The sequence below is a fragment of the Pseudophryne corroboree genome, chromosome 1 (genome assembly GCF_028390025.1).
Source record: "Pseudophryne corroboree isolate aPseCor3 chromosome 1, aPseCor3.hap2, whole genome shotgun sequence".
NCBI lineage: Eukaryota > Metazoa > Chordata > Amphibia > Anura > Myobatrachidae > Pseudophryne > Pseudophryne corroboree.
In genome coordinates, this window is record NC_086444.1 from 360,421,411 (window position 1) to 360,491,776 (window position 70,366).

The 70,366-nt window shown below is 47.3% G+C and overlaps 1 long non-coding RNA gene across 1 annotated transcript; it reads left to right on the forward strand.

The window, feature by feature from the left end:
* The first annotated feature begins 23,594 nt into the window (after positions 1-23,594).
* Positions 23,595-59,346, forward strand: LOC135069910 (uncharacterized). The gene is made up of 3 exons (XR_010256140.1): positions 23,595-23,790; positions 24,742-24,866; positions 58,915-59,346. It is a non-coding gene; the product is annotated as an uncharacterized LOC135069910 (long non-coding RNA).
* Positions 59,347-70,366: the final 11,020 nt, after the last annotated feature.

A 70,366-nucleotide genomic window follows, 5' to 3' on the forward strand; every position in this document is an offset into this window, starting at 1 on the left:
GAGATGTGCACCGGAAATTTTTCGGGTTTTGTGTTTTGGTTTTGGGTTCGGTTCCGCGGCCGTGTTTTGGGTTCGAACGCGTTTTGGCAAAACCTCACCGAATTTTTTTTGTCGGATTCGGGTGTGTTTTGGATTTGGGTGTTTTTTTCAAAAAACCCTAAAAAACAGCTTAAATCATAGAATTTGGGGGTCATTTTGATCCCAAAGTATTATTAACCTCAATAACCATAATTTCCACTCATTTTCAGTCTATTCTGAACACCTCACACCTCACAATATTATTTTTAGTCCTAAAATTTGCACAGAGGTCGCTGGATGACTAAGCTCAGCGACCCAAGTGGCCGACACAAACACCTGGCCCATCTAGGAGTGGCACTGCAGTGTCACGCAGGATGGCCCTTCCAAAAAACACTCCCCAAACAGCACATGACGCAAAGAAAAAAAGAGGCGCAATGAGGTAGCTGTGTGAGTAAGCTAAGCGACCCTAGTGGCCGACACAAACACCTGGCCCATCTAGGAGTGGCACTGCAGTGTCACGCAGGATGGCCCTTCCAAAAACACTCCCCAAACAGCACATGACGCAAAGAAAAATGAAAGAAAAAAGAGGTGCGAGATGGAATTGTCCTTGGGCCCTCCCACCCACCCTTATGTTGTATAAACAGGACATGCACACTTTAACCAACCCATCATTTCAGTGACAGGGTCTGCCACACGACTGTGACTGAAATGACGGGTTGGTTTGGACCCCCACCAAAAAAGAAGCAATTAATCTCTCCTTGCACAAACTGGCTCTACAGAGGCAAGATGTCCACCTCATCATCATCCTCCGATTCATCACCGTGTACATCCCCCTCCTCACAGATTATCAATTTGTCCCCACTGGAATTCACCATCACAGCTCCCTGTGTACTTTGTGGAGGCAATTGCTGCTGGTGAATGTCTCCATGGAGAAATTGATTATAACTCATTTTAATGAACATCATCTTCTCCACATTTTCTGGAAGTAACCTCGTACGCCGATTGCTGACAAGGTGAGCGGCGGCACTAAACACTCTTTCGGAGTACACACTTGTGGGAGGGCAACTTAGGTAGAATAAAGCCAGTTTGTGCAAGGGCCTCCAAATTGCCTCTTTTTCCTGCCAGTATACGTACGGACTGTCTGACGTGCCTACTTGGATGCGGTCACTCATATAATCCTCCACCATTCTTTCAATGGTGAGAGAATCATATGCAGTGACAGTAGACGACATGTCCGTAATCGTTGTCAGGTCCTTCAGTCCGGACCAGATGTCAGCATCAGCAGTCGCTCCAGACTGCCCTGTATCACCGCCAGCGGGTGGGCTCGGAATTCTGAGCCTTTTCCTCGCACCCCCAGTTGCGGGAGAATGTGAAGGAGGAGATGTTGACAGGTCGCGTTCCGCTTGACTTGACAATTTTCTCACCAGCAGTTCTTTGAACCCCTGCAGACTTGTGTCTGCCGGAAAGAGAGATACAACGTAGGTTTTAAATCTAGGATCGAGCACGGTGGCCAAAATGTAGTGCTCTGATTTCAACAGATTGACCACCCGTGAATCCTTGTTAAGCGAATTAAGGGCTCCATCCACAAGTCCCACATGCCTAGCGGAATCGCTCAGTGTTAGCTCCTCCTTCAATGTCTCCAGCTTCTTCTGCAAAAGCCTGATGAGGGGAATGACCTGACTCAGGCTGGCAGTGTCTGAACTGACTTCACGTGTGGCAAGTTCAAAAGGTTGCAGAACCTTGCACAACGTTGAAATCATTCTCCACTGCGCTTGAGACAGGTGCATTCCACCTCCTATATCGTGGTCAGTTGTATAGGCTTGAATGGCCTTTTGCTGCTTCTCCAACCTCTGAAGCATATAGAGGGTTGAATTCCACCTCGTTACCACTTCTTGCTTCAGATGATGGCAGGGCAGGTTCAGGCGTTTTTGGTGTTGCTCCAGTCTTCTGTACGTGGTGCCTGTACGCTGAAAGTGTCCCGCAATTCTTCTGGCCACCGACAGCATCTCTTGCACGCCCCTCTCGTTTTTTAAATAATTCTGCACCACCAAATTCAAGGTATGTGCAAAACATGGGACGTGCTGGAATTTTCCCATATTTAATGCACACACAATATTGCTGGCGTTGTCCGATGCCACAAATCCACAGGAGAGTCCAATTGGGGTAAGCCATTCTGCGATGATCTTCCTCAGTTGCCGTAAGAGGTTTTTAGCTGTGTGCGTATTCTGGAAAGCGGTGATACAAAGCGTAGCCTGCCTAGGAAAGAGTTGGCGTTTGCGAGATGCTGCTACTGGTGCCGCCGCTGCTGTTCTTGCGGCGGGAGTCCATACATCTACCCAGTGGGCTGTCACAGTCATATAGTCCTGAGTCTGCCCTGCTCCACTTGTCCACATGTCCGTGGTTAAGTGGACATTGGGTACAACTGCATTTTTTAGGACACTGGTGAGTCTTTTTCTGAGGTCTGTGTACATTTTCGGTATCGCCTGCCTAGAGAAATGGAACCTAGATGGTATTTGGTACCGGGGACACAGTACCTCAATCAAGTCTATAGTTGGCTCTGCAGTAATGATGGATACCGGAACCACGTTTCTGACCGCCCAGGATGCCAATGCCTCAGTTATCCGCTTTGCAGCAGGATGACTGCTGTGATATTTCATCTTCCTCGCAAAGGACTGGCGGACAGTCAATTGCTTGGTGGAAGTAGTAAAAGTGGTCTTACGACTTCCCCTCTGGGATGACCATCGACTCCCAGCAGCAACAACAGCAGCGCCAGCAGCAGTAGGCGTTACACTCAAGGATGCATCGGAGGAATACCAGGCAGGAGAGGACTCGTCAGAATTGCCAGTGACATGGCCTGCAGGACTATTGGCATTCCTGGGGAAGGAGGAAATTGACACTGAGGGAGTTGGTGGGGTGGTTTGCGTGAGCTTGGTTACAAGAGGAAGGGATTTACTGGTCAGTGGACTGCTTCCGCTGTCGCCCAAAGTTTTTGAACTTGTCACTGACTTATGATGAATGCGCTGCAGGTGACGTATAAGGGAGGATGTTCCGAGGTGGTTAACGTCCTTACCCCTACTTATTACAGCTTGACAAAGGCAACACACGGCTTGACACCTGTTGTCCGCATTTCTGTTGAAATACTTCCACACCGAAGAGCTGATTTTTTTGGTATTTTCACCAGGCATGTCAATGGCCATATTCCTCCCACGGACAACAGGTGTCTCCCCGGGTGCCTGACTTAAACAAACCACCTCACCATCAGAATCCTCCTTGTCAATTTCCTCCCCAGCGCCAGCAACACCCATATCCTCCTCATCCTGGTGTACTTCAACACTGACATCTTCAATCTGACTATCAGGAACTGGACTGCGGGTGCTCCTTCCAGCACTTGCAGGGGGCGTGCAAATGGTGGAAGGCGCATGCTCTTCGCGTCCAGTGTTGGGAAGGTCAGGCATCGCAACCGACACAATTGGACTCTCCTTGTGGATTTGTGATTTCGAAGAACGCACAGTTCTTTGCTGTGCTTTTGCCAGCTTAAGTCTTTTCATTTTTCTAGCGAGAGGCTGAGTGCTTCCATCCTCATGTGAAGCTGAACCACTAGCCATGAACATGGGCCAGGGCCTCAGCCGTTCCTTGCCACTCCGTGTGGTAAATGGCATATTGGCAAGTTTACGCTTCTCCTCCGACGATTTTATTTTAGATTTTTGAGTCCTTTTTTTACTGATATTTTGTGTTTTGGATTTTACATGCTCTGTACTATGACATTGGGCATCGGCCTTGGCAGACGACGTTGATGGAATTTCATCGTCTCGGCCATGACTAGTGGCAGCAGCTTCAGCACGAGGTGGAAGTGGATATTGATCTTTCCCTATTTTTGGAACCTCAACATTTTTGTTCTCCATATTTTAATAGGCACAACTAAAAGGCACCCCAGGTAAACAATGGAGATGGATGGATACTAGTATACTTATGGATGACGAGTGACTGACGACACAGAGGTAGCTACAGCCGTGGACTACCGTACTGCGTCTGCTAGTATAGAGATGATAATGATATAAAAAATATATATATATCACTACTGCAGGTATATATATAATATAATGACGGACCTGCTGGACACTGTCAGCAGACTCCTAAACTACTAGTATGAAGAAGATAGAAAAAAACACCCCACCACAGGTAGGTATACAATTATGGATAAGCACTGACGACACAGAGGTAGCTACAGCCGTGGACTACCGTACTGCGTCTGCTAGTATAGAGATGATAATGATATAAAAAATATATATATATCACTACTGCAGGTATATATAATATAATGACGGACCTGCTGGACACTGTCAGCAGACTCCTAAACTACTAGTATGAAGAAGATAGAAAAAAAAACCCCACCACAGGTAGGTATACAATTATGGACGAGCACTGATGACACAGAGGTAGCCACAGCCGTGGACTACCGTACTGCGTCTGCTAGTATAGAGATGATAATGATATAAAAAATATATATATATCACTACTGCAGGTATATATATAATATAATGACGGACCTGCTGGACACTGTCAGCAGACTCCTAAACTACTAGTATGAAGAAGATAGAAAAAAAAACCCCACCACAGGTAGGTATACAATTATGGACGAGCACTGATGACACAGAGGTAGCCACAGCCGTGGACTACCGTACTGCGTCTGCTAGTATAGAGATGATAATGATATAAAAAATATATATATATCACTACTGCAGGTATATATAATATAATGACGGACCTGCTGGACACTGTCAGCAGACTCCTAAACTACTAGTATGAAGAAGATAGAAAAAAAAACCCCACCACAGGTAGGTATACAATTATGGACGAGCACTGACGACACAGAGGTAGCTACAGCCGTGGACTACCGTACTGCGTCTGCTAGTATAGAGATGATAATGATATAAAATAAGATTTTACTTACCGATAAATCTATTTCTCATAGTCCGTAGTGGATGCTGGGGACTCCGTCAGGACCATGGGGAATAGCGGCTCCGCAGGAGACAGGGCACAAAAGTAAGCTTTTAGGATCACATGGTGTGTACTGGCTCCTCCCCCTATGACCCTCCTCCAAGCCTCAGTTAGGTACTGTGCCCGGACGAGCGTACACAATAAGACACAAAGAAATGGATGTGCATTCACAAGGGTTGCGCAATAAAAGCAGACAAGGCAGCCTTACTAACTACACGGATAGGGACAAACACAAAATCCCTGAATACTCAATGAATACAAAAAATGTGCAGTAGTATTGGCGCTGAGTCCGTAAGATGTACCCTTATATTACTAAGGGAATATATAAATGAGATCTAGTTGATGTATGAAGTACAGTACATTTTATTGAACATACATACACAACATGGAATGAAGTTTAAAAAATTAAATTAAATTTTTTAAACTTCATTCCATGTTGTGTATGTATGTTCAATAAAATGTACTGTACTTCATACATCAACTAGATCTCATTTATATATTCCCTTAGTAATATAAGGGTACATCTTACGGACTCAGCGCCAATACTACTGCACATTTTTTGTATTCATTGAGCGTACACAATAAGGAAGGATCTTGAATCCCGGGTAAGACTCATACCAGCCACACCAATCACACCGTACAACTTGTGATTTGAACCCAGTTAACAGTATGATAACAATGAAGTAGCCTCTAAAAAAGATGGCTCACAACAATAATAACCCGATTTTTTTGTAACAATAACTATGTACAAGTAATGCAGACAATCCGCACTTGGGATGGGCGCCCAGCATCCACTACGGACTATGAGAAATAGATTTATCGGTAAGTAAAATCTTATTTTCTCTAACGTCCTAGTGGATGCTGGGGACTCCGTCAGGACCATGGGGATTATACCAAAGCTCCCAAACGGGCGGGAGAGTGCGGATGACTCTGCAGCACCGAATGAGAGAACTCCAGGTCCTCCTCAGCCAGGGTATCAAATTTGTAGAATTTAGCAAACGTGTTTGCCCCTGACCAAGTAGCTGCTCGGCAAAGTTGTAAAGCCGAGACCCCTCGGGCAGCCGCCCAAGATGAGCCCACCTTCCTTGTGGAATGGGCATTTACAGATTTTGGCTGTGGCAGGCCTGCCACAGAATGTGCAAGCTGAATTGTACTACAAATCCAACGAGCAATAGTCTGCTTAGAAGCAGGAGCACCCAGCTTTTTGGGTGCCTACAATATAAACAGCAAGTCAGACTTTCTGACTCCAGCCGTCCTGGAATTATATATATATATATATATATTTTCAGGGCCCTGACAACGTCTAGCAACTTGGAGTCCTCCAAGTCCCTAGTAGCCGCAGGCACCACAATAGGTTGTTTCAGGTGAAACGCTGACACCACCTTAGGAAGAAACTGGGGACGAGTCCGCAGTTCTGCCCTGTCCGAATGGAAAATCAAATATGGGCTTTTGTAAGACAAAGCCGCCAATTTTGACAATCGCCTGGCCGAGGCCAGGGCCAACAGCATGGTCACTTTCCATGTGAGATATTTCAAATCCACAGATTTGAGTGGTTCAAACCAATATGATTTGAGGAATCCCAACACTACGTTGAGATCCCACGGTGCCACTGGAGGCACACAAGGGCTGTATATGCAATACTCCCTTGACAAACGTCTGGACTTCAGGAACTGAAGCCAATTCTTTCTGGAAGAAAATCTATAGGGCCGAAACTTGAACCTTAATGGACCCCAATTTGAGGCTCATAGACACTCCTGTTTGCAGGAAGTGCAGAAATCGACCTAGTTGAAATTTTTTTTCGTGGGGCCTTCCTGGCCTCACCCACGCAACATATTTTTACCACATGTGGTGATAACGTTGTGCGGTCACCTCCTTCCTGGCTTTGACCAGGGTAGGTATGACCTCTTCCGGAATGCCTTTTCCCTTAGGATCCGGCGTTCAAACCGCCATGCCGTCAAACGCAGTCGCGGTAAGTCTTGGAACAGACAAGGTCCCTGCTGGAGCAGGTCCTTTCTTAAAGGCCGATGCCACGGTTCCTCTTGGAACAGACATGGTACTTGCTGAAAGCAAATCCCTTCTTAACTCCCGAGGCCATTAGTCCTCTGTGAGCATCTCTTGAAGTTCCGGTTACCAAGTCCCTCTTGGCCAATCCGGAGCCACGAGTATAGTTCTTACTCCTCTATGTCTTATAATTCTCAATACCTTGGTTATGAGAAGCAGAGGAGGGAACACATACACCGACTGTTACACCCACGGTGTTACCAGGACGTCCACAGCTATCGCCTGAAGGTCTCGTGACCTGGCGCAATACCTGTCCCATTTTTTGTTCGGGCGGGACGCCATCATGTCCACCTTTGGTCTTTCCCAACGGTTCACAATCATGCGGAAAACTTCCCGATGAAGTTCCCACTCTCCCGGGTGGAGGTCGTGCTGAGGAAGTCTGCTTCCCAGTCGTCCACTCCCGGAATGAACACTGCCGACAGTGCTATCACATGATTTTCCGCCTAGCGAAAAATCCTTGCAGTTTTGCCACTGCCCTCCTGCTTCTTGTGCCGCCCTTTCTGTTTACGTGGGCGACTGCCGTGATGTTATCCCACTGGATCAATACCGGCTGACCTTGAAGCAGAGGTCTTGCTAAGCTTAGAGCATTATAAATTTGCTCTTAGCTCCAGTATATTTATGTGGAGAGAATTCTCCAGACTTGATCACACTCCTTGTGTGACTGCTCCCCAGCCTCTCAGGCTGGCCTCCGTGGTCACGAGCATCCAATCCTGAATGCCGAATCTGCAGCCCTCTAGAAGATGAGCACTCTGTAATCACCACAGGAGAGACACCCTTGTCCTTGGATATAGGGTTATCCGCTGATGCATCTGAAGATGCGATCCGGACCATTTGTCCAGCAGATCCCACTGAAGAGTTCTTGCGTGAAATCTGCCGAATGGAAGCGCTTCGTAATAAGCCACCATTTTTACCAGGACTCTTGTGCAATGATGCACTGACACTTTTCCTGGTTTTAGGAGGATCCCGATTAGCTCGGATAACTCCCTGGCTTTCTCCTCTGGGAGAAACACCTTTTCCTGGACTGTGTCCAGAATCATCCCTAGGACCAGCAGACGTGTCGTCGGAACAACTGCGGTTTTGGAATATTTAGAATCCACCCGTGCTGTCGTAGAACTACTTGAGATAGTGCTACTCCGACCTCCAACTGTTCTCTGGACCTTGTTCCTATCAGGAGGTCGTCCATTTTCTTTGAAGACGAATCCTCCTTTCGGTCATTACCTTGGTAAGGACCCGGGGTGCCTTGGACAATCCAACGGCATCGTCTTGAAACTGATAGTGACAGTTCTGTACCACGAACCTGAGGTACCCTTGGTGAGAAAAGGCACATTTTGGGACATGGAGGTAAGCATCCCTGATGTCCCGGGACACCATATAGTCCCCTTGTTCTTTGCTATCACTGCTCTGAGTGACTCCATCTGGATTTGAACCCTTGTAAGTGTTCAAATTTTTCAGATTTAGAATAGGTCTCACCTAGCCTTCAGTACCACCATATAGTGTGGAGTAATACCCCTTTCCTTGTTGTCGGAGGGGTAATTTTATTATCACCTGCTGGGAATACAGCTTGTGAATTGTTTTCAATGCTGCCTCCCTGTCGGAGGGAGACATTGGTACAGCAGACTACAGGAACCTGCGAGGGGGGAAACCTCTCGACATTCCAATCTGTACCCCTTGGATACTACTTGTAGGATCCAGGGGTCCTGTACGGTCCCAGCGTCATGCTGAGAACTTGGTAGAAGCGGTGGAGGGCTTCTGTTCCTGGGAATGGGCTGCCTGCTGCAGTCTTCTTCCCTTTCCTCTATCCCTGGGCAGATATGACTCTTATAGGGACGAAAGGACTGAGGCTGAAAAGACGGTGTCTTTTTCTGCAGAGATGTGACTTAGGGTAAAAAACGGTGGATTTTCCAGCAGTTGCCCTGGCCACCAGGTCCCATGGACCGACCCCAAATAACTCCTCCCCTTTATACGGCAATACATCTTTGTGCCGTTTGGAATCTGCATCACCTGACCACTGTCGTGTCCATAAACATCTTCTTGCAGATATGGACATCGCATTTACTCTTGATGCCAGAGTGCAAATATCCCTCTGCGCATCTCGCATATATAGAAATGCATCCTTTAAATGCTCTATAGTCAATAAAATACTGTCCCTGTCAAAGGTATCAATATTTTTAGTCAGGGAATCCGACCAAGCCACCTCAGCTCTGCACATCCAGGCTGAGGCGATCGCTGGTCGCAGTATAACACCAGCATGTGTGTGTATACTTTTTAGGATATTTTTCAGCCTCCTATCAGCTGGCTCCTTAAGTACGGCCCTATCCGTAGATGGTACCGCCACTTGTTCTGATAAGCGTGTGAGCGCCTTATCCACCCTGAGGGGTGTTTCCCACCGCGCCTTAACTTCTGGCGGGAAAGGGTATACCGCCAATAATTTTCTATCGGGGGAAACCCACGCATCATCACACACTTCATTTAATTTATCTGATTCAGGAAAAACTACAGGTAGTTTTTTCACCTCACATATAATACCCTTTTTTGTGGTACTTGGAGTATCAGAAATATGTAACACCTCCTTCATTGCCCTTAACGTGTGGCCCTAAAAGAAAATACGTTTGTTTCTTCACCGTCGACACTGAAATCAGTGTCCGTGTCTGGGTCTGTGTCGACCGACTGAGGTAAATGGGCATTTTACAGCCCCTGACGGTGTTTGAGACGCCTGGACAGATACTAATTTGTTCGCCGGCCCTCTCACGTCGTCAACCGGCTTGCAGCGTGTTGACATTGTCACGTAATTTCCATAAATAAGCCATCCATTCCGGTGTCGACTCCCTAGAGAGTGACATCACCATTACAGGCAATTTGCTCCGCCTCCTCACCAATATTTTCCTCATACATGTCGACACACACGTACCGACATACAGCACACACATAGGGAATGCTCTGATAGAGGACAGGACCCACTAGCCCTTTGGGGAGACAGAGGGAGAGTTTGCCAGCACACACCAAAACGCTATAATTATCCAGGGACAACCTTTATATAAGTGTTCCTCCCTTATAGCATTTTAATATATATACATATCGCCAAATCAGTGCCCCCCCTCTCTGTTTTAACCCTGTTTCTGTAGTGCAGTGCAGGGGAGAGCATGGGAGCCTTCCCACCAGCCTTTCTGTGAGGGAAAATGGCGCTGTGTGCTGAGGAGAATAGGCCCCGCCCCCTTTTCGGCGGGCTTCTTCTCCGGAGTTTTAGATATCTGGCAGGGGTTAAATACATCCATATAGCCTCAAGGGCTATATGTGATGTATTTTTCGCCATACAGGTATTATACATTGCTGCCCAGGGCGCCCCCCCCCAGCGCCCTGCACCCTCCGTGACCGCTGTGTGAAGTGTGCTGACAACAATGGCGCACAGCTGCAGTGCTGTGCGCTACCTGATGAAGACAGAGTCTTCTGCCGCCTGGTTCCGGACCTCTTCATCTTCAGCGTCTGCAAGGGGGGTCGGCGGCGCGGCTCCGGGACGAACCCCAGGGCGAGCCCTGTGTTCCGACTCCCTCTGGAGCTATGTCCAGTAGCCTAAGAATCCAATCCATCCTGCACGCAGGTGAGTTGAAAATCTCTCCCCTAAGTCCCTCGATGCAGTGAGCCTGTTGCCAGCAGGACTCACTGAAAATAAAGAACCTAAAAACTTTTTCTAAGTAACTCTTTAAGAGAGCCACCTAGATTGCACCCTTCTCGGCCGGGCACAAAAACCTAACTGAGGCTTGGAGGAGGGTCATAGGGGGAGGAGCCAGTACACACCATGTGATCCTAAAAGCTTGCTTTTGTGCCCTGTCTCCTGCGGAGCCGCTATTCCCCATGGTCCTGACGGAGTCCCCAGCATCCACTAGGACGTTAGAGAAAAAATATATATATATATATATATCACTACTGCAGGTATATATAATATAATGACGGACCTGCTGGACACTGTCAGCAGACTCCTAAACTACTAGTATGAAGAAGATAGAAAAAAAAAACACACCACAGGTAGGTATACAATTATGGACGAGCACTGACGACACAGAGGTAGCTACAGCCGTGGACTACCGTACTGCGTCTGCTAGTATAGAGATGATAATGATATAAAAAATATATATATATCACTACTGCAGGTATATATAATATAATGACGGACCTGCTGGACACTGTCAGCAGACTCCTAAACTACTAGTATGAAGAAGATAGAAAAAAAAACCCCACCACAGGTAGGTATACAATTATGGACGAGCACTGACGACACAGAGGTAGCCACAGCTGTGGACTACCGTACTGCGTCTGCTAGTATAGAGATGATAATGATATAAAAAATATATATATATCACTACTGCAGGTATATATAATATAATGACGGACCTGCTGTACACTGTCAGCAGACTCCTAAACTACTAGTATGAAGAAGATAGAAAAAAAAAACACCACAGGTAGGTATACAATTATGGACGAGCACTGACGACACAGAGGTAGCCACAGCCGTGGACTACCGTACTGCGTCTGCTAATATAGAGATGATAAAGATGATAGAGATTAACAAAAAAAATATAACACTACTGCAGGTAAATATTTATATAATATAATGAATGACGGACCTACTGGACACTGTCAGCAGAATGCGTTTATAGAATTAAAAAAAAAAACACCACAGGAGTGTTTAACTTTTTCAGGCAGACAATATACTGGTGGTCACTGGTCAGTCACACTGGCAGCAAAAGTGTGCACTGTACTCCTGCTATAACTGCACCCCAGTCTCCCCCACAATTCAGCTGTGAGCACTCAGCACAGTCAGATATACATAGATGATATTATCATGCAGCACACTGAGGCTGAGCACAGATATGGTATGTGACTGTGTATCGTTTTTTTTCAGGCAGAGAACGGATTATATTAAATAATAAATAAAACTGGTGGTGGTCAGTCACTAGTAACTAACTATCAGCAAAACGCTGCACTCTGAGTACTCCTAATGCTCCCCAAAATTACTAAGTAATCAACTCAAGTGTCTCTATCTATTCTAACGGAGAGGACGCCAGCCACGTCCTCTCCCTATCAATCTCAATGCACGTGTGAAAATGGCGGCGACGCGCGGCTCCTTATATAGAATCCGAGTCTCGCGATAGAATACGAGCCTCGCGAGAATCCGACAGCGGGATGATGACGTTCGGGCGCGCTCGGGTTAGCCGAGCAAGGCGGGAAGATCCGAGTCTGCCTCGGACCCGTGTAAAAAGGCTGAAGTTCGGGGGGGTTCGGATTCCGAGGAACCGAACCCGCTCATCTCTAGCTAAAATGTCTAGTTACGGCACTGCATGTGGGTGTGGGTGCTTTATGATAATGGATGGGGGGGGGTGTATTTTGTGTGTCAATGATGCAGCTATATGTGTATGTATTAATGCTTATGTACAGACTACAGAGGGGTATATATATATATATATATATATCATCCAATTTGCAGGCACTCTCCCCTCTCAAGCAGTTTGCCACAGTGTCAATTACAGTGTAACGTGCATTTTTCCAAGTATGGCCCTCAGCAGTCTATCTTCGAGCAAACTCACGTAGCCAGCTTTAGTGACGTTTCGGGCTTTAATACCCCTATTACAAGCAGCATATACAATTTTGTATATGCTGCTTGAAAATGGGTAATTAAAGCCCGAACCTGGCTACGTGAGTTTGCTCGATGATAGACTGCTGAGTGCCATACTTGGAAATAACTATATATATATATATATATATATATATATATTAGTGATGAGCGGGTTCGGTTTCTCGGAAACCGAACCCCCCCGAACTTCACCCTTTTTACACGGGTCCGAGCCATACTCTGATTCTCCCGTATGGCTCGGGTAACCCGAGCGCGCCCGAACGTCATCATCCCGCTGTCGGATTCTCGCGAGATTCGGATTCTATATAAGCAGCCGCGCGTCGCCGCCATTTTCACTCGTGCATTGGAAATGTTAGGGAGAGGACGTGGCTGGCGTCCTCTCCGTTATTGTTGAACTTGATTGTGCTGTGCACTATTGCTTAATTGTGGGGAGAGCTGGGGAGCAGCTGTATAATATAGGAGGAGTACAGTGCAGAGTTTTGCTGATCAGTGACCACCAGTTATCCGTTCTCTGCCTGAAAAAAACGCTCCATATCTGTGCTCAGTGTGCTGCATATATCTGTGCTCACACTGCTTAATTGTGGGGACTGGGGAGCAGCTGTATTATATAGCAGGAGTACAGTGCAGAGTTTTGCTAACAGTGACCACCAGTATACGTTGTCTGCCTGAAAAACACTCCATATCTGTGCTCAGTGTGCTGCTTTATTGTGGGGACTGGGGACCACCAGTATAATATTATATAGGAGGAGTACAGTGCAGAGTTTTGCTGACCAGTGACCACCAGTATATAATATATAGCATTACGGTACAGTAGGCCACTGCTGTACCTACCTCTGTGTCGTCATTAAGTACACTATCCATCTAGATTCTATACCTGTGGTGCATTTCAGTTGTGCAGTTTGCTGACACAGTGACCACCAGTATACTATATATAGCAGTACGGAAGGCCACTGCTGTACCTACCTCTGTGTCGTCATTAAGTATACTATCCATCTAGATTCTATACCTGTGGTGCATTTTAGTTTTGCAGTTTGCTAACACAGTGACCACCAGTATACTATATATAGCAGTACGGAAGGCCACTGCTGTACCTACCTCTGTGTCGTCATTAAGTATACTATCCATCTACATTCTATACCTGTGGTGCATTTTAGTTTTGCAGTTTGCTGACACAGTGACCACCAGTATACTATATATAGCAGTACGGAAGGCCACTGCTGTACCTACCTCTGTGTCATCATTAAGTATACTATCCATCTACATTCTATACCTGTGGTGCATTTTAGTTTTGCAGTTTGCTGACACAGTGACCACCAGTATACTATATATAGCAGTACGGAAGGCCACTGCTGTACCTACCTCTGTGTCGTCATTAAGTATACTATCCATCTACATTCTATACCTGTGGTGCATTTTAGTTTTGCAGTTTGCTGACACAGTGACCACCAGTATACTATATATAGCAGTACGGAAGGCCACTGCTGTACCTACCTCTGTGTCGTCATTAAGTATACTATCCATCTACATTCTATACCTGTGGTGCATTTTAGTTTTGCAGTTTGCTGATACAGTGACCACCAGTATACTATATATAGCAGTACGGAAGGCCACTGCTGTACCTACCTCTGTGTCGTCATTAAGTATACTATCCATCTACATTCTATACCTGTGGTGCATTTTAGTTTTGCAGTTTGCTGACACAGTGACCACCAGTATACTATATATAGCAGTACGGAAGGCCACTGCTGTACCTACCTCTGTGTCGTCATTAAGTATACTATCCATCTACATTCTATACCTGTGGTGCATTTTAGTTTTGCAGTGTGCTGACACAGTGACCACCAGTATACTATATATAGCAGTACGGTACGGAAGGCCACTGCTGTACCTACCTCTGTGTCGTCATTAAGTATACTATCCATCTACATTCTATACCTGTGGTGCATTTTAGTTTTGCAGTTTGCTGACACAGTGACCACCAGTATACTATATATAGCAGTATGGAAGGCCACTGCTGTACCTACCTCTGTGTCGTCATTAAGTATACTATCCGTCTACATTCTATACCTGTGGTGCATTTTAGTTTTGCAGTTTGCTGACACAGTGACCACCAGTATACTATTTATAGCAGTACGGAAGGCCACTGCTGTACCTACCTCTGTGTCGTCATTAAGTATACTATCCATCTACATTCTATACCTGTGGTGCATTTTAGTTTTGCAGTTTGCTGACACAGTGACCACCAGTATATATAGCAGTACGGTACGGAAGGCCACTGCTCTACCTACCTCTGTGTCGTCAAGTATACTATCCATCCATACCTGTGGTGCATTTCAGTTGTGCGCAGTATATATCAGGGACGTGCGGTGAGCTAAAAGACTAAGGGGACACTAGCTAACACCAGAGCCAGATTTACACACAAAATATGAGCCAAAGCGTACATGTGGGCATTATACACAGGTGCAGCAGTATAAACTCCTGGAAATTTTATGAGTTTTGATCAGAGATGTGCGGAAAAGATAAGCAGGTGAGGCACTGCCTCACCTGCCATAGACTTTTTACTCCAGAGTTTTGGCTATAAAAATGATTAGAATAATGCAAAAAAGATATTTCAAACATATTCTTTGTATTTTTCATGTACTTTATACAATCAAAACGCTGGTAGAAACGTAAGTATGACAGGGAAGGCTCTGCCTCACCTGCCTCACCCCACCGCACGTCACTGGTATATATAGTAGTAGGCCATTGCTATTGATACTGGCATATAATTCCACACATTAAAAAATGGAGAACAAAAATGTGGAGGTTAAAATAGGGAAAGATCAAGATCCACTTCCACCTCGTGCTGAAGCTGCTGCCACTAGTCATGGCCGAGATGATGAAATGCTATCAACGTCGTCTGCCAAGGCCGATGCCCAATGACATAGTAGAGAGCATGTAAAATCCAAAAAACAAAAGTTCAGTAAAATGACCCAAAAATCAAAATTGAAAGCGTCTGAGGAGAAGCGTAAACTTGCCAATATGCCATTTACGACACGGAGTGGCAAGGAACGGCTGAGGCCCTGGCCTATGTTCATGGCTAGTGGTTCAGCTTCACATGAGGATGGAAGCACTCATCCTCTCGCTAGAAAAATGAAAAGACTTAAGCTGGCAAAAGCACAGCAAAGAACTGTGCGTTCTTCTAAATCACAAATACCCAAGGAGAGTCCAATTGTGTCGGTTGCGATGCCTGACCTTCCCAACACTGGACGGGAAGAGCTTGCGCCTTCCACCATTTGCACGCCCGCTGCAAGTGCTGGAAGGAGCACCCGCAGTCCAGTTCCTGATAGTCAAATTGAAGATGTCACTGTTGAAGTACACCAGGATGAGGATATGGGTGTTGCTGGCGCTGGTGAGGAAATTGACAAGGAGGATTCTGATGGTGAGGTGGTTTGTTTAAGTCAGGCACCCGGGGAGACACCTGTTGTCCGTGGGACGAATATGGCCATTGACATGCCTGGTCAAAATACAAAAAAAATCAGCTCTTCGGTGTGGAATTATTTCAACACAAATGCGGACAACAGGTGTCAAGCCGTGTGTTGCATTTGTCAAGCTGTAATAAGTAGGGGTAAGGACGTTAACCACCTCGGAACATCCTCCCTTATACGTCACCTGCAGCGCATTCATCATAAGTCAGTGACAAGTTCAAAAACTTTGGGTGACAGCGGAAGCAGTCCACTGACCACTAAATCCCTTCCTCTTGTAACCAAGCTCCTGCAAACCACACCACCAACTCCCTCAGTGTCAATTTCCTCCTTACCCAGGAAAGCCAATAGTCCTGCAGGCCATGTCACTGGCAAGTCTGACGAGTCCTCTCCTGCCTGGGATTCCTCCGATGCATCCTTGAGTGTAACGCCTACTGCTGCTGGCGCTGCTGTTGTAGCTGCTGGGAGTCGATCGTCATCCCAGAGGGGAAGTCGGAAGACCACTTGTACTACTTCCAGTAAGCAATTGACTGTCCAACAGTCCTTTGCGAGGAAGATGAAATATCACAGCAGTCATCCTGCTGCAAAGCAGATAACTCAGGCCTTGGCAACCTGGGCGGTGAGAAACGTGGTTCCGGTATCCACCGATAATTCAGAGCCAACTAGAGACTTGATTGAGGTACTGTGTCCCCGGTACCAAATACCATCTAGGTTCCATTTCTCTAGGCAGGCGATACCGAAAATGTACACAGACCTCAGAAAAAGACTCACCAGTGTCCTAAAAAATGCAGTTGTACCCAATGTCCACTTAACCACGGACATGTGGACAAGTGGAGCAGGGCAGACTCAGGTCTATATGACTGTGATAGCCCACTGGGTAGATGTATTGCCTCCCGCAGCAAGAACAGCAGCGGCGGCACCAGTAGCAGCATCTCGCAAACGCCAACTCGTTCCTAGGCAGGCTACGTTTTGTATCACTGCTTTCCAGAATAGGCACACAGCTGACAATTTCTTAGGGAAACTGAGGAAGATCATCGCAGAATGGCTTACCCCAATTGGACTCTCCTGGGGATTTGTGACATCGGACAACGCCAGCAATATTGTGCGTGCATTACATCTGGGCAAATTCCAGCACGTCCCATGTTTTGCACATACATTGAATTTGGTGGTGCAGAATTATTTAAAAAACAACAGGGGCGTGCAAGAGATGCTGTCGGTGGCCCGAAGAATTGCGGGCCACTTTCGGCATTCAGCCACCGCGTACAGAAGACTGGAGCACCACCAAACATTCCTGAACCTGCCCTTCCATCATCTGAAGCAAGAGGTGGTAACGAGGTGGAATTCAACCCTCTATATGCTTCAGAGGATGGAGGAGCAGCAAAAGGCCATTCAAGCCTATACATCTGCCCACGATATAGGGAAAGGAGGGGGAATGCACCTGACTCAAGCGCAGTGGAGAATGATTTCAACGTTGTGCAAGGTTCTGCAACCCTTTGAACTTGCCACACGTGAAGTCAGTTCAGACACTGCCAGCCTGAGTCAGGTCATTCCCCTCATCAGGCTTTTGCAGAAGAAGCTGGAGACATTGAAGGAGGAGCTAAAACAGAGCGATTCCGCTAGGCATGTGGGACTTGTGGATGGAGCCCTTAATTTGCTTAACCAGGATTCACGGGTGGTCAATCTGTTGAAATCAGAGCACTACATTTTGGCCACCGTGCTCGATCCTAGATTTAAAACCTACGTTGTATCTCTCTTTCCGGCAGACACAAGTCTGCAGAGGTTCAAAGACCTGCTGGTGAGAAAATTGTCAAGTCAAGCGGAACGTGACCCATCAACATCTCCTCCTTCACATTCTCCCGCAACTGGGGGTGCGAGGAAAAGGCTAAGAATTCCGAGCCCACCCGCTGGCGGTGATGCAGGGCAGTCTGGAGCGAGTGCTGACATCTGGTCCGGACTGAAGGACCTGCCAACGATTACTGACATGTCGTCTACTGTCACTTCATATGATTCTCTCACCATTGAAAGATATGAGTGACCGCATCCAAGTAGGCACTTCAGACAGTCCGTACGTATACTGGCATGAAAAAGGCAATTTGGAGGCCCTTGCACAAACTGGCTTTATTCTACCTAAGTTGCCCTCCCTCCAGTGTGTACTCCGAAAGAGTGTTTAGTGCAGCCGCTCACCTTGTCAGCAATCGGCGTACGAGGTTACTTCCAAAAAATGTGGAGAAGATGATGTTCATCAAAATTAATTAGAATCAATTCCTCCGTGGAGACATTCACCAGCAGCAATTGCCTCCAGAAAGTACACAGGGACCTGAGATGGTGGATTCCAGTGGGGACGAATTAATAATCTGTGAGGAGGGGGATGTACACAGTGAAAGTGGTGAGGAATCGGAGGATGATGATGAGGTGGACATCTTGCCTCTGTAGAGCCAGTTTGTGCAAGGAGAGATTGATTGCTTCTTTTTTTGGTGGGGGCCCAAACCAACCTGTCATTTCAGTCACAGTCGTGTGGCAGACCCTGTCGCTGAAATGATGGGTTGGTTAAAGTGTGCATGTCCTGTTTATACAACATAAGGGTGGGTGGGAGGGCCCAAGGACAATTCCATCTTGCACCTCTTTTTTCTTTAATTTTTCTTTGCATCATGTGCTGTTTGGGGACAATTTTTTTGAAGTGCCATCCTGCCTGACACTGCAGTGCCACTCCTAGATGGGCCAGGTGTTTGTGTCGGCCACTTGTGTCGCTTAGCTTAGTCACACAGCGACCTTGGTGCGCCTCTTTTTTTCTTTGCATCATGTGCTGTTTGGGGACAATTTTTTTGAAGTGCCATCCTGCCTGACACTGCAGTGCCACTCCTAGATGGGCCAGGTGTTTGTGTCGGCCACTTGTGTCGCTTAGCTTAGTCACACAGCGACCTTGGTGCGCCTCTTTTTCTTTGCATCATGTGCTGTTTGGGGACAATTTTTTTGAAGTGCCATCCTGCCTGACACTGCAGTGCCACTCCTAGATGGGCCAGGTGTTTGTGTCGGCCACTTGTGTCGCTTAGCTTAGTCACACAGCGACCTTGGTGCGCCTCTTTTTTTCTTTGCATCATGTGCTGTTTGGGGACAATTTTTTTGAAGTGCCATCCTGCCTGACACTGCAGTGCCACTCCTAGATGGGCCAGGTGTTTGTGTCGGCCACTTGTGTCGCTTAGCTTAGTCACACAGCGACCTTGGTGCGCCTCTTTTTTTCTTTGCATCACGTGCTGTTTGGGGACAATTTTTTTGAAGTGCCATCCTGCCTGACACTGCAGTGCCACTCCTAGATGGGCCAGGTGTTTGTGTCGGCCACTTGTGTCGCTTAGCTTAGTCACACAGCGACCTTGGTGCGCCTCTTTTTTTCTTTGCATCATGTGCTGTTTGGGGACAATTTTTTTGAAGTGCCATCCTGCCTGACACTGCAGTGCCACTCCTAGATGGGCCAGGTGTTTGTGTCGGCCACTTGTGTCACTTAGCTTAGTCACACAGCGACCTTGGTGCGCCTCTTTTTTTCTTTGCATCATGTGCTGTTTGGGGACTATTTTTTTGAAGTTCCATCCTGCCTGACACTGCAGTGCCACTCCTAGATGGGCCAGGTGTTTGTGTCGGCCACTTGTGTCGCTTAGCTTAGCCATCCAGCGACCTCGGTGCAAATTTTAGGACTAAAAATAATATTGTGAGGTGTGAGGTGTTCAGAATAGACTGGAAATGAGTGGAAATTATGGTTATTGAGGTTAATAAAACTATGGGATCAAAATGACCCCCAAATTCTATGATTTAAGCTGTTTTTTAGGGTTTTTTGTAAAAAACACCCAAATCCAAAACACAGCCGAATCCGACAAAAAAATTTCGGTGAGGTTTTGCCAAAACGCGTCCGAATCCAAAACACGGCCGCGGAACCGAATCCAAAACCAAAACACAAAACCCGAAAAATGTCCGGTGCACATCACTAATATATATCATATTTCCAAGTGCTGCATATGGTTCAATGGTTCAGCACTCAGTCACCTGTGTACTGTTGCCAAAATAAGCATAATATCCCAGTGTGGAATCCCCTGGACAGGCGAATCACTGCATAGATATACTGTATATCCGTAAAATATATCATCACTGCACAGCACTTCTGAATTTTTACATCCAGACTTTAATTTTCCAACGTCCCCCATCGTCAGTATAAATATTCAAAAACCAATATACCTTTGTATATTTATTCCGTTGAGAGGGCATGGTTGACCCCAAAATATTGAGAAATGTAGAGTCTGCATTCAAAAATCGTGATGTGCCGTGCAGTGAGATATTATATATATGATATATATAATTTATGGATATATATATATCCGTGCAATGATTTTATATATATATATATATATAATATACACACACATACATACAGTATATGTACGGACCCTCCCCCCCCCCCCTACCCTCCCAGGGAAATCCTGCGTTTGCCACTGAGGGTGATAAGGGAGGCATGTTCAGATCCTGGGAGCGTAGACACAAACAAATAAAATGAATCACAATTACAGTGCACCACCTCTCGCACATTCTTCCCCGACACAGCTGATCCATGCTCCAGCAGGGCCTATTAAACAAGCCTGGGTAAATTGTACCCACTCCCAAGTGTCTGCATCTATGTGTATGTGCATCTTTCCCTGTACATTTGTGTTATGTATGCCTGTTTCTCCTATCTTTCATTGGTGATAGTGCGGCCCCGCCCCTTAACTATTATTATTTTTGCCAGTTTATCAAAATTCTATTATCAGAGCAACCAACCAGGTAATGAGTTAAAAGTAAAGTGATAGTTATTGCCAGGTTTGTGCCTTGCTTACCTACTGTGCATGCAGGGCCATCTTAACAGCAGTGTAGTCCCCTGGGCAAAGCAATGCACTGGGGCCCATACCCATCCTACAGCGGTAGGAGTGGAGGGTGCTATCAGCAGCAGCTTTGATGTTCCACGGACGGTAGGGGGTGTTCTATCTTCCACTTAGCATGTAAGACCCTGGATCAGTCATTTCTGCTAATTACTCCTTTACTGCACAGATGGTGGAAGATGGGGCGGGAGGGAGAACATTAAACTGTAGAAGAGGGCATTGGGCTGAATGAAGGGGCCCCAGTGTGGTAGAGGGTGTTTAATACGCCGGGGTGGGATGAATAGTGGAGTGGACTTAATATTCATCATTTTATGGTGAGAGGGCAGCTTGCTTGACTGCAGATATAGGAAAAAACAATGGTTCCCTAATGCACACCGAGTGAAAAATATTACTACATAATAGTCAGATTATACGGAGATCTTGGTTGCGTATATCTGCAGATATAGGGTTAAGCCCCAGGCCGATCGACAAGGCCTCTTCGTCACTGGGGGTCCCTAATACTAGGTATGGGTCCGGGGTGCAGGACCCCATCATCTCGGCACAGGTCGGCTACCCCAGGTCAGCACACAGGTGAAAATTAATAAGGGTTAATAGGAAGCACAGAAGTGCTATGTAAGTGGTGTGATTAAAATAATACAAAAATATATACAAAGTGATAGGGAAAATCATAAGTGTTAATAAAGTGTTAGGGTGTGCCGACCTGAAGCAGCCCAGCCACACCGACACAGGGGCCACCACACCCCACACCCACCCCATAAATAATTACAAATATGTCTGGGTTGAATTCCCAGTGTAAGGCCATATGGTAATGGCTCCTACAGCATCTGAGAGCCAGCTTACCTGGAGATACCCCTAGCTTCTCCTATGGCAGTCTAGAGTCAGCCATCCCTCCTAATGCTGACCCTTCCATGCCTCTCAATACAATACAAAAAATGGTGAGCTGCTCAATCAGATAGTGATGTCACTCAGGTGCTAAAAGGGAGGGGTAATTCTGTGTAGGAAAAAACAATGGTTCCCTAATGCACACCGAGTGAAAAATATTACTACATAATAGTCAGATTATACGGAGATCTTGGTTGCGTATATCTGCAGATATAGGGTTAAGCCCCAGGCCGATCGACAAGGCCTCTCCGTCACTGGGGGTCCCTAATACTAGGTATGGGTCCGGGGTGCAGGACCCCATCATCTTGGCACAGGTCGGCTACCCCAGGTCAGCACACAGGTGAAAATTAATAAGGGTTAATAGGAAGCACAGAAGTGCTATGTAAGTGGTGTGATTAAAATAATACAAAAATATATACAAAGTGATAGGGAAAATCATAAGTGTTAATAAAGTGTTAGGGTGTGCCGACCTGAAGCAGCCCAGCCACACCGACACAGGGGCCACCACACCCCACACCCACCCCATAAATAATTACAAATATGTCTGGGTTGAATTCCCAGTGTAAGGCCATATGGTAATGGCTCCTACAGCATCTGAGAGCCAGCTTACCTGGAGATACCCCTAGCTTCTCCTATGGCAGTCTAGAGTCAGCAATCCCTCCTAATGCTGACCCTTCCATGCCTCTCAATACAATACAAAAAATGGTGAGCTGCTCAATCAGATAGTGATGTCACTCAGGTGCTAAAAGGGAGGGGTAATTCTGTGTAGGAAAAAACAATGGTTCCCTAATGCACACCGAGTGAAAAATATTACTACATAATAGTCAGATTATACGGAGATCTTGGTTGCGTATATCTGCAGATATAGGGTTAAGCCCCAGGCCGATCGACAAGGCCTCTCCGTCACTGGGGGTCCCTAATACTAGGTATGGGTCCGGGGTGCAGGACCCCATCATGTCGGCACAGGTCGGCTACCCCAGGTCAGCACACAGGTGAAAATTAATAAGGGTTAATAGGAAGCACAGAAGTGCTATGTAAGTGGTGTGATTAAAATAATACAAAAATATATACAAAGTGATAGGGAAAATCATAAGTGTTAATAAAGTGTTTTAGGGTGTGCCGACCTGAAGCAGCCCAGCCACACCGACACAGGGGCCACCACACCCCACACCCACCCCATAAATAATTACAAATATGTCTGGGTTGAATTCCCAGTGTAAGGCCACATGGTAATGGCTCTTACAGCATCTGAGAGCCAGCTTACCTGGAGATACCCCTAGCTTCTCCTATGGCAGTCTAGAGTCAGCAATCCCTCCTAATGCTGACCCTTCCATGCCTCTCAATCAGGCCCGGCGACAGGGGGGGTCAAAGGGGACACCCGTACCGGGCCCCAACGTTGTGAGGGGCCCCAAGGATCTGGGCATCAACCATGGCATCAAGCTGTGTCAGTGCAACACGTAGGATGGGGTAAAATTTAAATGGATTGCGCTGGCCGGAAGAGAGCCGTGGCACTGTATAGTTGATAACTCCGTCGGTGGAACCCATACGTGCACGCAGGGGGGGTTTCCGAGTACCTAGAAACCCCCCCTGGCCGCCGATCCATCTGCGCTGCTGATCGTTTTTTGTGTGTGTATACAGCGTGAGGAACTGACAGGCTGCAGCAGCTCCATCCTTACACAGAGACGCTTGCTTCTTGGTGCCTGTAGAGGGAGCTGCAGTGACAGCGCAGCACACAGCTCCTCTCAGGAGGTACTGTACTTGTACGTGAGGTGAAAGAGAAAAAGGCTGGTGACGGTGAGGGCACTGGGTAGGCAGTGGATGTGTCCAATACTCTCACTGAATCCAGGTGGGTGTTAGATACTGTATGTTGGGATTGAAGGAGAGGCCGGTGGTGTGTAATAAAATAGGCTGGCTGGGGGGGATGGTGATGGAAGGCTGTAGTTACTTATAATGGTGTGTGTATGTATGGCATGTGTAGTGTGTGTGTATGCAAAGCATGCTATATGCATGTATAGTGTGTGTGTATGTATACTATGAATGCATGTATACTGTGGGTGTATGTATGCATGTATACTGTATGTATGCTATGCGTATGTATACTGTGTATGTATGTATGTATGCAGTGTGTATGTATGCTGCGTGCATGTATACTGTATGTATGCTGCATGCATGTATAGTCTGTGTGTGTGTTTGTATGTATGCTGTGTGCATGTATACTATGTGTGCTATATTGTGTGTGTGTGTGTGTGTGTGTGTGTGTGTGTGTGTGTGTGTGTGTGTGTGTGTATGCTACTGTATGTGTATGTACGGTGGTCCGCCACTCCTCTGACATTCAAAATAATACTCAAGTGCCCTCTGTAAATAATTATAATCCCGATAAAAAAGGCAGGTGCACTCAGATATTACAAAAAAACTGTAATGATGCAAAGTCACAGCATATCCACGTTTCGGGGGCCCGTAGCCCTGACATGTTGATATGCTGTGACTTTGCATCATTACAGTTTTTTTGTAAAATCTGAGTGCACCTGCCTTTTTTACTGGGATTATATACAGTATATTCAAACACAGTACATGTATACCCACCCACACATATACGTATACAAACACATGAATACATACATGTACGGAAACCCCCCTATGGAAATCCTGCGTTTGCCACTGGAACCCCCCCCCCCTCTCTGCGGCGGTAACCCAGCCACTGCCCACAGTCACCTGTCCGTGTCCCACTGTGTGCGTAGATATCACATGACGCATCCATGCGACGCTACACCCTTCACTTACTCCCCGCCTTTCACAGTTCACTTAAGTCTTTGCAGTGGCGACGGTCCTAAGAGGAGCCCAGTCCAGTGCCCAGGAGAAACACTGGACTGCAGGAGAAACAGCCCAGGCAGCTTGGAACTGGAGGATAGCAGTGGTATTTTGGTAAGTGACAGCAGTCAGAGTGTGGAAACGCTGTCACGCAGTGTCTCTCATGAGCCAGAGCATACAATGTTTTAAAAATCAAACAAACCAGATAATATTCAATAATGCAATGCTATTTCAAAGTAATGCAGCATATTTTTATTAAAGTGCATAGTGAATATTATCTGTGTTTTTTTATAATATTTAAAAAAACATTCAATATGCAATGTAATAAAAATATACTGCACTACTGCTGAGGATATGCTATAACACTATCTGCATTTTCAATAGAAGATCTCTACCTGATAGCAGTGACATTAGTGGTTTTTATTAATATTGTTGAATTGTCGGCATAATGTTATTTTAGAATTAAATAACATTATGCCAGCAATTCAACAATATTAATAACAAATACTAATTTCACTGGTAGAGGACTTCTATTCAAAGTGCAGATAATATATTATGGTCCACTTTGCTCAGCAGTAGTGCAGTGTACTGTATGTATAGTAACATCCCTAACTGTGTGGAGTTTGTATATTCTCCCCATGCTTGTGTGGGTTTCCTCTGGGTACTTGAGTGTCCTCCCACACTCCAAAGATATACTGTGTGTAAATCAGTGTGTGTACACTAGAGATGAGCGGGTTCGGTTTCTCTGAATCCGAACCCGCCCGAACTTCATGGTTTTTTTCACGGGTCCGAGCAGACTCGGATCCTCCCGCCTTGCTCGGTTAACCCGAGCGCGCCCGAACGTCATCATGACGCTGTCGGATTCTCGCGAGACTCGGATTCTATATAAGGAGCCGCGCGTCGCCGCCATTTTCACACGTGCATTGAGATTGATAGTGAGAGGACGTGGCTGGCGTCCTCTCCATTTAGATTATAAGAGAGAGAGATTTACTGGAGCTTAGGACTAGGAGGAGTACTGTAGAAGTGTAGAGAGTGCAGAGAGTTTACTAGTGAGTGACCACCAGACAGTAGAGATGAGCGCCGGAAATTTTTCGGGTTTTGTGTTTTGGTTTTGGGTTCGGTTCCGCGGCCGTGTTTTGGGTTCGACCGCGTTTTGGCAAAACCTCACCGAATTTTTTTTGTCGGATTCGGGTGTGTTTTGGATTCGGGTGTTTTTTTCCAAAAAACCTAAAAAACAGCTTAAATCATAGAATTTGGCGGTCATTTTGATCCCAAAGTATTATTAACCTCAAAAACCATAATTTCCACTCATTTTCAGTCTATTCTGAATACCTCACACCTCACAATATTATTTTTAGTCCTAAAATTTGCACCGAGGTCGCTGTGTGAGTAAGATAAGCGACCCTAGTGGCCGACACAAACACCGGGCCCATCTAGGAGTGGCACTGCAGTGTCACGCAGGATGGCCCTTCCAAAAAACCCTCCCCAAACAGCACATGACGCAAAGAAAAAAAGAGGCGCAATGAGGTAGCTGTGTGAGTAAGATTAGCGACCCTAGTGGCCGACACAAACACCGGGCCCATCTAGGAGTGGCACTGCAGTGTCACGCAGGATGTCCCTTCCAAAAAACCCTCCCCAAACAGCACATGACGCAAAGAAAAAAAGAGGCGCAATGAGGTAGCTGTGTGAGTAAGATAAGCGACCCTAGTGGCCGACACAAACACCGGGCCCATCTAGGAGTGTCACTGCAGTGTCACGCAGGATGTCCCTTCCAAAAAACCCTCCCCAAACAGCACATGACGCAAAGAAAAAAAGAGGCGCAATGAGGTAGCTGTGTGAGTAAGATAAGCGACCCTAGTGGCCGACACAAACACCGGGCCCATCTAGGAGTGGCACTGCAGTGTCACGCAGGATGTCCCTTCCAAAAAACCCTCCCCAAACAGCACATGACGCAAAGAAAAAGAAAAGAAAAAAGAGGTGCAAGATGGAATTGTCCTTGGGCCCTCCCACCCACCCTTATGTTGTATAAACAAAACAGGACATGCACACTTTAACCAACCCATCATTTCAGTGACAGGGTCTGCCACACGACTGTGACTGATATGACGGGTTGGTTTGGACCCCCCCCAAAAAAGAAGCAATTAATCTCTCCTTGCACAAACTGGCTCTACAGAGGCAAGATGTCCACCTCATCATCACCCTCCGATATATCACCGTGTACATCCCCCTCCTCACAGATTATCAATTCGTCCCCACTGGAATCCACCATCTCAGCTCCCTGTGTACTTTGTGGAGGCAATTGCTGCTGGTCAATGTCTCCGCGGAGGAATTGATTATAATTCATTTTAATGAACATCATCTTCTCCACATTTTCTGGATGTAACCTCGTACGCCGATTGCTGACAAGGTGAGCGGCGGCACTAAACACTCTTTCGGAGTACACACTTGTGGGAGGGCAACTTAGGTAGAATAAAGCCAGTTTGTGCAAGGGCCTCCAAATTGCCTCTTTTTCCTGCCAGTATAAGTACGGACTGTGTGACGTGCCTACTTGGATGCGGTCACTCATATAATCCTCCACCATTCTATCAATGTTGAGAGAATCATATGCAGTGACAGTAGACGACATGTCCGTAATCGTTGTCAGGTCCTTCAGTCCGGACCAGATGTCAGCATCAGCAGTCGCTCCAGACTGCCCTGCATCACCGCCAGCGGGTGGGCTCGGAATTCTGAGCCTTTTCCTCGCACCCCCAGTTGCGGGAGAATGTGAAGGAGGAGATGTTGACAGGTCGCGTTCCGCTTGACTTGACAATTTTGTCACCAGCAGGTCTTTCAACCCCAGCAGACTTGTGTCTGCCGGAAAGAGAGATCCAAGGTAGGCTTTAAATCTAGGATCGAGCACGGTGGCCAAAATGTAGTGCTCTGATTTCAACAGATTGACCACCCGTGAATCCTTGTTAAGCGAATTAAGGGCTCCATCCACAAGTCCCACATGCCTAGCGGAATCGCTCCGTGTTAGCTCCTCCTTCAATGTCTCCAGCTTCTTCTGCAAAAGCCTGATGAGGGGAATGACCTGACTCAGGCTGGCAGTGTCTGAACTGACTTCACGTGTGGCAAGTTCAAAGGGCATCAGAACCTTGCACAACGTTGAAATCATTCTCCACTGCGCTTGAGACAGGTGCATTCCACCTACTATATCGTGCTCAATTGTATAGGCTTGAATGGCCTTTTGCTGCTCCTCCAACCTCTGAAGCATATAGAGGGTTGAATTCCACCTCGTTACCACTTCTTGCTTCAGATGATGGCAGGGCAGGTTCAGTAGTTTTTGGTGGTGCTCCAGTCTTCTGTACGTGGTGCCTGTACGCCGAAAGTGTCCCGCAATTCTTCTGGCCACCGACAGCATCTCTTGCACGCCCCTGTTGTTTTTTAAAAAATTCTGCACCACCAAATTCAAGGTATGTGCAAAACATGGGACGTGCTGGAATTTGCCCATATTTAATGCACACACAATATTGCTGGCGTTGTCCGATGCCACAAATCCACAGGAGAGTCCAATTGGGGTAAGCCATTCCGCGATGATCTTCCTCAGTTGCCGTAAGAGGTTTTCAGCTGTGTGCGTATTCTGGAAAGCGGTGATACAAAGCGTAGCCTGCCTAGGAAAGAGTTGGCGTTTGCGAGATGCTGCTACTGGTGCCGCCGCTGCTGTTCTTGCGGCGGGAGTCCATACATCTACCCAGTGGGCTGTCACAGTCATATAGTCCTGACCCTGCCCTGCTCCACTTGTCCACATGTCCGTGGTTAAGTGGACATTGGGTACAACTGCATTTTTTAGGACACTGGTGAGTCTTTTTCTGACGTCCGTGTACATTCTCGGTATCGCCTGCCTAGAGAAGTGGAACCTAGATGGTATTTGGTAACGGGGGCACACTGCCTCAATAAATTGTCTAGTTCCCTGTGAACTAACGGCGGATACCGGACGCACGTCTAACACCAACATAGTTGTCAAGGCCTCAGTTATCCGCTTTGCAGCAGGATGACTGCTGTGATATTTCATCTTCCTCGCAAAGGACTGTTGAACAGTCAATTGCTTACTGGAAGTAGTACAAGTGGGCTTACGACTTCCCCTCTGGGATGACCATCGACTCCCAGCAGCAACAACAGCAGCGCCAGCAGCAGTAGGCGTTACACGCAAGGATGCATCGGAGGAATCCCAGGCAGGAGAGGACTCGTCAGAATTGCCAGTGACATTGCCTGCAGGACTATTGGCATTCCTGGGGAAGGAGGAAATTGACACTGAGGGAGTTGGTGGGGTGGTTTGCGTGAGCTTGGTTACAAGAGGAAGGGATTTACTGGTCAGTGGACTGCTTCCGCTGTCACCCAAAGTTTTTGAACTTGTCACTGACTTATTATGAATGCGCTGCAGGTGACGTATAAGGGAGGATGTTCCGAGGTGGTTAACGTCCTTACCCCTACTTATTACAGCTTGACAAAGGGAACACACGGCTTGACACCTGTTGTCCGCATTTCTGGTGAAATACTTCCACACCGAAGAGCTGATTTTTTTGGTATTTTCACCAGGCATGTCAACGGCCATATTCCTACCACGGACAACAGGTGTCTCCCCGGGTGCCTGACTTAAACAAACCACCTCACCATCAGAATCCTCCTGGTCAATTTCCTCCCCAGCGCCAGCAACACCCATATCCTCCTCATCCTGGTGTACTTCAACACTGACATCTTCAATCTGACTATCAGGAACTGGACTGCGGGTGCTCCTTCCATCACTTGCAGGGGGCGTGCAAATGGTGGAAGGCGCATGCTCTTCACGTCCAGTGTTGGGAAGGTCAGGCATCGCAACCGACACAATTGGAGTCGGACTCTCCTTGTGGATTTGGGATTTCGAAGAACGCACAGTTCTTTGCGGTGCTACTGCTTTTGCCAGCTTTAGTCTTTTCATTTTTCTAGCGAGAGGCTGAGTGCTTCCATCCTCATGTGAAGCTGAACCACTAGCCATGAACTTAGGCCAGGGCCTCAGCCGTTCCTTGCCACTCCGTGTGGTAAATGGCATATTGGCAAGTTTACGCTTCTCCTCCGACAATTTTATTTTAGGTTTTGGAGTCCTTTTTTTACTGATATTTGGTGTTTTGGATTTGACATGCTCTGTACTATGACATTGGGCATCGGCCTTGGCAGACGACGTTGCTGGCATTTCATCGTCTCGGCCATGACTAGTGGCAGCAGCTTCAGCACGAGGTGGAAGTGGATCTTGATCTTTCCCTAATTTTGGAACCTCAACATTTTTGTTCTCCATATTTTAATAGGCACAACTAAAAGGCACCTCAGGTAAACAATGGAGATGGATGGATTGGATACTAGTATACAATTATGGACGGGCTGCCGAGTGCCGACACAGAGGTAGCCACAGCCGTGAACTACCGCACTGTACTGTGTCTGCTGCTAATATATAGACTGGTTGATAAAGAGATAGTATACTCGTAACTAGTATGTATGTATAAAGAAAGAAAAAAAAACCACGGTTAGGTGGTATATACAATTATGGACGGGCTGCCGAGTGCCGACACAGAGGTAGCCACAGCCGTGAACTACCGCACTGTACTGTGTCTGCTGCTAATATATAGACTGGTTGATAAAGAGATAGTATACTCGTAACTAGTATGTATGTATAAAGAAAGAAAAAAAAAACACGGTTAGGTGGTATATACAATTATGGACGGGCTGCCGAGTGCCGACACAGAGGTAGCCACAGCCGTGAACTACCGCACTGTACTGTGTCTGCTGCTAATATAGACTGGTTGATAAAGAGATAGTATACTCGTAACTAGTATGTATGTATAAAGAAAGAAAAAAAAACCACGGTTAGGTGGTATATACAATTATGGACGGGCTGCCGAGTGCCGACACAGAGGTAGCCACAGCCGTGAACTACCGCACTGTACTGTGTCTGCTGCTAATATATAGACTGGTTGATAAAGAGATAGTATACTCGTAACTAGTATGTATGTATAAAGAAAGAAAAAAAAACCACGGTTAGGTGGTATATACAATTATGGACGGGCTGCCGAGTGCCGACACAGAGGTAGCCACAGCCGTGAACTACCGCACTGTACTGTGTCTGCTGCTAATATATAGACTGGTTGATAAAGAGATAGTATACTCGTAACTAGTATGTATGTATAAAGAAAGAAAAAAAAACCACGGTTAGGTGGTATATACAATTATGGACGGGCTGCCGAGTGCCGACACAGAGGTAGCCACAGCCGTGAACTACCGCACTGTACTGTGTCTGCTGCTAATATATAGACTGGTTGATAAAGAGATAGTATACTCGTAACTAGTATGTATGTATAAAGAAAGAAAAAAAACCACGGTTAGGTGGTATATACAATTATGGACGGGCTGCCGAGTGCCGACACAGAGGTAGCCACAGCCGTGAACTACCGCACTGTACTGTGTCTGCTGCTAATATATAGACTGGTTGATAAAGAGATAGTATACTCGTAACTAGTATGACTATAAAGAAAGAAAAAAAAATCACGGTTAGGTGGTATATACAATTATGGACGGGCTGCCGAGTGCCGACACAGAGGTAGCCACAGCCGTGAACTACCGCACTGTACTGTGTCTGCTGCTAATATATAGACTGGTTGATAAAGAGATAGTATACTCGTAACTAGTATGTATGTATAAAGAAAGAAAAAAAAACCACGGTTAGGTGGTATATACAATTATGGACGGGCTGCCGAGTGCCGACACAGAGGTAGCCACAGCCGTGAACTACCGCACTGTACTGTGTCTGCTGCTAATATAGACTGGTTGATAAAGAGATAGTATACTCGTAACTAGTATGACTATAAAGAAAGAAAAAAAAACCACGGTTAGGTGGTATATACAATTATGGACGGGCTGCCGAGTGCCGACACAGAGGTAGCCACAGCCGTGAACTACCGCACTGTACTGTGTCTGCTGCTAATATATAGACTGGTTGATAAAGAGATAGTATACTCGTAACTAGTATGTATGTATAAAGAAAGAAAAAAAAACCACGGTTAGGTGGTATATACAATTATGGACGGGCTGCCGAGTGCCGACACAGAGGTAGCCACAGCCGTGAACTACCGCACTGTACTGTGTCTGCTGCTAATATAGACTGGTTGATAAAGAGATAGTATACTCGTAACTAGTATGTATGTATAAAGAAAGAAAAAAAAACCACGGTTAGGTGGTATATACAATTATGGACGGGCTGCCGAGTGCCGACACAGAGGTAGCCACAGCCGTGAACTACCGCACTGTACTGTGTCTGCTGCTAATATAGACTGGTTGATAAAGAGATAGTATACTCGTAACTAGTATGTATGTATAAAGAAAGAAAAAAAAACCACGGTTAGGTGGTATATACAATTATGGACGGGCTGCCGAGTGCCGACACAGAGGTAGCCACAGCCGTGAACTACCGCACTGTACTGTGTCTGCTGCTAATATAGACTGGTTGATAAAGAGATAGTATACTCGTAACTAGTATGACTATAAAGAAAGAAAAAAAAACCACGGTTAGGTGGTATATACAATTATGGACGGGCTGCCGAGTGCCGACACAGAGGTAGCCACAGCCGTGAACTACCGCACTGTACTGTGTCTGCTGCTAATATAGACTGGTTGATAAAGAGATAGTATACTACTAATATTATATATACTGGTGGTCAGGTCACTGGTCACTAGTCACACTGGCAGTGGCACTCCTGCAGCAAAAGTGTGCACTGTTTAATTTTAATATAATATTATGTACTCCTGGCTCCTGCTATAACCTATAACTGGCACTGCAGTGCTCCCCAGTCTCCCCCACAATTATAAGCTGTGTGAGCTGAGCACAGTCAGATATATATATACATTGATGCAGCACACTGGGCTGAGCAGTGCACACAGATATGGTATGTGACTGAGTCACTGTGTGTATCGTTTTTTTCAGGCAGAGAACGGATATATTAAATAAAACAAACAACTGCACTGTCTGGTGGTCACTGTGGTCGTCAGTCACTAAACTCTGCACTCTCTTCTACAGTATCACAGCCTCAGGTCAATCTCTCTCTCTCTCTCTCAACCCTAATCTAAATGGAGAGGACGCCAGCCACGTCCTCTCCCTATCAATCTCAATGCACGTGTGAAAATGGCGGCGACGCGCGGCTCCTTATATAGAATCCGAGTCTCGCGAGAATCCGACAGCGTCATGATGACGTTCGGGCGCGCTCGGGTTAACCGAGCAAGGCGGGAGGATCCGAGTCTGCTCGGACCCGTGAAAAAAACATGAAGTTCGTGCGGGTTCGGATTCAGAGAAACCGAACCCGCTCATCTCTACCAGACAGTGCAGTTTATTTAATATATCCGTTCTCTGCCTGAAAAAAGCGATACACACAGTGACTCAGTCACATACCATATCTGTGTGCACTGCTCAGGCTCAGCCCAGTGTGCTGCATCATCTATATATATTATATATCTGTCTGACTGCTCAGCTCACACAGCTTATAATTGTGGGGGAGACTGGGGAGCACTGCAGTGCCAGTTATAGGTTATAGCAGGAGCCAGGAGTACATAATATTATATAGTGAGTGACCACCAGACAGTGCAGTTTATTTAATATATCCGTTCTCTGCCTGAAAAAAGCGATACACACAGTGACTCAGTCACATACCATATCTGTGTGCACTGCTCAGGCTCAGCCCAGTGTGCTGCATCATCTATATATATTATATATCTGTCTGACTGCTCAGCTCACACAGCTTATAATTGTGGGGGAGACTGGGGAGCACTGCAGTGCCAGTTATAGGTTATAGCAGGAGCCAGGAGTACATAATATTATATTAAAATTAAACAGTGCACACTTTTGCTGCAGGAGTGCCACTGCCAGTGTGACTGACCAGTGACCTGACCACACTGACCACCAGTATAGTTAGTAGTATACTTATATTGTGATTGCCTGAAAAAGTTAAACACTCGTCGTGTGACTTCACTTGTGTGTTGTTGTTTTTTTTTATTCTATAAAAATAAAACTCATTCTGCTGACAGACAGTGTCCAGCAGGTCCGTCATTATATAATATATAATATATACCTGTCCGGCTGCAGTAGTGATATATATATATTTTTTATATCATTTATCATCCAGTCGCAGCAGACACAGTACGGTAGTTCACGGCTGTGGCTACCTCTGTGTCTGCACTCGGCAGGCAGTCCGTCCATAATTGTATACCACCTAACCGTGGTTTTTTTTTCTTCTTTATACATACATACTACTACGACATCTCTTTATCAACCAGTCTATGGCCCTCATTCCGAGTTGTTCGCTCGGAGATTTTCATCGCATCGCAGTGAGAATTCTCTTAGTGCGCATGCGCAATGTTCGCACTGCGACTGCGCCAAGTAACTTTACTATGAAGAAAGTAAGTTTACTCACGGCATTTTCTTCGCTCCGACGTTCGCATTGTGATTGACAGGAAATGGGTGTTACTGGGCGGATGCACGGCGTTTCAGGGGCGTGTGGCTGAAAACGCTACCGTTTCCGGGAAAAACGCAGGAGTGGCCGGAGAAACGGTGGGAGTGCCTGGGCGAACGCTGGGTGTGTTTATGACGTCAGCCAGGAACGAAAAGCACTGAACTGATCGCACAGGCAGAGTAAGTCTGAAGCTACTCAGAAACTGCTAACTCGTTTGTAATCGCAATATTGCGCGTACGTCGGTCGCAATTTTAAGAAGCTAAGATTCACTCCCAGTAGGCGGCGGCTTAGCGTGTGTAACTCTGCTAAATTCGCCTTGCGACCGATCAACTCGGAATGAGGGCCTATATTAGCAGCAGACACAGTACAGTACGGTAGTTCACGGCTGTGGCTACCTCTGTGTCTGCACTCGGCAGGCAGTCCGTCCATAATTGTATACCACCTAACCTTTTTCTTTGCATCATGTGCTGATTGGGGAGGGTTTTTTGGAAGGGACATCCTGCGTGACACTGCAGTGCCACTCCTAAATGGGCCCGGTGTTTGTGTCGGCCACTAGGGTCGCTAATCTTACTCACACAGTCAGCTACCTCATTGCGCCTCTTTTTTTCTTTGCGTCATGTGCTGTTTGGGGAGGGTTTTTTGGAAGGGACATCCTGCGTGACACTGCAGTGCCACTCCTAGATGGGCCCGGTGTTTGTGTCGGCCACTAGGGTCGCTAATCTTACTCACACAGCTACCTCATTGCGCCTCTTTTTTTCTTTGCGTCATGTGCTGTTTGGGGAGGGTTTTTTGGAAGGGACATCCTGCGTGACACTGCAGTGCCACTCCTAGATGGGCCCGGTGTTTGTGTCGGCCACTAGGGTCGCTAATCTTACTCACACAGCTACCTCATTGCGCCTCTTTTTTTCTTTGCGTCATGTGCTGTTTGGGGAGGGTTTTTTGGAAGGGCCATCCTGCGTGCCACTCCTAGATGGGCCCGGTGTTTGTGTCGGCCACTAGGGTCGCTAATCTTACTCACACAGCTACCTCATTGCGCCTCTTTTTTTCTTTGCGTCATGTGCTGTTTGGGGAGGGTTTTTTGGAAGGGACATCCTGCGTGACACTGCAGTGCCACTCCTAGATGGGCCCGGTGTTTGTGTCGGCCACTAGGGTCGCTTATCTTACTCACACAGCGACCTCGGTGCAAATTTTAGGACTAAAAATAATATTGTGAGGTGTGAGGTATTCAGAATAGACTGAAAATGAGTGTAAATTATGGTTTTTGAGGTTAATAATACTTTGGGATCAAAATGACCCCCAAATTCTATGATTTAAGCTGTTTTTTAGTGTTTTTTGAAAAAAACACCCGAATCCAAAACACACCCGAATCCGACAAAAAAAATTCGGTGAGGTTTTGCCAAAACGCGTTCGAACCCAAAACACGGCCGCGGAACCGAACCCAAAACCAAAACACAAAACCCGAAAAATTTCAGGCGCTCATCTCTAGTGTACACGTGTTTAGGGCAGACTAAATGGGCCAAGTGGTTCTTATCTGCTGTCAAATTCTCTATTTCTTTGTGTTCACCTGAACAATACACCTATATGGCAATACATTTATTGGCACATGCAAGGGACGGATGTGCGGGTCTGATATCCGGGGGGGGGGGGGGGGGGGGGGGGAGGGGGAGGGGGAGGTGTTTGGAGGGAAGAGGGGGGCCCCAGAGGTATCCGTGTACCGGGCCCCGAGATTTCTCTATCGTCCTAGTGGATGCTGGGGTTCCTGAAAGGACCATGGGGGAATAGCGGCTCCGCAGGAGACAGGGCACAAAAAGTAAAGCTTTAGGATCAGGTGGTGTGCACTGGCTCCTCCCCCTATGACCCTCCTCCAAGCCTCAGTTAGATTTTTGTGCCCGGCCGAGAAGGGTGCAATCTAGGTGGCTCTCCTAAAGAGCTGCTTAGAAAAGTTTAGCTTAGGTTTTTTATTTTACAGTGAGTCCTGCTGGCAACAGGATCACTGCAACGAGGGACTTAGGGGAGAAGAAGTGAACTCACCTGCGTGCAGGATGGATTGGCTTCTTTGGCTACTGGACATTAGCTCCAGAGGGACGATCACAGGTACAGCCTGGATGGTCACCGGAGCCTCGCCGCCGGCCCCCTTGCAGATGCTGAAACAAGAAGAAGGTCCAGAATCGGCGGCATGAAGACTCCTCAGTCTTCTTAAGGTAGCGCACAGCACTGCAGCTGTGCGCCATTTCCTCTCAGCACACTTCACACGGCAGTCACTGAGGGTGCAGGGCGCTGGAAGGGGGGCGCCCTGGGAGGCAATGAAAACCTATTTTTGGCTAAAAATACCTCACATATAGCCTCCGGGGGCTATATGGAGATATTTAACCCCTGCCAGAATCCGTTAAGAGCGGGAGACGAGGCCGCCGAAAAAGGGGCGGGGCCTATCTCCTCAGCACACAGCGCCATTTTCCCTCACAGAAAAGCTGGAGGGAAGGCTCCCAGGCTCTCCCCTGCACTGCACTACAGAAACAGGGTTAAAACAGAGAGGGGGGGCACTAATTTGGCGTTAGAAATATATAAAAAAGATGCTATAAGGGAAAACACTTATATAAGGTTGTCCCTATATAATTATAGCGTTTTTGGTGTGTGCTGGCAAACTCTCCCTCTGTCTCTCCAAAGGGCTAGTAGGTCCTGTCCTCTATCAGAGCATTCCCTGTGTGTGTGCTGTGTGTCGGTACGTGTGTGTCGACATGTATGAGGACGATGTTGGTGAGGAGGCGGAGCAATTGCCTGTAATGGTGATGTCACTCTCTAGGGAGTCGACACCGGAATGGATGGCTTATTTAGGGAATTACGTGATAATGTCAACACGCAGCAAGGTCGGTTGACGACATGAGACGGCCGACAAACAATTAGTACCGGTCCAGACGTCTCAAAAACACCGTCAGGGGTTTTAAAACGCCCGTTTACTTTAGTCGGTCGACACAGACAGGGACACTGAATCCAGTGTCGACGGTGAATAAACAAACGTATTCCTTATTAGGGCCACAAGTTAAGGGCAATGAAGGAGGTGTTACATATTTCTGATACTACAAGTACCACAAAAGAGGGTATTATGTGGGATGTGAAAAAACTACCGTAGTTTTTCCTGAATCAGATAAATTAAATGAAGTGTGTGATGATGCGTGGGTTCCCCCCGATAGAAAATATGGGCGGTATACCCTTTCCCGCCAGAAGTTAGGGCGCGTTGGGAAACACCCCTTAGGGTGGATAAGGCGCTCACACGCTTATCAGAATAAGTGGCGGTACCGTCTATAGATAGGGCCGTCCTCAAGGAGCCAGCTGACAGGAGGCTGGAAAATATCATAAAAAGTATATACACACATACTGGTGTTATACTGCGACCAGCGATCGCCTCAGCCTGGATGTGCAGAGCTGGGGTGGCTTGGTCGGATTCCCTGACTAAAAATATTGATACCCTTGACAGGGACAGTATTTTATTGACTATAGAGCATTTAAAGGATGCATTTCTATATATGCGAGATGCACAGAGGGATATTTGCACTCTGGCATCAAGAGTAAGTGCGATGTCCATATCTGCCAGAAGATGTTTATGGACACGACAGTGGTCAGGTGATGCAGATTCCAAACGGCACAAAGGTGTATTGCCGTATAAAGGAAGAGGAGTTATTTGGGGTCGGTCCATCGGACCTGGTGGCCACGGCAACTGCTGGAAAATCCACCGTTTTTTACCCTAAGTCACATCTCTGCAGAAAAAGACACCGTCTTTTCAGCTTCAGTCCTTTCGTCCCTATAAGAGTCATATCTGCCCAGGGATAGAGGAAAGGGAAGAAGACTGCAGCAGGCAGCCCATTCCCAGGAACAGAAGCGTTCCACCGCTTCTGACAAGCTCTCAGCATGACGCTGAGACCGTACAGGACCCCTGGATCCTACAAGTAGTATCCCAGGGGTACAGATTGGAATGTCGAGACGTTTCCCCTGCGCAGGCTCCTGAAGTCTGCTTTACCAAGGTCTCCCTCCGACAAGGAGGCAGTATGGGAAACAATTCACGAGCTGTATTCCCAGCAGGAGTTAATTAAATTACCCCTCCTACAACAAGAAAAGGGGTATTATTCCACACTATATTGTGGTACTGAAGCCAGAAGGCTAGGTGAGACCTATTCTAAATCTAAAAAAATTTGAACACTTACAAAGGTTCAAATCAAGATGGAGTCACTCAGAGCAGTGATAACGAACCGGGAAGAAGGGGACTATATGGTGTCCCGAGACATCAGGGATGCTTACCTCCATGTCCCAAATTTGCCCTTATCACTAAGGGTACCTCAGGTTCGTGGTACAGAACTGTCACTATCAGTTTCAGACGCTGCCGTTTGGATTGTCCACGGCACCCCGGGTCTTTACCAAGGTAATGGCCGAAATGATGGTTCTTCTTCGAAGAAAAGGCGTCTTAATTATCCCTTACTTGGACGATCTCCTGATAAGGGCAAAGTCCAGGGAACAGTTGGAGGTCGGAGTAGCACTATCTCGGATACTGTTACAACAGCAGGGGTGGATTCTAAATATTCCAAAATCGCAGCTGATCCCGACAACAAGTCTCCTGTGCTTAGGGATGATTCTGGACACAGTCCAGAAAAAGGTGTTTCTCCCGGAAGAGAAAGCCAGGGAGTTATCCGAGCTAGTCAGGATCCTCCTAAAATCAGTGCATCATTGCACAAGGGCCATGGTAAAAAAATGGTGACTTCCTTCGAAGCAATTCCAGTCGGCAGATTTCATGCAAGAACTTTTCAGTGGGATCTGCTGGACAAATGGTCCGGATCGCATCTTCAGATGCATCAGCGGATAACCCTATATCCAAGGACAAGGGTGTCTCTCCTGTGGTGGTTACAGAGTGCTCATCTTCTAGAGGGCCGCAGATTCGGCATTCAGTTTTGGATGTTGGTGACCACGGAGGCCAGCCCGAGAGGCTGGGGAGCAGTCACACAAGGAAAAAATTTCCAGGGAGTGTGATCAAGTCTGGAGACTTTTCTCCACATAAATATAGCTAAGGGTAAATTTATAATGCTCTAAGCTTAGCAAGACCTCTGCTTCAAGGTCAGCCGGTATTGATCCAGTGGGATAAAACATCACGGCAGTCGCCCACGTAAATAGACAGGGCGGCACAAGAAGCAGGAGGGCAGTGGCAAAAACTGCAAGGACTTTTCGCTGGGCGGAAAATCATGTGATAGCACTGTCAGCAGTGTTTCATTCCGGGAATGGAAACTGGGAAGCAGACTTCCTCAGTAGGCACGACCTCCACCCGGCAGAGTGGGAACTTCATGGGGAAGTTTTCCACATGATTGTAAACCGTTGGGAATTACCAAAGGTGGACATGATGGCGTCCCGTCTGAACAAAAAACGGGACAGGTATTGCGCCAGGTTAAGAGACCCTCAGGCAATAGCTGTGGACGTTCTGGTAACACCGTGGGTGTACCAGTCGGTGTATGTGTTCCATCCTCTGCTTTTCATACCTAAGGTACTGAGAATTATAAGACGTAGAGGAGTAAGAACTATACTCATGGCTCCGGATTGGCCAAGAAGGACTTGGTACCCGGAACTTCAAGAGATGCTCACAGAGGACTTATGGCCTCTGCCGCTAAGAAGGGACTTGTTTCAGCAAGTACCATGTCTGTTCCAAGACTTACCGCAGCTGCGTTTGACGGCATGGCGGTGGAACGCCGGATCCTAAGGGAAAAGGCATTCAGGAAGAGGTCATTCCTACCCTGGTCAAAGCCAGAAAGGAGGTGACCGCACAACATTATCACCACATGTGGCGAAAATATGTTGCGTGGTGTGAGGCCAGGAAGGCCCCACGAAGAAATTTCAACTCGGTCGATTCCTGCATTTCCTGCAAACAGGAGTGTCTATGGGCCTCAAATTGGGGTCCATTAAGGTTCAAATTTCGGCCCTGTCGATTTTTCTTCCAGAAAGAATTGGCTTCAGTTCCTGAAGTCCAGAAGTTTGTCAAGGGAGTATTGCATATACAACCCCCTTTTGTGCCTCCAGTGGCACTGTGGGATCTCAACGTAGTTCTGGGATTCCTCAAAACACATTGGTTTAAAACCAGTCAAATCTGTGGATTTGAAGCATCTCACATGAAAAGTGAACATGCTCTTGGACCTGGCCTGGACCAGGCGAGTGTCAAATTGGTGGTTTTTTTCTCAAAAAAGCCCATATCTGTTTGTCCATTCGGACAGGGCAGAGCTGCGGACTCGTCCCCAGTTCTCTCCCTAAGGTGGTGTCAGTGTTTCACCTGAACCAGCTTATTGTGGTGTCTTGCGCCTACTAGGGACTTGGAGGACTCCAAGTTGCTAGATGTGGTCAGGGCCCTGAAAATATAGGTTCCAGGACGGCTGGAGTCAGGAAAACTGACTTGCTGTTATCCGGTATGCACCCAACAAACTGGGTGCTCTTGCTTCTAAGCAGACTTTTGCTAGTTGGATGTGTAATACAATTCAGCTTGCACATTCTGTGGCAGGCCTGCCACAGCCAAAATAGGTAAATGCCCATTCCACAAGGAAGGTGGGCTCATCTTGGGCGGCTGCCCGAGGGGTCTCGGCTTTACAACTTTGCCGAGCGGCTATTTAGTCAGGGGCAAACACGTTTGTAAAATCCTACAAATTTGATAACCTGGCTAAGGAGGACCTGGAGTTCTCTCATTCGGTGCTGCAGAGTCATCCGCACTCTCCCGCCCGTTTGGGAGCTTTGGTATAATCCCCATGGTCCTTTCAGGAACCCCAGCATCCACTAGGACGATAGAGAAAATAAGAATTTACTTACCGATAATTCTATTTCTCGGAGTCCGTAGTGGATGCTGGGCGCCCATCCCAAGTGCGGATTATCTGCAATACTTGTACATAGTTACAAAAATCGGGTTATTATTGTTGTGAGCCATCTTTCAGAGGCTCCGCTGTTATCATACTGTTAACTGGGTTCAGATCACAGGTTTTACAGTGTGATTGGTGTGGCTGGTATGAGTCTTACCCGGGATTCATAAATCCTTCCTTATTGTGTACGCTCGTCCGGGCACAGTATCCTAACTGAGGCTTGGAGGAGGGTCATAGGGGGAGGAGCCAGTGCACACCACCTGATCCTAAAGCTTTACTTTTTGTGCCCTGTCTCCTGCGGAGCCGCTATTCCCCCATGGTCCTTTCAGGAACCCCAGCATCCACTACGGACTCCGAGAAATAGAATTATCGGTAAGTAAATTCTTATTTTCTGTTGCCGGCCCTGCTCTCAATACAATACAAAAAATGGTGAGCTGCTCAATCAGATAGTGATGTCACTCAGGTGCTAAAAGGGAGGGGTAATTCTGTGTAGGAAAAAAACAATGGTTCCCTAATGCACACCGAGTGAGAAATATTACTACATAATAGTCAGATTATACGGAGATCTTGGTTGCGTATATCTGCAGATATAGGGTTAAGCCCCCAGGCCGATCGACAAGGCCTCTCCGTCTGCAGATATACGCAACCAAGATCTCCGTATAATCTGACTATTATGTAGTAATATTTTTCACTCGGTGTGCATTAGGGAACCATTGTTTTTTCCTACACAGAATTACCCCTCCCTTTTAGCACCTGAGTGACATCACTATCTGATTGAGCAGCTCACCATTTTTTTTATTGACTGCAGATATCTCCAGTTCCCGAAAACAGATTACTTAGCTTTTGGGATAAAAAACTAGAGTCCCACCTTTCAGGGGGTTCTGGGGACTTGGGGATCAGAGTTCAGGAGCAAGAGCAATCCACCAACAAAAATATAAAACTGCATGCCAGGCATGTGGAGCTGGAGCAGGGACCAGCTGCTGGGAGGCTGATATCTCTGGTTCTAGGATTAGTAGAGACAAGCTGCCAGTGTCCACCGAAAGGTGAGAGTCCTGAGATATCTGGCTGGGAAGAGCAATTAACAGGCTCAGATGGGGACTACTGCTTTGAAGTCAGATATCTCCGGTTTTTTACTCCTGGGGCCCTTTGGCAACTGCCCATTGAGCCCATACGAAAAGACAGCCCTGTGTGCATGCACAGACAGCTTGTAGATGCATATGCAAGTATAGGCTAAATGACTTCAGGCTAACGCTGTCTACAGATAGGGTTAGCTACCCATGCCAGGATCTTGCTAAACAGGCTAATTTTATAGTCCCAAAAGCTATGGGGACTGCTTATGAGTGAGAGATTGTCAGTAGTAACAGAGTGTAGTACATTAGTGTGCTTTTCTGGTTTGCGAACAAACCTGAATAAGGTCCATATTAACAGAACCGGCCCTAGGCATAGACAAAATAGGCAAATACCTAGGGCATTTGGAATGCCTAGGGGCACAAGCAGCTTCTGCTGATGAAAAACAGGATTTTAATACCTACCGGTAAATCCTTTTCTCCTAGTCCGTAGAGGATGCTGGGGTACACTTCAGTACCATGGGGTATAGACGGTTCCGCAGGAGCCATGGGCACTTTAAGACTTTTCAAGGGTGTGAACTGGCTCCTTCCTCTATGCCCCTCCTCCAGACCTCAGTATAGGAACTGTGCCCAGGGAGACGGACATTTCGAGGAAAGGATTTACTTTTAAATTAATGGTGAGATTCATACCAGCTCACACCTCAACCATGCCGCACAACATGGCATTCAACACAACACATGCCAACGGGCATGAACAATCTTTGCAGCAACATGCTGAAAATAACCGTAACACAACACTTGTGTAACTACAAACTAATAACTGCAGGTAAAGTACGCACTGGGTCGGGCGCCCAGCATCCTCTACAGACTAGGAGAAAAGGATTTACTGGTAGGTATTAAAATCCTGTTTTCTCATACATCCTAGAGGATGCTGGGGTCCACTTCAGTACCATGGGGTTATACCAAAGCTCCAGTACGGGCGGGAGAGTGCGGATGACCCTGCAGCACCGATTGACCAAAGTTGAGGTCGTCATCGGCTAAGGTGTCAAACTTGTAAAACTTTGCAAACGTGTTTGCCCCTGACCAAGTAGCTGCTCGACAAAGTTGTAACGCCGAGACCCCCCGGGCAGCCGCCCAGGATGAGCCCACCTTTCTAGTAGAATGGGCATTTACCGACTTCGGTATCGGCAATCCTGCTGTGGAATGAGCGTGCTGAATCGTCCCTCTGATCCAGCGCGCAATGGTCTGCTTAGAAGCAGGACACCTAATCTTGTTGGGAGCATACAGGATAAACAGAGCCTCAGTTATCCGTATCCTAGCTGTTATTGTGACATAAATCTTCAAAGCTCTAACCACATCAAGAGACTTTGACGCAGAGAAGGTGTCAGTAGCCACTGGCACCACAATAGGCTGGTTTATATGGAAAGACGAAACCACCTTAGGAAGAAATTGTTGGCGAGTTCTCAACTCCACCCTATCTTTATGGATGATCAGGTAAGGACTCTTGTGAGAAAAGGCCCCCAACTCAGACACCCGCCTTGTGGATGCCAAGGCCAAGAGCATCACCACTTTCCAAGTGAGAAACTTCAATTCTAGCTCCTGCAGAGGTTCAAACCAATCTGATTGAAGGAACTGCAACACAACATTAAGGTCCCATGGTGCCACCGGAGGCACAAATGGAGGTTGGATGTGCAGCACCCCTTTCACGAACGTCTGAACTTCTGGAAAGGAGGCCAATTGTTTTTGAAAGAAAACTGACAAGGCCGAAATCTGAACCTTGATTGAACCCAATCTTAGGCCCGCATCCACACCTGCCTGCATAAAATGGAGAAAACGTCCCAACTGAAACTCTTCCGTAGGAGCCTTCTTGGATTCACACCAAGACACATATTTTCTCCAAATACGGTGGTAATGTTTAGACGTTACTCCTTTCCTGGCCTGAACAAGAGTGGGAATGACTTCCTTGGAAATCCCCTTTCGGGCTAGGATCCGGCGCTCAACAGCCATGCCGTCAAACGTAGCCGCGGTAAGTCTTGATACACGCACGGCCCCTGCTACAGCAGGTCCTCGCGAGGAGGAAGAGGCCGAGGATCTTCCATGAGCAACTCCTGAAGACCTGGATACCAAGACCTCCTTGGCCAGTCTGGGGCAATGAGGATTGCTCGAACCCTTGTTCTTCTTATTATTTTGAGAATTTTTGGTATTAGTGGAAGAGGAGGGCAGACATATACCGACCGAAACATCCACTGGGTCACCAGTGCATCCACTGCTACTGCTTGAGGGTCTCTCGATCTGGAACACTATCTCTGAAGCTTCTTGTTGAGACGAGATGCCATCATGTCTACTTGAGGAACTCCCCAAAGACTTGTCACCTCTGCGAAGACTTCTTGGTGAAGGCCCCACTCTCCTGGATGGAGATCATGTCTGCTGAGGAAGTTTGCTTCCCAGTTGTCCACTCCCGGAATGAAAATTGCCGACAGAGCTCTTGCATGTCTTTCTGCCCAGAGGAGGATCTTTGTCACCTCTGCCATTGCCGCTCTGCTTTTCGTTCCGCCCTGACGGTTTATGTACGCGACTGCTTTTACATTGTCCGACTGGATCTGCACTGGCTGATCTTGTAGAAGATGCACCGCTTGTAGAAGGCCGTTGTAAATGGCTCTCAATTCCAGAACGTTATGTAAAGACAAGATTCCTGACTTGACCATTTTCCTTGGAAACTTTTTCCCTGTGTGACTGCTCCCCAGTCTCGGAGACTTGCATCCGTGGTTACTAGGACCCAGTCCTGAATCCCGAACCTGCGTCCCTCTAATAGGTGAGAACTGTGCAGCCACCACAGGAGCGAAATCTTGGCTTTAGAGGACAGGATTATCCTCTGGTGCATGTGTAGGTGGGATCTGGACCACTTGTCCAACAGATCCCACTGGAATACTCTGGCCAAACTGTATGGCCTCGTAGGCTGCTACCATCTTTCCCAACAACCGAATGCATTGATGTATCGACACTCTCGTCGGTTTCAAAACTTGTTTGACCATTTTCTGGATCTCCAGAGCTTTTTCTACTGGAAGAAACACCCTCTGTATGTCTGTGTCCAGTATCATCCCCAGAAAAGACAATCTTGTCGTCGGTTCCAACTGCGTCTTTGGAAAATAAGATTTGACACACCGGTAAATCTATTTCTCGTAGTCCGTAGTGGATGCTGGGACTCCGTAAGGACCATGGGGATTAGCGGCTCCGCGGGAGACTGGGCACAACTAAAGAAAGCTTTTGGATAATCTGGTGTGCACTGGCTCCTCCCACCAAGACCCTCCTCCAGACCTCAGTTAGGATACTGTGCCCGGAAGAGCTGACACAATAAGGAAGGATTTTGAATCCCGGGTAAGACTCATACCAGCCACACCAATCACACCGTATAACTCGTGATACTATACCCAGTTAACAGTATGAAATATAACTGAGCCTCTCAACAGATGGCTCAACAATAACCCTTTAGTTAGGCAATAACTATAAACAAGTATTGCAGACAATCCGCACTTGGGATGGGCGCCCAGCATCCACTACGGACTACGAGAAATAGATTTACCGGTGTGTAAAATCTTATTTTCTCTGACGTCCTAAGTGGATGCTGGGACTCCGTAAGGACCATGGGGATTATACCAAAGCTCCCAAACGGGCGGGAGAGTGCGGATGACTCTGCAGCACCGAATGAGCAAACTCTAGGTCCTCCTCAGCCAGGGTATCAAACTTGTAGACTCTTACAAAAATGTTTTAACCCGACCAAGTAACAGCTCGGCAAAGTTGTAAAGCCGAGACCCCTCGGGCAGCCGCCCAAGAAGAGCCCACTTTTCTCGTGGAATGGGCTTTTACAGAATTAGGGTGCGGCAGTCCAGCCGCAGAATGTGCAAGTTGAATCGTGCTACAGATCCAGCGAGCAATAGTCTGCTTAGAAGCAGGAGCACCCAGCTTGTTGGGTGCATACAGGAGAAATAGCGAGTCAGTTTTCCTGACTCCAGCTGTCCTGGAAACATATACTTTTCAGGGCCCTGACTACATCCAGTAACTTGGAATCCTCCAAGTCCCAAGTAGCCACAGGCACCACAATAGGTTGGTTCACATTAAAAAAATATACCACCTTAGGAAGGAATTGGGAACGAGTCCTCAATTCCGCCTTATCCATATAAAATACAGATAAGGGCTTTTGTATGACAAAGCCGCCAATTCTGATACACGCCTGGCCGACGCCAAGGCCCACAGAATGACTACTTTCCACGTGAGGTATTATAGCTCCACGGATTTAAGTGGCTCAACCCAATGCGACTTCAGGAAATCCAACACCACGTTGAGATCCCACGGTGCCACTGGAGGCACAAACGGGGGCTGACTATGCAGCACTTCCTTAACAAAAGTCTGAACTTCAGGCAGTGAAGCCAGTTCAATTTTGGAAGAAAATCGATAGAGCCGAAATCTGGACCTTAATGGAACCCAATTTTAGGCCCATAGTCACCTCTGACTGTAGGAAGTGCAGAAATCAACCTAGCTGAAATTTCTCCTTTGGGGCCTTCCTGGCCTCACAGTACGCAACATATTTCCGCCATATGCGGTGATAATGGTTTGCGTTCACTTCTTTCCTAGCTTCAAATAGCGTAGGGATAACTTCCTCCGGAATTCCCTTTTCCTTCAGGATCCGGCGTTCAACCGCCATGCCGTCAACGCAGCCGCGGTACGTCTAGGAACAGACAGGCCCCCTACTGCAGCAGGTCCTGTCTGAGCGGCAGAGGCCATGGGTCCTCTGAGATCATTTCTTGGAGTTCTGGTTACCAAGCTCTTCTTGGCCAACCCGGAACAATGAGTATAGTTCTTACTCCTCTCCTTCTTATTATTCTCATTACCCTGGGTAAGAGAGGCAGAGAAGGGAACACATACACCGACTGGTACACCCACGGTGTTACCAGAGCGTCCACAGCTATCGCCTGAGGGTCCTTGACCTGGCGCAATATCTTTGTAACTTTTAGTTGAGGCGGGACGCCATCATGTCCACCTGTGGCCTTTCCCAACGGTGTACAATCATTTGGAAGACTTCTGGATGAAGTCCCCACTCTCCCGGGTGGAGGTTTCTTAGTTGTCCACTCCGGGAATGAACACTGCTGACAGTGCTAACACATGATTTTCCGCCCATCGGAGAATCCTTGTGGCTTCTGCCATTGCCATCCTGCTTCTTGTGCCGCCCTGTCGGTTTACATGAGCGACCGCCGTGATGTTGTCTGACTGGATCAGCACCGGCCGGTGTTGAAGCAGGGGTCTAGCCTGACTTAGGGCATTGTAAATGGCCCTCAGTTCCAGAATATTTATGTGTAGGGAAGTCTCCTGACTTTTCCATAGCCTTGGAAGTTCCTTCCCTGTGTGACTGCCCCCCAGCCTCGAAGGCTGGCATCCGTGGTCACCAGGACCCAGTCCTGTATGCCGAATCTGCGGCCCCCTAGAAGATGAGCACTCTGCAGCCACCACAACAGCGACACCCTGACCCTTGGAGACAGGGTTATCCGCCGATGCATCTGAAGATGCGACCCGGACCACTTGTCCAACAGATCCCACTGGAAAATCCTTGCATGGGACCTGGCGAATGGAATTTCTTCGTAAGAAGCTACCATCTTTCCCAGGGCTCGCGTGCATTGATGCACCGACACCTGTATACGTATTGGGAGGTCTCTGTCTAGAGACAACAACTCCTTGGACTTCTCCTCCGGGAGAAACCCTTTTTATCCTGTTCTGTGTCCAGAACCATACCCAGGAACAGTAGACGCGTCGTAGGAACCAGCTGCGACTTTGGAATATTCAGAATCCAGCCGTGCTGTTGTAGCACTTCCCGAGATAGTGCTACTCCGACGAACAACTGCTCCCTGGACCTCGCCTTTATAAGGAGATCGTCCAAGTACGGGATAATTATTTCGGCCATTACCTTGGTAAATACCTCGGTGCCGGGGACAGACCAACGGCAACGTCTGGAATTGGTAATGACAATCCTGTACCACAATATTGAGGTACTCCTGGTGAAGAGGGTAAATAGGGACATGCAGGTAATCATCCTTGATGTCCAGTGATACCAGGAAATTCTCCAGGCTTGCAATAATCGCCCTGAGCGATTCCATTTTGAACTTGAACCTTTGTATATAAGTGTTCAAGACTTTCAATTTTAGAATGGGTCTCACCGAACCGTCTGGTTTCGGTACCACAACATTTTGGAATAGTAACCCCGGCCTTGTTGAAGGAGGGGTGCCTTGCTTTCATCTGCTGGAAGTACAGCTTGTGAATTGCCGCCAGTACTACCTTTCTCCGAGGGCAGCCGGCAAGGCTGATGTGAGGTAACGGCGAGGGGGAGTCGCCTCGAACTCCAGCCTGTATCCCTGTCATACTATTTGCAGAACCTAGAGATCCACCTGTGGGCAAGCCCACTGGTCCCTGAAGTTCCCGAGACGCGCCCCTACCGCACCTGTCTCCACCTGTGGAGCCCCAGCGTCATGCGGTGGACTCAGAGGAAGCGGGGGAAGATTTTTGATCCTGGGAACTGGCTGCTGGTGCAGCTTTTTTCCTTCTTCCCTTGTCTATGTGCAGAAAGGAAGCGCCTTTGACCCGCTTGCTTTTCTGAAGCCGAAAGGACTGTACCTGAAAATACGGTGCTTTCTTAGGCTGTGAAGAAACCTGAGGTAAAAAATTTTCTTCCCAGCTGTTGCTGTGGATACGAGGTCCCAGAGACCATCCCCAAACAATTCCTCACCCTTATAAGGCAGAATCTCCATGTGCCTTTTACAGGCAGCATCACCTGTCCACTGCCGGGTTTCTAATACCCTCCTGGCAGAATGGACATTGCATTAATTCTGGATGCCAGCCGGCAAATATCCCTCTGTGCATCCTTTATATATAAGACAACGTCTTAAATATGCTCAATGTTAGCAAAATATTATCCCTGTCTTAGCGTATTAATATTATCTGACAGGGTATCAGACCACGCTGCAGCAGCCCTATTTATGCTGAGGCAATTGCAGGTCTCAGTATATAACCTGAGTGTGTAAATACAGACTTCAGGATCGCCTCCTGCTTTTTATCAGCAGGTTCCTTCAAGGTGGCCGTATCCTAAGACGGCAGTGCCACCTTTTGACAAACGTGTGAGCGCCTTATCCACCCTAAGGGATATCTCCCAACGTGACCTATCCTCTGGCGGGAAAGGGTACGCCATCAGTAACTTTTTAGAAATTACCAGTTTCTTATCGGGGAAAACCACGCTTCTTTACACACTTCATTCATTCATCTGATGGGGGAACAAAACACTGGCTGCTTTTTCTCCCCAAATATAAAACCCCTTTTATGTGGTACTTGGGTTCATGTCAGAAAATGCGTAACACATTTTTCATTGCCGAGATCATGTAACGGATGTTCCTAGTGGATTGTGTATATGTCTCAACCTCGTCGCCACTGGAGTCAGACTCCGTGTCGACATCTGTGTCTGCCATCTGAGGTAACGGGCGTTTTTTGAGCCCCTGATGGCCTTTGAGACGCCTGGGCAGGCGCGGGCTGAGAAGCCGGCTGTCCCACAGCTGTTACGTCATCCAGCCTTTTATGTAAGGAGTTGACACTGTCGGTTAATACCTTCCACCTATCCATCCACTCTGGTGTCGGCCCCACAGGGGGCGACATCCCATTTATCGGCCTCTGCTCCGCCTCCACGTAACCTTCCTCATCCAACATGTCGACACAGCCGTACCGACACACCGCACACACACAGGGAATGCTCTGACTGAGGACAGGACCCCACAAAGTCCTTTGGGGAGACAGAGAGAGAGTATGCCAGCACACACCAGAGCGCTATATAATGCAGGGATTAACACTATAACTGAGTGATTTTCCCCCAAATAGCTGCTTGTATACATATATTGCGCCTAAATTTAGTGCCCCCCCTCTCTTTTTAACCCTTTGAGCCTGAAAACTACAGGGGAGAGCCTGGGGAGCTGTCTTCCAGCTGCACTGTGAAAAGAAAATGGCACCAGTGTGCTGAGGGAGAAGCCCCGCCCCTTTTTCAACTGACTTTCTCCCGCTTTTTCTGGAATACTGGCAGGGGTAATTTTACATCTATATAGCCTCTAGGACTATATATGATGTAGATTTGCCAGCCAAGGTGTCATATATTGCCCTCAGGGCGCCCCCTCCAGCGCCCTGCACCCATCAGTGACCGGAGTGTGAGGTGTACATGAGGAGCAACTGCGCACAGCTGCAGTGCTGTGCGCTACCTTGGTGAAGACCGAAGTCTTCTGCCGCCGATTTTCCGGACTCTTCATGCTTCTGGCTCTGTAAGGGGGACGGCGGCGCGGCTCCGGGAACGAACACCAAGGTCGGGTCCTGCGGTCGATCCCTCTGGAGCTAATGGTGTCCAGTAGCCTAAGAAGCCCAAACTACCACCTGTTAGGTAGGTTCGCTTCTTCTCCCCTTAGTCCCTCGCTGCAGTGAGTCTGTTGCCAGCAGATCTCACTGTAAAATAAAAAACCTAAATATACTTTCTTTCTAGGAGCTCAGGAGAGCCCCTAGTGTGCATCCAGCTCAGCCGGGCACAAGAATCTAACTGAGGTCTGGAGGAGGGTCTTGGTGGGAGGAGCCAGTGCACACCAGGTAGTCCTAAAGCTTTCTTTAGTTGTGCCCAGTCTCCTGCGGAGCCGCTAATCCCCATGGTCCTTACGGAGTCCCAGCATCCACTTAGGACGTCAGAGAAAATTAAAAATCCAACCGTGTTGTTGGAGCACTGACAGGGAGAGTGCAATGTTCTGCACCAACCGTTCCTTGGATCTCGCTTTTATCAGGAGATCGCCCATGTAAGGAATTATATTGACTCCTTGTTGTCGAAGGAGGACCATCATCTCTGCCATCAACTTGGTGAATACCCTCGGTGCCGTGGAGAGTCCGAATGGCAATGTCTGGAACTGGTAATGGCAATCCTGTATTGGGAACTTCAGATAAGCCTGATGTCTAGGATAAATGGGAACATGTAAGTAGGCATCTTTTATGTCTACCGACACTATGACATCTCCTTCCTCCAGACTGGAAATCACTGCCCTCAGAGATTCCATCTTGAACTTGTACCTTTTCAGGTAGAGATTCAGAGATTTCAGGCTTAGAATTGGTCTGACCGAGCCGTCCGGCTTCGGAACTACGAAGAGGCTTGAATAAAAACCTCCTCCCTGCTGTGACAAGGGTACCAGGACAATGACTTGACCTGACATAATTTCTGAATTGCAGCCTTTACTACTTCTCTGTCTGGAAGAGAAGCTGGTAAGGTCGATTTGAAAAATCGGCATGGGGGGACGTCTTGAAACTCCAGCTTGTATCCATGGGACACTATTTGCAAAACCCATGGGTCCAGGCCAGATTGAGCCCAGATCTGACTGAAAAGTTTCAGACGTGCTCCCACCCGAGCGAACTCCCGCAAGGGAGCCCCAGCGTCATGCTGCAGATTTGGCAGAAGCAGAGGTGGACATCTGCTCCTGCGATCCTGGAGACGCTGCAGACTTTTTTCCTCTTCCTCTCCCTCTACCTGCAAAAAAGAGGGAACCTTTGGCATTTTTGTATTTGTTGGACCGAAAGGACTGCATCTGAGACTGATGTGTCTTTTTCGCCGGTGCAGGTGCAAAAGGCAAGAATGTCGACTTACCTGCCGTAGCCGCAGAGACCAACGCATCCAGCCCATCTCCAAACAAGCCCCAAAGCCGCATCAACGCGTCTCTGTATATTTGGGGTCCCTAGCGCTATATCTAGGTGCAGGGTGTGGCACCCCAAAACACCAGCATAAGCCAGAAAGCCCAGCGTAGCATACCAGTGAAAAAACTATAGTGTTAATAAATTAATATTTAGGAAGCCGAAGCTATAGAGAGGGTGATACAAACATGAAATGTAATACAGAGTCTTGATGCGGCTTTGGGGCTTAACCACACATTTGCGCAAATATGTGTAACGAAGATCTCTGAATTCTATTATTATGTGGGATTTATATCTGGTTACTGTTATCATTCAGGGTGCTGGGGGAAACCAAATGCCTTTTTTTCCATCTCCAAACAAGGCCTCACCTTTATACGGGAGAGCCTCCATATTTCTTTTGGAATCTGCGTCAGCATTCCACTGGCGAATCCGTAACGCCCTCCGAGCCGAGACTGCCATGGTAGCGGCTTTTGAACCTAAAAGCCCAATATCCTTCATGGCTTCTAGCATGTATGCAGCAGCGTCTTTGATATGACCTATCTTTAGGAGAGTCTCGTCTCTATCTATTGTGTCAATTTCAGATGACAAATTATCTGACCATTTTTCGACAGCACTACTCACCCACGCGCAAGCAATGCTGGGCCTGAGCAGTGTACCATTGGCCACATATATAGATTTTAACGTAGTCTCCAACTTGCGGTCTGCCGACTCCTTTAGTGAAGCCGTTCCAGGTGCAGAGAGAATCACCTTTTTTTAGTTAACCGTGACAGGGCACTGTCTAAAACTGGGGGTGACTCCCATCTTTTCCTGTCCTCTGCCGGGAAAGGATAAGCAACCTGAATCCTTTTGGGAATCTGAAATTTCTTTTCAGGGTTTGCCCAAATTCCCTCAAAGAGAGTATTTAGCTCGTGAGGAGGAGGGAAAGTTACATTAATTTTATTTTCTTTATAAAAATAAGCCTTCTCCTGAAGTACAGGAGGGGCTTCCGTAACTTCCAAAACCTCCCTTATAGCAGCAATCATGTATTGAATGCTTTTTGCCAATTTAGGATCTATTCCCCTGGAATCACTAGTGTCGACAAAGGAACCAGAGTCCGTGTCGGTATCAGTTTGTACCATTTGTGCAAATGGTCTTTTATGTGACCCAGAGGGGTCGCCTGTGGATGAAAAGGCAGAACCATGAAAAATCACATCTTCCACTGATTTTCTCCAGCTCTCTGCATGAGACTCAGACTTATCCAATCTCTTACTGATATGATTCACACTATCACGTAATTCTTTCACCCATTCAGGCTCATGGTGTGCCGGCAGCGCCACCACATTACAACTCTGTGTCCCTAAAATGGCTCCCTCAGGGGAAGAGCTCCCTGCCTCAGACATGTCACACACGTGCACAACCACACCACAGACACTCCGGGACTTATAGGGGACAGACCCACAGTAAAATCTGTCAGAAGGACACAGATAGGATTTGTCAGTTCACAACCCAGCGCCAGTGATAAATATTCCGTGAAACACAATATGCCCACAGACCTGTAGCGCTTTTATAATGATAATTTCACACTATAGCACCAAATTACACTGTGCCCCCCCTGTTTTACACAATGATACTTGGTTCAGAAGTGGAGGAGGACCAGCGTTCTTCTCTGCAGTCTGGACTGAGAGAAAATGGCGCAGAGCAGTGTGCTGGCTGCCTGAGGAGAAAGCCCCACCCCCGTAGTGGCGCGTTTCCCCTCTGATTTTTAAATAGTAATATTTATACTGGCGGGGGTAGGACTGTACCTCAGCAACTTATGTCCCTGTGTCTGCCAGTTATTAGTAGGTTTCATGCTGCCCAGGGCACCCCCCTGCGCCCTGCACCCTGCTGTGCCTGTATTACCGGGTAGCATGGCGCGCAGTGTTCCCGCCCGCTGCGTGGTACCTTTCGGCCGTCATGATGAAGATCCTTCTTCTTAAATACTCACTTGTCTTCTGACTTCTGGCTCTGTAAGGGGGTGACGGCGGGCTGTGGGAGTGAGCACATAGCCGCAGCTAGCGTTCAGTACCCTTCAGGAGCTACCCTTCAGCCAGAAGCAGAGCCATGGAACTATTCAGGAAGTTGGTTCCTACTTCTGCCCCCTAAGTCCCACGAAGCAGGGAGACTGTTGCCAGCAGTTCTCCCTGAAAATAAAAAACCTAATATAAAGTCTTTGGGCCAGATGTACTAAGCCTGAAAACTGATAAATATCACAGTGATAAAGTACCAGCCAATCGGCTCCTAACTGTCATTTTTCAAACACAGCCTGTAACATGGCAGTTAGGAGCCGATTGGCTGGTGCTTTATCACAGTGATATTTATCACTTTTCAGGCTTAGTACATCTCCCCCTTTCAGAGAAACTCAGTAGAGCTCCCCTGGAGTGCATCCAGTCAGCCTGGGCACATTTTCTAAACTGAGGTCTGGAGGAGGGGCATAGAGGGAGGAGACAGTTCACACCCTTGAAAAGTCTTAAAGTGCCCATGGCTCCTGCGGAACCGTCTATACCCCATGGTACTGAAGTGGACCCCAGCATCCTCTAGCACGTATGAGAAAGGATATGCAGCATGCCTATATTCTGTTTGTGACTGCGGCTGTATCTGCATGTTACAGTGTATTCCTGGAAATTACTGTAACGTAGCATTTCATATGCTGATAGAGCGTAGTGACACACAGAATATAGACATACCGCATATCATTTGAATCAGCAGAAGCTGTTTGTGCATCCTAGCCACATATCAATGCAAACAAGATGCATTTTCAGCAAAAAAGCCACCCAAAATTAGCAGAGGTGCCAGCTGACTCACGCCAGTCATCTCCTGCTGCATGGCATACTGAGGCAAGATATATTAGGACACATCTGTATCCAAGCAGGGGAAGAGGTCAGAGGTCACAGTGTGAGTGGCAGTGTGAGTGCTGTGTGGTTGGGGTTGTGCAATAGAATCCGACATATGTGTAAGGGGTATTATGTGTATCGTGTAAGAATGTAATAATAATGTGCGGCACTATTGCATGATAAAATGTGAATAAAGTTGCAGTACTGTGTGGCCTGATTTGAATTGGGGGTACTATTGTGTGGCCATGCCCCTTCCTAGCAAGAACACGACCCTTTTTGGGCTGTGTGCCGAATGTGCACACTGTACCTATTTAAAATATAGGCCTACCGCACCAAAAATGAGGACTGCTATGGGTGAGGGGTGATGGTGCTAAGAAAGCAGAGCCAGATTAAGGCAGGGGCAACAGGAGCAGCCATCCTGGGGCCCCCGCACCCTGTGTTTTTAGGAGTCTTCCTTTGGCAGCTCAGCTGTTCAGTAACAGCGGCCACCGAGGAGCTCCCCCACAGTCAGTCTCGCGGAACAGGGAAATCCCGTGAGACAGTTACAGCCACCAGTGTCTGCCCGTGCTCCCTGCTGTCATGTAAGTGACGGTGTGTATAGGCATGTATGTGTGTGTGTGTATATATGTGTTCGCGTGTGCGTGGCCCGGGGGGGAGGTGGTTGTGAGCATTGCCAGCAATTGTAGTTGGGGGCCCCCCACAATCTACAGTGCCCTGGGCCCCCACCACCCTTAATTCGGCCCTGTGGAAAGGGGTGCAGCGTCAGAGGTGGAACTAGCGGCGGTGCTAGGGCGCACCTGCCAAAAATCTTGCCTGGGGCATCATATTGGTTAGGGCCAGCTCTGTATATTACCTTATGCTAATGAAAGATTCCGTATAGCTAATGCAAAGAATCCATGTGTCTGCAATCAGGAAGACGGGACGCCCACTGTTTCTTCACCATCCACTGCCATCATCATTAATAGTATCGACAGTTGTGTATTGTTGACAGGAAGGGGAGCAATGATGGAAAAATAGGTGCGCCAGTGCTTCTGGGATGCTGTTATGTTACCGGTGCACAAGATCCCGACGGTCAGCATGCCGACAACGGGATCCCGAACGCTAAAAATGCCATCAGTCAGAATGCTGACCCACAGTGTCTGTTTCCACTCGTGGGTGTTCACGACACCCACAGAGTGGAAATAGAACCTGTGATGAGCGTAACGGGCCGGCGAGCGCTATGAGCCCGCAAAGGGCTATGTTGTGCTCACACGCCTGCCGGTATTCTGCTGCCGGGATCCTGGTGTAGGTATGCTGACTGCTGGGATCCCGGCAGCCGGCATATCATACCTAACTCGTGCTACAGCATGGATTCAGCATGGATTTGCTCCATGGTTCCGTGACCACTGCAGAGACAGATGAATGGTTGCAGGTCAGTGACTACCCTATCCAGATGCAAGCACTTGACCGAAGCCATAACTGCTTGCGCCATCCACACACAGTTGTCAGCCAAACGGTAGCTTGCGCTCTGCACCTTCACCAATAAAAACCAAGAGCTGCAACTCTGCTAGGCACCAAGAGTGAATTCTGGCCTATCAGGGTCAGTTCTAGAACAATCATAGAGCCCAGGATGAAAAGTCCCTTTGGCGTCTCCCTTAGAAAAAAAATATTATAATAACAAATAAATATATAAATAAATAAATAAAATAAAATGATCACTATTTTTTGTGTGTATTAAATAAAAAGGCACATTGCCTACATGGTGGTTTCTCTGCCATGTTGAATCTCTGAAGAAATTGATCCTCCTGGTTACACAGTGTCTTCATTAGACATTCACTATTCATGTTGGAGATCACATGAGCCAGATGATGCCTGTTACTGTAGGAATATAACAAATGTCATCATCATACAACAGAGATACATCCAGACCAGTGCCTCTTTTCGTAACTCAAACTTCATGCCTCCTGTGTCACATCAAGCCTTGTGCCCCCTGTGTTTACTTTAGTCTCCTGCCCCCTGTGTCGCTTTCAGCCTTGTGCCCCCTGTGTAACCTCTAGAGCCAAACCAATCCCCTGCACCCTCCAGCTAACCTTCATCTTTGTCTGCCTGCTCCTCTTTGCAGCTCCTATTCCTTTGGCAGGGCAACATGATGACATCACAACACATACCACACAGTGCCATACAGAGTACACACCGGCGACACGTGGATTGTAGGCAGCCGCAGCCCAACTGACAGAAGCACCACACACATGATCCATTGTGCTAGGTGATGCACAGAAGAAAATTTACCCAGCGCTTGCAGTGTTTGGACTGGCTGGGCAGTGGCGCACCCTGAATCCAGCACCTAGCTGACTCTACAACCCCCCTGTCAACGCCATTGAGTATCAGCACTTGCACTAGCCCCATGCCTAGGTGCAAGAAATGCGCCTGAAACAAGCTTCTATTCTCCATGCATATGACCCAGAATAACACAACACTTTTTTACACACCCGTGACTCCCGAATCAGAACAGTTCTGTGTGATCACATTGTTGCCGCCCAGTTCCTAACGCAAAATGCCTATTTCAAGGAAAGACAGGTCTGCCAAAGATCTGCACATCTGCACATGCACTGTGTGCTAAAACTCACCATTTGCGTCCATGCACAGAGATCCATCCAAATCAGCCCCTCTGTGCGCATGCATGGCACACTTACACTCAGGGCCGGTTTAAGCCTTGGGGTTGCAAGGAGCCCAATGGAAGGTGGGGGATGTATATTAAATTGTGCATACCTTTCAACATGTCCCATTCCAGGAGGGACAAAATGCTCTCTACCTGGACTTCCCACATAATATAAGATTGGCGTCATGTGTGTTGAACTATTTAATTGATAAGAAAGGTACTTCAACACAGGTGATTGCAATCATAAATTAAGAAGGAATTCCAGGTAGAGAGCATTTTGTCCCTCCTGGAATGGGTCATGGTGGGATGTATAGATTGTGTATATTAAATTTAAACCAATGGTGTATATTAGTTTTAACTAAAAGTTTAATAATGCCTGGGTACTATTTATAGCTCCACCTAATTGAAATACAACTATTTTATAAACTTTTCTTGTAGTGGAACAAAGACAACTTAACCTTAAAATACACATAGAAACATAAAATAATTTATTTTGTCACATGCAAGAATAGCAGCAGCCTCTGCACTACTTACACTACTTTCACACTGGGACAGGACTCAGGAGGACTCTCTGTGTGTGTCTCTTTTCTCTAGCCCCAAATGGTTTAATTGCATAATATTACACAGACACCCAGGCGGGGAGAAGGAGAAGCAGGGATTCCTGGGTCACTTACAGCTCTCTCCACCCTCCTATCTCTCCTCTGGTCAGAAAGCTCTGCAGTAGCTCATGAAACTGCACTGCAGGGTTGGACTGGCCCATCGGGGAAACCCCCGGTGGGCCCCACTGACTGAGGACCCACCTCTTCCTCCTCTAGGATTCATTTTCCAGACTCTGCACTTGAATTATACTTTATACTGCATGCACTAGCAGTGTTTACTAAATATATTTATCATGAGGTCAAAAGCATGCACTCTCTAATGGTTAGACAAACCTCTGTGGTTGCTGACCACACCTCCTCTGGAGAGTGACCACACCCCTACACATGGGCCCCTAACACTGAATTCCCCCGGTGGGCCCTTCATGCCCCAGTCCAACACTGCTGCACTGCATACTGTCCTGCTCGCATTCTGGCTGCTGGTTCTGCTGCTGCTTAAGAGGTAAAACTAGTGATGTCAGTGTGCTCTGGCCGGGGAGCCGGGGTACAGTATGCCCTGCATCCCCCCTTAATCTGGCTATGCTTACACTGCCTGTAAGGGGAAATTTCGCCACTACATATTAGCAGCAAATATTTCTGTGTTAAGACCCAGGAGACAGCTGCTTTTCCGAGCAGTTGTTCTGCAACTGGAGCAATAATGAATTTCTCTGATACTTTGGTATGTGCCGCCTCAACTCACGGCGAGTTGGATACTTAATTAATAGAGCTTGATAATGAATAAGCCCCAAAAGGTGGTGAATGAATATTATAACGGAATAAACATAAATTATGTTACTTTAGTTTAATTACATAATGACATAGTAAATTACAACTTGCTAATATCGGTTGTGGCTTTTATTTTCAAACAGGTTCAAGTTGCATCTTTTACGCCTGGATATGATGAAAAGCAAAGGACACTGGAGGGAATTTAATTGCAAAGGATTCCATTGTGTTCTTTAATGTGATTGTTGTATATTATATGCTGTATTGTAAATAATGTCATTTTTATCAGAAAAACAACTGCATGTTTATGTATCTGTGCAGGATAATGTCAACAACTACTGTAGCAATTTTCTGTTTTTACTGAAATGTTCCCTGAGATCTTCTGAGTAGCATAAGCTATGAATCATGTTAACTGGCTAAATAGCAGACAAAATAAAAAAAAAGAAATGGCGTGAGGACATCTTTGGCCAAAAAGTAGAATGCCATTAGACCACGGATGGGGAACCTCCAGCCCGCGGACCGTATAAGGCCCGCAAAGCCATTTGTTCCGGTCCAACCGCTTGTTTGTCAGTGAGACACACCGCCACTCAGTCTGGCGGCGGAGTGTCTCAGCTGTCACGGCAGGGAGGAGAGCGCAGCTACTATGTCTGGCAGCGGCGGGTAGGATCTCAAAACCAGCCGCTGGTTCGGGAGCCAATCAGAGCTCGCGGACTAGCAGCCAATCAGGAGCCGCCGCTGCCGGTTCACGAGCTCTGATTGGCTCACGAACCGGCAGCTGGTTTGAGGTCCTACACGCCGCCGCTTGACATAGCTGCGCTCTCCTCCCTGCTCAGATCTGACAGCTGAGACACGCTGCCACCGGATGGAGCTGCAGCAGCGGTGAGCAGTCTGGCACTGTGGGGGCATTTGTGTATCTGGCACTGTGGGGGCATTTGTGTATCTGGCACTGATACAACACAACGGGCGTTCGCAAGGTGATTGACAGGAACAGGCCATTTGTGGGTGGTAACTGACCATTTATTGGGAGTGTCCGGAAAAATGCAGGCATGCCCAAGCACGGGAGGGTGTCTGACGTTAGCTCCGGCCCTGATCAGCCTGTTCTCATCACACTGTAGGAGTAAGTCCTGGGCTGTGCACGCAGTGAATTGTTGCAGCTCGACGTACAAATGGGATCGCACACTTGCATGGCAAATTTACACTCCCCTTAGGGTGGCAGTTATCTAAACGCAGGACAGCAAAGTTAGCATTTGTGTATCTGGCACTGCACTGGCATATGTGTATCTGGCACTGCACTGGCATATGTGTATCTGGCACTGCACTATTGGAGGCATATGTGTATCACGTCCCATTTTAATTGGCCACACCCATATTTTGGTGCACTCGCGCCTTCGGTACGCGCACTCAGTACCTCTAACGGGCATAACTACTGGGGGGCAGGGTCATTTTTAAGTTGATAGTTTTTGTATGGCCCCCGAAGGATTTTATAAATAACCAAATGGCCCTTGGTAGAAAAAAAGGTTCCCCACCCCTGCATTAGACTAAACACAGGCTATGAATCATCTTGCTATCATGTTAATTGGCTACACACGCACACACATACACCACATATATACACACACAATACAAATACACACACATCACACATATACATACATCACACACATATACACACGTCACACACATACATCTATACTGTTAATAAAGTCGTTCATTTGTATGTATGTTTATGATAAACTCGAAAACTACCGAACCAATGGCGTTGAGATCTGCTGAGTAACATAGGCTATGAATCATCTCGCTATCATGTTAATTGACTATTTAGCGAACAACATAATCAACACATTGCTTCTGTTTGTCCTGCCACAGAGCAGGTAATGTGGAGGTCAGAGCCACACATGGTAATGGGGCACCCCCTGTCATTAGGAAATTTTGCGTTTTATTTTATTAAAGTGTACACTGGTATGGAGAGGGGTGGCCAAGGGGGCATCAGTCAGTGTCGCTGAGGAGCATTGCGCTTTGGGAACTAATAGTATTTGCCCATCACCTGCATGTCCCTGACTGCAGGGCTGCTGACTCGGGCATCTGGTGGCCATCTTGCAGCTTCCGGATTGTTGCTCAGGGTCATGACAGGAGGCAGAAGCTAAAACACCAACCGCCAGTGAGTCAGTTTGAAATGGCAGTTGGTGTGGCTCCCCTACTTGAAATCTGAACTGACCTGCAGCCCCTCCTCTGGAGCCGCCAGTGTTTGTTGGTATAATACAAGGTGCATTCCTGTGCTTGATCATTATTCTCGATTAACTCCCCAATCCACCCAGCTAATGGTGATAGTGGCTTGTACAATGGCCCTTTGTTAGCCACTGTATTAAGGGCCTAATTCAGCATGAGTTGTAGTTTTTCTAGAAATCGTGAAACTACAACTAATTTCTCTAGCATGCGGGGTCGTCCAGCACAGGGCAAAGCTGCCCCACATGTCAGGTCCCCCCCCCCCCCCCCCCCCCCACCTGCTGAAATGCGAGCGCATTGTCAAACAACGATGCACTGGCATAATCAGGGTTGCCCCCTGCGGCAGTCGCTGGGCCGCCATATTTTGGTTTGTAGCAGCTGCGTGTGACATCACTTAGCCACTGCGGCCCACCCCACAAATGGTCCGGATGCCACTGTTGTCCGGACCACGCCCCCCAACGCTGCAATGCCGCCCCCTAAAATGCAGCGACGACTCCACATCGGTGCCACCCTGCCAGGAGTTAGATTGCGTGCGATGCAATTTAAGTCTTCGTGCAGGCACACAGCGGTGTGCACACACTCGCAAAAGTGCGGAAATTGCTAAATAGCAATTTCCGCATTTCTACAAATGTGGACACGGACGTTAGGTCGACACAGCTTAGGTCGACAGTCACTAGGTCGACCACTGAAGGTCGACATGGTCATTAGGTCGACAGGTCAAAAGGTCGACATGGGTTTTTCAAAGTTTTTACATTTTTTTGGACTTTTGAATACTTGAAGATCCACGTGGACTACAATTGGGAACGGTAACCTGGTGAACCATGCGAGGAGACACGGTGCAGTAATTGGGGTTCCCCGTCACTTTACGAAGAAAACGACACCAAAAAAAGTCCAAAAACCTATGTCGACCTTTTGACCTGTCGACCTATTGACCATGTGTATATTTAAAAAATATATATTTAATATACAAATCACTTTAAACAATACACAAATAGAATAAAGGCGCCTTATAAAATTCGATCAAGTATAATATTACCATACAGATAAAATTATCGATCTCTATATTAAATGAATAAAAATAATCAGAAATCAATAATGTTCCAAAGCAATATTTACCAAACAAATACATCTACTAAATGTGCAGCATAGAGGTTTGCATATCAGCTTACGGAGAAGAAAGCTGTGAGTTCAAGTCCAGAGTTCCGTCCACATATTTTTATTCATATATATATATATATTTATATACATATATGTTTTTAGATTTTTTGTTTTTTTCATGCGTATATACTTTTGCGGATGGAGTTTCTGGACTTGTGCCCTTAATAAACCTGGAGGGGTTATAATATATCCCATATCGGGTAAAGTAAGTACTAAATGAAGTACTGCTATACCAAGCCAATATATCTATTAAATATGTAGCATAGAGGTTAGAGTATCATCCTACGGAGAAGAAAGCTGGGAGTTCAAGTCCGGAGTTCTGTTCACATATTTATTTATCTATATTCACATTTATATATTTTTGTTTCTTTCATGTGTGTATACATTTATATAGTTTTTGGTTCAATGAGAGAAGTCTTCTTTTAGATATATATCCATAATCAATTGGGTCGATATATTATGACATACATAGGGTGTTTAATAACAAGTATATATATCAGGAAACAGATTGGCTTTAAAAGTAATGGAGGTGGATTGTTGTACAGCTGGAAGGAGGTGGATCAACTAATTAACAGAACAGATGCATCAATTAGGATAACCAATGGAAATCATTCAGGTGGTATAAAGATAGTCACTGGTCACTGATCTAATACTCTTTGAAAAAACTCCAAAAACGAGCGAAACGCGTTAGAGGACACCGGTGTCATTGCCTTTCTCCAGCGATATTTGGAATCTGCAGCGGCACGTCAAGCTTGGAGGACGGAGACGTCCAGCGCCTCCTAGCCGCAACCTTCCAATTCAGCACAGGATGTCTACAGCCGGACTCACCTATTAGCAAAATTGGATGGTGAGCTTGCTATTAGCATATTGGCATTTGCCTTATCAGTTTTGTGAATATACTTCGAAAAAGGTTACCATTGGTACAGGAGATTGACACTCTATTGCAGAGGTTCTCAAACTCGGTCCTCGGGAGCCCACACAGTGCATGTTTTGCAGGTAACCCAGCAGGTGCACAGGTGTATTAATTACTCACTGACACATTTTAAAAGGTCCACAGGTGGAGCTAATTATTTCACTTGCGATTCTGTGAGGAGACCTGCAAAACATGCACTGTGTGGGCCCCCGAGGACCGAGTTTGAGAACCTCTGCTCTATTGCTTCCACCATAGCCGACAGGCCAAGTACCTCTGAGTATACCTATTAAAGAATCTGCATCAGGACTTATATCATTTCAGTTATATGCAAATATAAGAACGTGGCCACATAGTATATTACTTGCATATATTGCGGTTATTACGAAGAAGTGGTTGGTAAAAGACTGATTCAGTCCAGAGACTGTATTGATCCACCTCCATATGAAAATCCAATTAGGTTAATTTCGCTAATATTTGGAACATTATTGATTTCTGATTATTTTTATTCATTTAATATAGGGATAGATAATTTTATCTGTATGGTAATATACTTGATTGAATTTTATAAGGTGCCTTGATTCTATTTGTTTATTGTTTAAAGTGATTTGTATATTAAATATATATTTCTCTATCGTCCTAGTGGATGCTGGGGTTCCTGAAAGGACCATGGGGAATAGCGGCTCCGCAGGAGACAGGGCACAAAAAGTAAAGCTTTTCCAGATCAGGTGGTGTGCACTGGCTCCTCCCCCTATGACCCTCCTCCAGACTCCAGTTAGATTTTTGTGCCCGGCCGAGAAGGGTGCAATCTAGGTGGCTCTCCTAAAGAGCTGCTTAGAAAAAGTTTAGCTTAGGTTTTTTATTTTACAGTGAGTCCTGCTGGCAACAGGATCACTGCAACGAGGGACTGAGGGGAGAAGAAGTGAACTCACCTGCGTGCAGGATGGATTGGCTTCTTGGCTACTGGACATCAGCTCCAGAGGGACGATCACAGGTACAGCCTGGATGGTCACCGGAGCCGCGCCGCCGGCCCCCTTGCAGATGCTGAAGTCAGAAGAGGTCCAAAATCGGCGGCTGAAGACTCCTGCAGTCTTCTAAAGGTAGCGCACAGCACTGCAGCTGTGCGCCATTTTCCTCTCAGCACACTTCACACGCAGTCACTGAGGGTGCAGGGCGCTGGGGGGGGGGCGCCCTGGGAGGCAAATGTAACCTATATAAAGGCTAAAAATACCTCACATATAGCCCCCAGAGGCTATATGGAGATATTTAACCCCTGCCTGGATTCACTAAATAGCGGGAGACGAGCCCGCCAAAAAAGGGGCGGGGCCTATCTCCTCAGCACACGGCGCCATTTCCTCTCACAGCTCCGCTGGTCAGGACGGCTCCCAGGTCTCTCCCCTGCACTGCACTACAGAAACAGGGTAAAACAGAGAGGGGGGGCAAATTTATGGCGATATTTTTATATATATAAAGCAGCTATAAGGGAGCACTTATTATAAGGCTATCCCTGTTATATATATAGCGCTTTTGGTGTGTGCTGGCAAACTCTCCCTCTGTCTCCCCAAAGGGCTAGTGGGTCCTGTCTTCGTTAGGAGCATTCCCTGTGTGTCTGCTGTGTGTCGGTACGTGTGTGTCGACATGTATGAGGACGATATTGGTGTGGAGGCGGAGCAATTGCCAAATATGAGGATGTCACCCCCTAGGGAGTCGACACCAGAATGGATGCCTTTATTTATGGAACTACGGGATAGTGTCAACACGCTAAAGCAGTCGTTTGACGACATGAGACGGCCGGACAATCAATTAGTGCCTGTCCAGGCGACTCAAACACCGTCAGGGGCTGTAAAACGCCCTTTGCCTCAGTCGGTCGACACAGACCCAGACACAGGCACTGACTCCAGTGGTGACGGTGACGAATCAACCGTATTTTCCAGTAGGGCCACACGTTATATGATTTTGGCAATGAAGGAGGCGTTACATTTAGCTGATACTACAGGTACCACTAAACAGGGTATTATGTGGGGTGTGAAAAAACTACCTATAGTTTTTCCTGAATCAGAAGAATTAAATGACGTGTGTAATGAAGCGTGGCTTGCTCCTGATAAAAGGCTGATAATTTCAAAGAAATTATTGGCATTATACCCTTTCCCGCCAGAGGTTAGGGAGCGCTGGGAAACATCTCCTAGGGTGGACAAGGCGCTAACACGCTTATCTAAACAAGTGGCGTTACCCTCTCCTGAGACGGCCGCACTTAAAGATCCATCAGATAGGAGGATGGAAAATATCCAAAAAAGTATATACACACATGCAGGTGTTATACTACGACCAGCTATAGCGACTGCCTGGATGTGCAGTGCTGGGGTAGTTTGGTCAGAGTCCCTGATTGAAAATATTGATACCCTGGACAGGGACAATATTTTACTGTCGTTAGAACAAATAAAGGATGCATTTCTTTATATGCGTGATGCACAGAGGGATATCTGCACACTGGCATCACGGGTAAGTGCTATGTCCATTTCGGCCAGAAGAGCTTTATGGACGCGACAGTGGACAGGCGATGCGGATTCAAAACGGCATATGGAAGTTTTGCCGTATAAAGGGGAGGAGTTATTTGGAGTCGGTCTATCAGATTTGGTGGCCACGGCTACAGCCGGGAAATCCACCTTTCTACCTCAAGTCACTCCCCAACAGAAAAAGGCACCGACTTTTCAACCGCAGCCCTTTCGTTCCTTTAAAAATAAGAGAGCAAAGGGCTATTCATATCTGCCACGAGGCAGAGGTCGAGGGAAGAGACAGCAACAGGCAGCTCCTTCCCAGGAACAGAAGCCCTCCCCGGCTTCTACAAAAGCCTCAGCATGACGCTGGGGCTTCTCAAGCGGACTCGGGGACGGTGGGCGGTCGTCTCAAAAATTACAGCGCGCAGTGGGCTCACTCGCAAGTAGATCCCTGGATCCTGCAGATAATATCTCAGGGGTACAGGTTGGAATTAGAGACAGATCCACCTCGCCGTTTCCTGAAGTCTGCTTTACCAACGTCCCCCTCCGAAAGGGAGACGGTTTTGGAAGCCATTCACAAGCTGTACTCTCAGCAGGTGATAGTCAAGGTACCTCTTCTACAACAAGGGAAGGGGTATTATTCCACTCTTTTTGTGGTACCGAAGCCGGATGGCTCGGTAAGGCCTATTCTAAATCTGAAGTCCTTGAACCTGTACATAAAGAAGTTCAAGTTCAAAATGGAGTCACTCAGAGCAGTGATAGCGAACCTGGAAGAGGGGGATTTTATGGTATCCTTGGACATCAAGGATGCGTATCTCCACGTTCCAATTTACCCCTCACACCAGGGGTACCTCAGGTTCGTTGTACAAAACTGTCACTATCAGTTTCAGACGCTGCCGTTCGGATTGTCCACGGCACCTCGGGTCTTTACAAAGGTAATGGCCGAGATGATGATTCTTCTTCGAAGAAAAGGCATATTAATTATCCCATACTTGGACGATCTCCTGATAAGAGCAAGGTCCAGAGAACAGCTAGAGATGGGATTAGCACTGTCTCAAGAAGTGCTAAAACAGCACGGGTGGATTCTGAATATTCCAAAATCCCAGTTAATGCCGACAACTCGTCTGCTGTTCCTAGGGATGATTCTGGACACGGTTCAGAAAAAGGTTTTTCTCCCGGAGGAAAAAGCCAAGGAGTTATCCGAGCTTGTCAGGAACCTCCTAAAACCAGGAAAGGTGTCTGTACATCAATGCACAAGAGTCCTGGGAAAAATGGTGGCTTCTTACGAAGCAATTCCATTCGGCAGATTCCACGCAAGAATTTTCCAAAGGGATCTGTTGGACAAATGGTCAGGGTCGCATCTTCAGATGCACCTGCGGATAACCCTGTCTCCAAGGACAAGGGTGTCTCTTCTGTGGTGGTTGCAGAGTGCTCATCTATTGGAGGGCCGCAGATTCGGCATACAGGATTGGATCCTGGTGACCACGGACGCCAGCCTGAGAGGCTGGGGAGCAGTCACACAAGGAAGAAACTTCCAGGGAGTATGGACGAGCCTGGAAACGTCTCTTCACATAAACATTCTGGAACTAAGAGCAATCTACAATGCTCTAAGCCAGGCAGAACCTCTGCTTCAGGGAAAACCGGTGTTGATCCAGTCGGACAACATCACGGCAGTCGCCCATGTGAACAGACAGGGCGGCACAAGAAGCAGGAGTGCAATGGCAGAAGCTGCAAGGATTCTTCGCTGGGCAGAGAATCATGTGATAGCACTGTCAGCAGTGTTCATCCCGGGAGTGGACAACTGGGAAGCAGACTTCCTCAGCAGACACGATCTTCACCCGGGAGAGTGGGGGACTTCATCCAGAAGTCTTCCACATGCTGGTAACCCGTTGGGAAAGACCAATGGTGGACATGATGGCGTCTCGCCTCAACAAAAAACTGGACAGGTATTGCGCCAGGTCAAGAGATCCGCAGGCAATAGCTGTGGACGCGCTGGTAACGCCTTGGGTGTACCAGTCGGTGTATGTGTTTCCTCCTCTGCCTCTCATACCAAAAGTATTGAGAATTATACGGCAAAGAGGCGTAAGAACGATACTAGTGGTTCCGGATTGGCCAAGAAGGACTTGGTACCCGGAACTTCAAGAGATGATCACGGAAGATCCGTGGCCTCTACCTCTAAGGAGGGACTTGCTTCAGCAGGGTCCCTGTCTGTTTCAAGACTTACCGCGGCTGCGTTTGACGGCATGGCGGTTGAACGCCGGATCCTAAAGGAAAAAGGCATGCCGGAAGAAGTCATTCCTACTTTGATTAAAGCACGGAAGGAAGTAACCGTGCAACATTATCACCGAATTTGGCGAAAATATGTTGCGTGGTGCGAAGATCGGAGTGCTCCGACGGAGGAATTTCAACTGGGTCGATTCCTACATTTCCTGCAATCAGGATTGTCTATGGGTCTCAAATTGGGATCTATTAAGGTTCAAATTTCGGCCCTGTCGATTTTCTTTCAAAAAGAATTGGCTTCAGTCCCTGAAATCCAGACCTTTGTTAAGGGAGTGCTGCATATACAGCCTCCTGTGGTGCCTCCAGTGGCACCGTGGGATCTCAATGTGGTTTTGGATTTTCTAAAATCTCATTGGTTTGAACCACTAAAAAAGGTGGATTTGAAATATCTCACATGGAAAGTGACCATGCTTCTAGCCCTGGCTTCGGCCAGGAGAGTGTCAGAACTGGCAGCTTTATCTTACAAAAGCCCATATCTGATTTTCCATTCGGACAGGGCAGAACTGCGGACTCGTCCGCATTTTCTCCCTAAGGTGGTGTCAGCATTTCATCTGAACCAGCCTATTGTAGTGCCTGCGGCTACAAGTGACTTGGAGGACTCCAAGTTACTGGACGTTGTCAGAGCATTAAAAATATATATTGCAAGGACAGCTGGAGTCAGAAAATCTGACTCGTTGTTTATATTGTATGCACCCAACAAGATGGGTGCTCCTGCGTCTAAGCAGACGATTGCTCGTTGGATCTGTAGCACAATCCAACTTGCACATTCTGTGGCAGGCCTGCCACAGCCTAAATCTGTAAAGGCCCACTCCACAAGGAAGGTGGGGCTCATCTTGGGCGGCTGCCCGAGGGGTCTCGGCATTACAACTTTGCCGAGCAGCTACGTGGTCAGGGGAGAACACGTTTGTAAAATTTTACAAATTTGATACTCTGGCTAAGGAGGACCTGGAGTTCTCTCATTCGGTGCTGCAGAGTCATCCGCACTCTCCCGCCCGTTTGGGAGCTTTGGTATAATCCCCATGGTCCTTTCAGGAACCCCAGCATCCACTAGGACGATAGAGAAAATAAGATTTTACTTACCGATAAATCTATTTCTCGGAGTCCGTAGTGGATGCTGGGCGCCCATCCCAAGTGCGGATTATCTGCAATAATTGTACATAGTTATTGTTAACAAATTCGGGTTATTGTTGAAGGAAGCCATCTTTCAGAGGCTCCGCTGTTATCATACTGTTAACTGGGTTTAGATCACAAGTTGTACGGTGTGATTGGTGTGGCTGGTATGAGTCTTACCCCGGGATTCAAAATCCTCCCTTATTGTGTACGCTCGTCCGGGCACAGTACCTAACTGGAGTCTGGAGGAGGGTCATAGGGGGAGGAGCCAGTGCACACCACCTGATCTGGAAAAGCTTTACTTTTTGTGCCCTGTCTCCTGCGGAGCCGCTATTCCCCATGGTCCTTTCAGGAACCCCAGCATCCACTACGGACTCCGAGAAATAGATTTATCGGTAAGTAAAATCTTATTTTTTTAAATATACACATGTGATTTCACTCATTTCAAAGCCTGAGGTAAAATATCAATAAGCGCAGAGTGACCTTGAATTTATTGTAGTTATTCCCCTATATCTAATAGGAGTGTATATATATTTTATTGTGCTTACACAGCCACAATTGACATTCTGCAGCTGATTATAAATTTACCCTTTTAGGGTTACTAGATTGTCAAAGGTAATTGTAATTTCTCTAACGTCCTAGTGGATGCTGGGGACTCCGAAAGGACCATGGGGAATAGCAGCTCCGCAGGAGACTGGGCACATCTAAAGAAAGCTTTAGGACTATCTGGTGTGCACTGGCTCCTCCCCCTATGACCCTCCTCCAAGCCTCAGTTAGATCTCTGTGCCCGAACGAGAAGGGTGCACACTAGGGGCTCTCCTGAGCTTCTTAGTGAAAGTTTTAGTTTAGGTTTTTTATTTTCAGTGAGACCTGCTGGCAACAGGCTCACTGCATCGAGGGACTAAGGGGAGATGAAGCGAACTCACCTGCGTGCAGAGTGGATTGGGCTTCTTAGGCTACTGGACATTAGCTCCAGAGGGACGATCACAGGCCCAGCTTGGATGGGTCCCAGAGCCGCGCCGCCGGCCCCCTTACAGAGCCAGAAGGCAGAAGAGGTCCGGAAAATCGGCGGCAGAAGACGTCCTGTCTTCATCAAGGTAGCGCACAGCACTGCAGCTGTGCGCCATTGCTCTCAGCACACTTCACACTCCGGTCACTGAGGGTGCAGGGCGCTGGGGGGGGCGCCCTGAGACGCAATAATAAACACCTTGGATGGCAAAAAAATGCATCACATATAGCTCCTGGGCTATATGGATGCATTTTACCCCTGCCAAAATACATAAAAAAACGGGAGATAAGGCCGCCGATAAGGGGGCGGAGCCTATCTCCTCAGCACACTGGCGCCATTTTCCCTCACAGCTCCGTTGGAGGGAAGCTCCCTGGCTCTCCCCTGCAGTCACTACACTACATAAAGGGTTAAAA